The sequence below is a fragment of the Homalodisca vitripennis genome, chromosome 2, assembly GCF_021130785.1.
Source record: "Homalodisca vitripennis isolate AUS2020 chromosome 2, UT_GWSS_2.1, whole genome shotgun sequence".
Classification (NCBI taxonomy): domain Eukaryota; kingdom Metazoa; phylum Arthropoda; class Insecta; order Hemiptera; family Cicadellidae; genus Homalodisca; species Homalodisca vitripennis.
This window is the reverse complement of record NC_060208.1, coordinates 73,392,706-73,447,798: the sequence shown is the minus strand read 5'-3', so window position 1 is coordinate 73,447,798 and position 55,093 is coordinate 73,392,706. Positions and strand designations below refer to the sequence as shown.

Sequence of the window (55,093 nt, the reverse complement as noted above, 5' to 3'; positions counted from 1 at the left end):
ATTTGCTTTTAAACAAATGAAGTAATTTAAGTTATAGGTTGATCTGTGTTCAAAGTATTTTTATTTGCATAGTAAAAATACAATTTATCCCAATTAGGTCTCTAATGTGAACAGAATATAAATTCATTTTCTTATTTTGCAACTCTTGAACAATGTTTACTATGGTAAGTGCTGCAAATAGAGAAGTATTTATTTGACCGAAAGATTGTAGCACTCTCCAGCCACAACCAGATAAGAATTGAATTTTATAACTGCACAATATAGTGGGCCACACATAGTGAGTGGCCTGACAAGCTGAATGGCAAAATAGTGAGGACCACTATGTGTGGCCTGCTGAGCTGAGGGACAGGACGTGGTCATAAATCAACCACTTGACAGACCTGAGGCAGAGAACAGCCATGGTAACTGTATAAGAGGCTAATTATATAAATTTAATGCCAATCCCAAAGAGTTAAGTTGAAATTTCTTATTTTCAGAATAGAAAAAAGTGCATTAATGTTTAAACTTCTGATCAAAGAGTTGAAGAAGTTTATTTGAATTCCAGTTTTGTTGGTTTTGAGGAAAGCAGTACTTCATGAACTTATGCAACCATCCGTAACTGAGTAACACAAAACGAGAGGTTGCCAACCAGCACTCTGATACAAGATTCACATCACACACGTTTCTGCTTAAATGTGATCCAAGTAAAGTTGATGACTTTTGAAATAAAATTGTCTACAACTGATGATATATGCATGTATATATAAATCAAAACCATAAAAGAATATTTTACAACAGTATTATATACTCCAAAATCAACTAATTAATTTCATTAATTTTTCACATAAATAAATATCTATAATCAAGAAAAGAACGATATTTTATAAATAAAATTATCAACAGTTATGTTTTATAAGAAAATAAAACATAAATAACAACTGAGACATTACCAAGAAAGTGAAAGATAAAAACAATGGTTTCTAGTCTAAAGTTGAGCTTGAGGTATATGAATATTTAATATTTGTGTTATTTACATGCCCTCCATCTAATACTACCAACTACAACATTTCATCGTTAATTTTACATCAATATTTATGCAACACAAACCAAAGAATAGCACCTTTTTTATTCTAACAAGTCTCCTAGAAAAATTTAATCAATGGCATACTCTAAAACTTGATGTTTAAACAATTTATGATGGTGTCTCTTGAAAATATTCATAAGTAAATTTAAAAGTATCTTAATCAAAGACACTAGTTGTTTTAAACAAATACTAGATTGCTTAATATATCTTCGAAGATGAAATTAACTGACTTGGAATTATTCAATTGATAATTTAATATAAATTTATTTTTAATACTGAGGGTTTTTCACTGTGATTAATTTTGTTTACACAAGTGTTTAATGCATGGCTGTAATTTTATTCATATGTTAACCATACACAATCTGTATCATCAACATTTTCAAAGTATAGGAGTACATACGTACACTCAAAATTATATATATGAAACTATATTGGCAGTGTTAAGTTTTATAATAAAAAAAAAAATTTTACAAGAATTCAGAATCAAAGTATTGGCACTACTCTTAAAATGTAGCACAGTGACAATATTTAAACTATTAGCTCCATTAAAGTAAATAAAATAAAAATAGCTCAAATCGATAAAATATTTAGCAGATATCAAAGGATTTGTAGAATGACATAAATTACTTATAAAATGTTTAATCTCTCACACCAACTGCAAGGTGGCAAATATTGGTATTTTCTTTTTCACAAGCATTAACTTACATACATCACTTCTCATATAAAAATGTACATTTGTACACACCTAAAAGTCAGTTGAAATCTAATAATGAGTTCTGTGGATTTCATACAGGATTCAAACATTCAACAAAAACCGTAATAGTCTTAATGAAGATTGATGGACAGCATCATCACTCTATATAAAAGTTTTCTGAACTATTTAAGTTACACATAAAAGATACAAAATTTAACCACTAACTAAAGCCACTACAAAGATCAACGTTTCCAGTGGTAATTGGGATTCCTGTTGTTCTGAAAGGACCTGATGTGGTTGTTGGTGTATGCTCTATAGAAGTGGTTCCTGTCACCATACCAGTTGTTATTGTTTTTGTGGTTTTGGTGTTCCTGGAAGAGATTCCGCCTTCCATTCATGTCTCGGTCGCTGTTTTTCATATAGTGGCTATTTGATTTCACCTTCTTTACCTACAGAAACAGCGAAATTAGTATTCTGGTTTAGAACAGACAAGAAAAATGTAAGTTGTATTTAATATTACAATTGCTAGAATGTTTTGCAACCATGATCATTGTTACTGCTATTTAGTATTTGCATAAAATATTGTCTTTAAATCCTCTAAAGTTTATCCAGAAGAGTGGTATATGATGTAGTTTTACATACAAGATGGAATCAACACACACATAGACTACTATAAAATCTTGCAGATGATTGAAATCCCCATACCTCAAAGAAATCTTGTGCGGAAACTCTTTGGAAAACAACATTATGTTACAAACTGAGAACTGAAAAGCGCTATTCCCAACTTATCAGAGAAGGCAACGTTGTCAATTGTGGTCTGGATTTTTCTGTAATTTTGCTGCATCAGGTTCAAGAAAATGGCTCTGTCTGAAGATCAGATTTGATATTGCTTAAATCCATATTTTATATGGTGTACACATTTTCCCTCCTTTCTTCACAATGTACTTATATGTTTTCTCATGTTTTTGGTTTTTTTTTAGCATGGTTTAAAATGGCCACATTTCAGTGGATAGTGACCCACCATTTGGCAGAAATCCAGAAGTGTAGTTAATTTCCAAACTTAATGCTTAATTTAAAATACTGCAGATTTTTAATTGCAAGGATCTTCTTCCAAATGCTGTACAGTTAGTTGACAATTTATTTTCATTGATTATCACATAAAAACGTTCATGTATCCAAAATTCTAGCCATCTTTGAACTTCCTACACCACTCTTTGATAGGTAGCCCACATAACTTATCACTAAAATATATTTTTGTCATAGAGATTATCTCTGAAGCACAAATATATCTATATATATAACATTTCTTACAGTTCTCTTTGCTCAAAACATAAAATGGAACCCAAAGTACATGTTAATAACATACAAAGCAGCATTGTGACTCACTGACTCGGCAGAATGCAGCAAATTAGTCAGTCATGTAATAATTGGCCAGGAAAGGGAGATCAGTTCCTTTTAAAGCAGATGTATTTTAAGAGCTTAGTTAAATCATGTACTTTTTATTTTCACTAAATGAAATCAGTAAATGTTAAAAGGGCGGAAGTCAGTTTGAGTAAACTTTCGGGAAATCAAAGAAAACTGTGTAGGTTCTAAAATATTCATTTTTAATAATACATGTGGTATTTTATTAGTCAAACATGTATGTAGGAAACACAAAATTAATGAATAAAAGAATTATAAAATTTTATGTGATGGATAAAAGCACTTAAAACTGGTAGACTTCCGCCCTTTTAACATTTTATCTCAAAACCAACCTCGGTTTTATTGCTCCTTGCATTGATTAGACGGAGAAATAAAGAAAAATTATTAAAATAACAAGTTTATTAATATATTATACATATTTACATCTAAGAGATACTTAGTCTGTCTCTTCAACAATTTTGACTACACCAGGAATGTTGTCTTGAGGCCATTCGAGAATTTCTTTATAAAACTGGGCGTGTTCGTTGGGGTATGTATTGGTAAACACCTCCTCAAGTCATTTAGTTTTGCACTTTTAATAGAGACCTTCCCCTGTTGGATAAGCTATTTGGTCTGGAAGATGCTGCTCATTGTTGCCACATGTGATCATACTCATTTTGAACGTATGAGCAAGGATTCCATCGATTTCCTGTCTTGCTCTACAGACGCCTTGTTGATCGGAGTTGTACTCAAAGTGGTGGAACTTACTTATTCCGAAAAAGATTCTTTTTCTTTGCGCTTCCTTTTGGTTTGTTCTGATACAATGGTGCGTTTGTAAAAGGTTGGCCACCAATCTTTAACATTGTAAACCATTTTAGAGCTGTCTACTTCAACCACTATGAACTTATGGCTTTTGCTGCTTTTGATGATGATCTCAGTGATTTCATGAACACTATAGATTCTGTCATGTTTCTTTAGCTCCCGTTTGATGATGGAGAAGTCCCCTATCACATGGTAGGAAACTATGGCCCCTAATAGGAAAGAACTGATTTATTTTTATAAAAATCGTTTTAAGTCGGTTAGTGCTAGAAAAACAGTTTTGCAAAAACAATGGTTCTTGTTTTGCCCTCCGCAGTTTGTCTGCATACAGATTCAGCTCATCATAATCACTTTCAGGCACAGAGGAGAGGTAGTGTAAATGAATGAATGAACACGTTTATCATTAGGTGATTTCGTGCTTCTCCTTCATGGTACAGGTAGATGGTGGCAACATTCTTCTTAACATCATGGATGCAGAACAAACTTACGGTAAGTTGTCGCATATAAAACCGTTCTTGAACCGGTATTTGGGGTAATGAAATGTTTTGCATGTAGTCAATTGCCAATGATAATACATTACTGTTCATTTTATTCTTTGCGTCAGTAACATCTTGTTCAATATACGGTTTTGTAAAACTTGTTTGCTCTCCTTTTATGTACAATTTTTTCAGCCACAGCTACTCTCTTGGCAACGTCATTTAAATGGGGCGACTTTATTTTAATGCTCAACTCCTCACACGTTACAGCAAAGTGTCAACCTGAGGCTGGCCAAAACTTAAGTTTAAAATTGGTATTGAAATAGTTCCAGTATGCTTGGTACGAAACCTTTACTTCAGGGTGTTCTTCCAAAAATATTTGATGCATTAGTTTTACATTCAGTTTCTCACTAAGAAACTGTTTCACTTTTCCAGAATAATGGTTATCTTAGTTGGGTTATGATCGTATGTGCTTGTCAATTTCCTGATAAACTTCTGGAGCCAAAGTATTGCTGGTATGTGCCCCTCTAAGGTCCCTAACTGGCTTACTGTCTTTAGCTCCCTTATTCGTCTTACTCTCTTTTCTGAAATGGCAAAAATTGAAATAAAATGCTGCTGCGCAACCAACCTTTTTCTCTTCTTCTTTTATTGCCACTAAAACTTTTCATAGGCTTGGCCAGATAACCTTGCACTTTTAATTTGATTTCTTTTGTAGTTCTGAGGATTTTGCTTTCTCTTCTTTCCTACATTGACATCCTCGTCACTACCACTACTTCCCGCCATTAAATTAACATTAAATTATAATTAATACTACTGATATTTTAATGAGTTATGTAATAGCCAAAATGGTACACCCATTGATACAGAAACTATAGCAGCAAAATTGAGGTTATGTTGTTTTGTCCACTCAGCTGCTAGTCAACCAATCTTTGTTGAAAAGGCGGAAGTCCGGACTTCAGCCCCTTTTAAACAAAAAACTAAGAATTCATTGTTAACCATGGTTACTATAGTAAATTTATTTCAGACGTCCTTTTAACACGAATTGGTGCGGCTATATAATCACAACATTATTCCGTCATAAACGAATATGTCAAAAAAATTGACTTCCGCCCTTTTAACAATTACCGATTCAAATATATTATAAAATGGCCTTCCAGAATACCTGCCAATTAGTTGAAAAACATATGAGTATATCTCAGTATAATATACATTTTTTAATGTTTTAGGAAATTTTTAAACTACTTATATTATAATAGGAAATACAAAGTTAATATTATTTACAAGACCATGATATTTCATTACTGTGATTGTCTACATATATGGTTTCATACAATAATAACAAAAAAACATGTTTTAGCTATCATCAGTATGTTTATTGGTGACAGCTTTCATCCGCACAGACTCATGGTAATGTATGAACAGATATATAAAAAATACAAATGACCTGTAAAATATTAAAAAAACCATGATAATTTGTTAATTTGATTATCTTTATACTGTTTTTAATACACAAAGTGTGGCAAACACTTTCCTCTGACTTATAATTTTCTTACTGCCGATCAGTTGTTCTCTATGAATAGCTGTGCTCTGATGCACAACATTAACATAGAAAATACAAAGTTTGACTAGAATTTTGTTCAAAACCACAATATTTACTTAAACTATCCACAAAACAAAGCAGAAAACTTACCTTTCCCTGATCATATTCATTATTATACATCTGATCATAGGACCGCTTTCGCTGTTGGTTTCTGTCATTCTCAACATCTCTGTCGACTTGTGTTCTGTTTCCATTCCATGTTGAAACTGAAATTAAAAATAATAACCATTATAATTTAAGATTAAAATGTTAGTGTTAGTGGCTAATGACCAATTTTCACAACATTTTACTTGAGTTTTTTTCCCATAAATTTTGGAAAATTATTTCTCCTACTACATTAAGTACCAACTATTACATAAATATCAACATATCTAATACACTTTTCAAGGTCTGAACTCCGTGAAAGGCAAACAGGCATACAGATATTTTAAGAAAATCTATTATTTAAATATTTACTAGTTCATTTTATTTTTTTGTGGTAGCCTATAACAGAATATTGATAAATATGTAGATAATTTTACTAGCATTAAATACATTTCAATTACAATGATTTTATTACAACTAATTTTCTACAAAAACACAGTGCAAGTCATCTGCTCAAAGTTGGATCAGAAACTAACATTAGTGTTCTCATTTTTCACAAACTTTATCTCAGAATTGAGGAACTCCTGCCACTGCATAGCGCAAGTGCAGTTGGTTATCGTCTTCATACTTCAGCCAGTTTGAGTTTAGCTTACACTTGTTAGTTGTTGCCATGGCAAAGGCATGTCCACTTGCTTTATAGTATTGAGTACTAAGGCTTAACATCATTGATACCTAGCTACCATTTCCTTGTACAATATTTTGACAACTATTATCTTGACTGTTGGTAAACAAATTGTTCTTGCCAAAATATAGTCTATATGTAAAAATTCCAGAGACATTTTAAAATATCCAAACATAATCCACTCACTTTTTCTGTGTGCCCGAAATTCATGTACAATCTACGCTTTCCAAGGTTTCTATTGTCAGTGATAGTCTGTGACTAGGCTCACTATTTAAGATAAACCTCTATTCATGGAGAGAAGATTAATGCCAACCGTTCTTGGTTGGAACGAAGAACAAACTTACTTGTTCTATATTCAATATGAAAATAGCTCTAAAAGCCACACATCTAGGGATTTAACAATATGGTTAAAGAAATCCAGACCAGTTTCCAGAGGATTTATGAGGAAATATATAAACCGACCGGCCACTTAATCCTTCTGTAGGTTATTGAATGGTGTGCTATACTTCATAATACATTTGTAATTCCTTGTTACTTGTGACGTGATCTATTTTCAAATTATGTAGGCTTGACGTAATAACAATGAGTTTTTCTCCAGCACACAATTTTTTACATATAAAACTGATTAGGGCTTAATCAAGTTCACTTTTTTAACTCACCAAACATGCTTTCAAAGTAACTTACCATTTGTACCATAACCTTGATGTGAATTTTTCCTGAGAAACTCCACAGTTCCATTGCTTCGACTGCCATCCCAGTTTTTCCCATTCGGGATCCGCCCGTTTTTTATGACCCCATTCTTGTGCTCGTCAGGTATGGTGTCTGGTAAGCTGTGGCCGTTCTCCTTTGGTGTTGTTTGGTGGTCTTCCCTACCGTTGATTCCATTGTGAGCGGGAGATTTCTTAAGCGGACCAAGCTCTTCTTTCTCACAGCTTCTGTGACAACATACAAATTTTTACTGTCAGTTCAAGATTTAACTGTGCGAGAAAGAACTTTTACTCAAGAATATGTCCTGTGCATTAATGTCTCGAGCTGAATGGCAATGAGAAATAGGTTGTCCTAAAATAAAGAAGGTGAATTATTAATTCTAAAACATCAAGATATATAATAAACTAATGACATTTTTGAGCTTACCAATGTTGGAAACAAAATAAAATTTACCTACATATTTTGTTGATGATGAAAGCTTGAACTCTGGCATAAGAGAATAAGCAATTCATGTTTTATTAATTTTTATGTTTAAATACCCCAATCAAACAAGTAGTGTATGTTTAATCTGTGTATATATCATATAGATTTAGACACTTCACTGTACTCTTGTGTATACAAATGAATAAATAAATTTAGATTTTTACTCGATCCAGCATGTAATGTTAATTATTATTTATTAGAGTGCTAAAAGCTAGGAAAGAGGACATCATTGGTTTTGTTTGTTTGTTTTGTTTGAGTTGTCCCACTAAAAATGTGACTAAATGACTTTCAACAATAATGTGACTAAATGACTTTCAACAATAAAGTGTAATTTAATTACCACATCATGGTTGTGTATATATGGTTTCACAATCCGCTGCTTTTATTTAGATTGTTTAACTACATTGTTAAACATATACAAGGTGTTTCAAAAGTCTGGGTACGGCTTAATATTTTACAAACCATAGCAGATAACATCTATAAACTTTGCACAGTGTCATATGGCTATGTAAACTATTTTTCCTTGCTATTACCATGACATGTATTAGTATTTATAAAAAATAGCAAAAAAATTTAATTAAAAAATTAGTGGTAAGTTAACTATTTCACCAACAATGAATAATCGCAGAACTTAATTCATAAACATAAAGACGACGAATTCATTTTAGTTTAATTTTTTTGTGTTATAAATTTATGACATAATTTGCTAATTAAAAAAAGTCAGTGAAAACACTTTGGTTAGTAGAGTGAAACGCCGCCTACCGCATCAGAATACGACGATCCAGTCAGAAATGGCAGCGCATAACGTACTTCACAATGTGTACCTAAAACAACCCGCCATTTCTGATTGGATAAACCTTTTGAGATGCGGTTTGCGGCATTCAACTCTACTAAGAGAGCTCTTTAAAATGAGGTATCACTCGACCTATGCTTTAATTTAAGATTTCCATGTTTTCCTCTGTGGGCCGTCCCCCCATGGTTAACATGTCATGGTAATAGCAAGGAAAAATAGTTTACATAGCCATATGACACTGTGCAAAGTTTACAGATGTTATCTGCAATGGTTTGTAAAATATTAAGCCGTACCCAGACTTTTCAAATACCTTGTATATGTTTAACAGTGTAGTTAAACAATATATATATATATAAAATAATGTATATATAATGTATTTATCAGTACAAAGAAAAACTTCAAATACAGTATTTACAGCTTTGAAGGTAAAGGTATGTATCAATTTACGACATTCTCTGCATAAAATAACATTTTTAAAGGGCAATATCAGTAATGGAAACACTAAAAAAAAGAGAAACATAAAGGTAGAGTCTCTTACAATGACTGTGTAGACAAAGGTAATTTAGTTCATACAAACATAGAACAACCTCTGTCTTTACTTCACGAGTTCTTTTTACCAAAAACCGCTGTACAAACAAGTTTACAAAAATTAAACTCTTCTAGCTAACAAGTTCCTGCTTCTGGTAGTCTTGACTTTGTCTTCATAATTTATTACCTTTAGTTTTATGGGTAAAACATTCCTATTTTGCATCAAAACACAATAGTGCTGCAGTCTTACATATAACGTAGATAATAAAAAAGTTACCAGACTTGGTTACATGTACCTTCAAAATAGAAAGATTTCTTTTCTTGTAGTTTACAAAAATATGTATGAAAAAATGTGGATTTGAAAACTACACTGCTGGTCTGTACTGAGAATGACTGAACAGTCCCACCCATCTCTGCAATGTAAGGTGTCTGTCTGCTGCAGTCAACGTGTTAAAGCAACAAGCCAGAGTATTAAAACAAAATACATAAAAAAAAACAACTGAAGCCTCTGAAGTTCTTAAAAAAGGAAAAGAAAAACCCACAATATACATTTGGCATTGACACTTAAAATGAAATAAAACGATTCATGATGATTTAAACAAGTATTTGAATGTTATTTCTTGAGCGAAAAGTGTTACAGTAAACATGTCTGTAGATATGATTCACATGGCTGAAGAAAACGACAGCTCCTTGCAAAAGGCTGTAACATGTCAAGAGGCATGGTACTTTCCTTTCAGTGATACATCACAGTCATTTGAAACAAAAACATAACTTCAAAAGATAAACGCAGAAAAACCGTTGTCAGAGAAAACCTGCAGCTTACGATTGAAGTAACATGAAGTATGCCAGACAGCTTGGCGCTCTTGCAAGAGGTCTCTTCATTAACAAACGCCTACTTGAGTATATACATTAATAGCTATTCCGAGAACTCCTTGTATGCAGGAAAAAATCAAAACGAGAAACAAATTGGTTATTTAAAACGACCGCTTGATATACTAAATAAAAAAAAATTAAAGTGCCTTCCACCAAGACAAAAATCTTACTTGGTTTTGGAGGTGTCAATGACATCCCAGTTTTGTGGAGGGCTGTAGCAAGCTGAGGGGTTGCGTTGGGCCACTGTGACATGCCACCCGTTCACCACCTTTTCACTTCCACTTGCACTGACACTCACGGCACCGTTACTAGTTTTACACACTGAACCGTTCACCGTACAGTTACTAAATTTCGCAGAACTTGAATTTTCTTTCGCAAATCCGTTTTTTACCGGTGTCAAAGCGAGAGAGGTTTTTTGTTTTGCTGCGGTCGTTTCCGACTCACTATCGCTCGACTCTGCCGAGTAGGGGACGAGGCTCTTGTGGCTAGCTTGAGCGGAGGCCTGGCCGTTCCTATAACAAAGAGCTACATCAGCCTGCCTCTCATCATAGGCTTCTCTTTCTTCATAGTATTTAGTACCGGATTTTGGTTTAAAGTTTGTTTCGTAATAGGAGTAAATTTGATGACACAAAAACTATACAACACTAAAAATACAAATAGTAAAAACATGACTGTAATTAATGATTAGACTACATGATCAGATGAAATTTACCCGTAAAGTTTATATACAAGAAAGCAAAATCTAAAAATATAAATTCTAGGCAAATTGAGCTGTATGTTTCCTGTCTTTCTTAAAATTAAACATAAATAAGATTAACAAGTAAGCTATAATCATATTTATTGTTACGAATCTCACTTTGCTATCTATTTACCTTTTAGTAAAAAAAACTCATAAATAAGATGGGGCTTGGCTATCAAGTTTTTATTTAATAACATTTAGAAAAAACAATTTCTTAACCAAGTATAGGTCAAAATTACAAATTAATTTATTCAATCAATAAAATTTTATTTTTTACTTTTTGCTTCACTCAAAATTATAATGGGCATAAAACTTAAAACTGTTTTATGCCTCTATATTTAAGGAGTAGTTGTACTTTCAAAATTACAAAAACTGTTTAAAATTTTCCTAATAAATCACCGATTAATTATTACAATTTAATGTACTGCATTCACACTGATTTTTCAAATATTTAATTAAATTGTCTCTGAATGAATTTAATTAGATCTGTATAAGCCTTAAAAATATAAAGAACTGACAAAATGCTTACTTAAGTGTTTTAGCTGAAGTTATTCATACATAACAGTGACACAAAATTTGGTGAGTAAAAATACTTTTATAAGTATATTACTCTCACTGATTCACTAAAAGCTTTTTAGAGATGAATAATGCCACTAGAACTGCATGATTGCGATGTTTATTATTAAATACATTGCACTACACTTAGAGAATCCTAGCTAAAGCAAGATGTACAGTACTACAATGCTTTCCGTTGTAGTCAAGTGGAAAATGAAATGCTGAAATAACATAAGTACTACCAAATATAATATGCCAACAATTAACCCTTTGAGTGCCACACGATATGGCGGAGGTCGTGCAGCCAGTGCCAGTCATTTGTGACAGGCCATTCCCCTCAGTGCCAAGCACTATTTTTATGTTACTGCAGTATTTTACTAAAAAATTAACACCTTCATTAAATATTAACATAATGGGACACTTTTTGCTTTATTATTTAGGGCAAGATACGGGCTACAAATTGGTATATATACATTTTGACCATAAATTAAAAAAATATATTTATATGTATGCATAAGCAAAAATAAAAATAACAAAAAAACAAATTTCTTTTGTTTAAAATACAAAAAGTATTTATTTATTTTTGTTTAATGAGTTTTATGTGCCAATTTTATGTTCCCCATGTTAGTTGGAATACATGTACCAAGTTTCATAAAAATACATTTATATATAACAGAGTTTTGAATTGTTTTATATAATGCTGCAAAATGCTGAAAACCTGCCCCAACATGCACGCTTACTCTTGTTCATGTAAAATATATTTTACTAGTTTTAAGAAATTAAATCAAGGTAGATTATACAACTGTTATTTATTTATTATGAACAGACATAAATTAATTACATTGGACTTATTTCATTAGGCTTATTATACTAAATCCTTCAGATGAAATAACTGAGTGAGTGTTTTTTATCATAAGAAGAAATTAATGTATTTTAATGTATTTTCGCGGTCAGATTCCGTTATATGCCCCCAACGCTTAAACTTTTTTTCAATGAACTTAGAACGTTATAAAACGATGTAGTTGAGTAACAGAACTAACATTCCATCAATCAACAAGCATTTCCAGGTATTGCGATCGGTATTGTTGTCGCTGTTATCTTATCTTTCTCGAGAATCCCGATTACGGCAGCCCGCGTGGCATCACATGATTATTTAAGTTTAGGTTAGTTTAGTTTAATTAGCGTTGGGGGCATAATGTTAGTTTTGTAACTCAACTACATCGTGTTATAACGTTCTGAGTTCATTGAAAAAAGTTTAAGCGTTGGGGGCATATAACAGAATCTGACATATTTTCGCTTAAGGGCGATCTGTTCCTTTTATTCATTTCGGTAAACTATACCTTATTCAATAATGAAATTGAACTTAAGTAGGAAACTTTTAAAACATTACTCAAAAATGTCAACACAGCCACAATAGACAGCTAGCAAATTAAAACAACTGAACGTAAACAAAACGACTGCAGCGTGACAACAGGCGGTTAGCGCCACAGGCTTCTAGATATCAGTTACATAAAAATATTGTATACTATATATACAAACTATCACTACGTGAATTATGTCGTACATTTCTTGGGCTTTAATTTGATACGTTTTGCGATATTATACGTCAATATTTAGCAACAGGATGACCAATATTGGAAAGGCCGATCTAGTCGGCCCTTGGCACTATGCGGAAACGTTGCTAGGCCGATTAAATCGGCCCTTGGCACTCAAAGGGTTAACTAACAGAAACTGTTACAAAAAAGGACAGTTTCATTTGAACTGGTTATAACAGCAAGACTTGTGGTTTAGTAATGCTTCCTGACATTGTCAAGTGGGAACAGAAGTGCTGAAACAACTGCAGTTATAACAAATATGCTGCACCCAGGACTAATGGAAACTGTTGCAAAGAAAAAGTAGACAGTTTCACCAAGTCTTGTACCTGCAATGGCTCTGATGTATTCAAGTGAGATTGGAACTGTTGAAGACTCTCAGCATTGAACAATAAGCTATATTAAGATTTGACAGAAACTACTCTAGCCTCCATTCCATTTAGAACAAACAGTTCTGACCAAATAACTGAGTTACATATTAAGTATGGCAATCTGTTGTAATTGAATGGTGAAGATCCCTTATTTGGAATAAGGAATTACACAATTTAGTATTGGGTAGAACTGCCATTAATTTTGGTATTTATGGTCACTTCCATTACAGATTGCATCATTATTTCTAACTCATTCTTTCAGAATTCAAAAAATTACAAACTATTTACGACTTATCTTTGCTCCTTAATTTCTGTTGGGGCAGATTTTCTATACAGCTGCTGAATTTACTAAAACTGTGTAATAATTTTTTTATTATAATACTTTTTACGTGATGTACTTTAACAATATAAATTATGGTTACAATTTAAGCCATCATTTAACATTATAAAGTTTGCACATTATTTCAAAATATACAAATTAAGCCTTTACCATAATCATGTTTTTACGTACTGTCATAGGCGAAAAGCAAATGAATTCAATGGAAAATGTTAAATGCAAGTTGCATAAATTTTTTGAAGTCTTGAAGGAACACAAATTCAATATTATAACAAAATTTTTACAGTTAAAACAAATAACCTATATAAATAGGACACAAGAAAACCAAACCATTTATGTATAGCAAAGTCCTCAAAATAATGTTTACAAATTTATTGGAGATCTTTCCGTATGCTATGAAGAAAAAATAAATGTTCGAGAATATATATATATATATATATATATATATATATATATATATATATAAAACTTCATATAATATACATGTATCATATAATATGTTAGGACTCTATTCTAAATGAATTTTTCTCAGTTCACTTTTTAGTATGGCTGATTTATGAAATGATATTAAAACCTATTTCATTTCATATTTGAGAAAAGTTTACATGCCAAAAATTGTTTACTCACGGTTAAAATTTAAGTAAAATTCAGTATACATTTGACCTTGTTTCTTATTATATTTACAGGCAAATTAAACTCAGCATGTTACCCAATCTATATGAAGTATGGGTTTGTTTGTTGGGGCATGTCACCACTCATAGAACAAACAAAATCTGAGCGTCTGAGTGACTGTGCAAACTCAGAAAAAGCAATCAGAATTTCATTTTAGGATTTATCCATTCATGTAGAAATAATTTTCATAGTAACCCTATTATGATAGTGGGATGCCATATATAAAGGCAATCCTCATTTAAATTTACAAACAAGTGCAAACCAAATCATTTCCCTGTATAACTATTGTACACAAAACATTAAAACTCACTTAGTTTCAATTCACAGAACTACCCACTTTAAGAAGTCCTTTTCTTATAATAGCCCGTAGTATTTTTCAATAATTACCATTAACGTAGAAGGAGATTCCAACACTGAATTTTCTTTCAAAAATGTTTATTGTTACTGTTAATTGCTACTTTAAAATTAAATATACTGTAATGATTTTACACCCAATTCACAAGAAAATTAGATAACTATGTAATTTTTAACTCTCTTGTGAACTAACTACTTTATTTATTTCTAACACTGAGGATTTTATCTACTGACAAGCCTTATAGCATTGTGATATGTTTTCCTGGGCTGAATAAAGAACTTAATTTAATTTCACCAAGAGTTTCAAAATAAATTTTAAATAGGCCACTGTTATTTGTTAATTTTATTTTATTGTTAATTTGTGATTGAACAAATAATTATAAGCTCATGACTGTCAATTAATAACAATTCTTGATTCTTTAATCTAAGGCTACATTTATGTCTATAACTGCAAGACATGCCCCCCTGAGGAGATACAGAGTTTCTAACAAAAGCAGTTAAGTTGTCATTCTATTTAAAAATAGGCAATATCTCATGTAAAGTCATAAATAAATGCTTTCTAAAATTCAATATTGGTTTGAAGTAAACAAATAAAGGAAAGTGTTAAAATACCCACATTAGATTTTATTGTGCGTTTTGAATTGTTTTTATTTATCAAAACTATAATATATGGTCCTTAAGTTTTTCCTGAATTATAATTTAGTATATTTTATACTAAATAAAAAGAGGAAACATCATGAACAACAGTTACAAAATAAATAAAAAGTTCTGCAAAACAAGCATTATTAAGTTTAAATTTATATAGTGTCCTTCCAAAACAAAATTTGCTGAGATATTTGGCATATCCTTAAAAAATATTTAGAATCGAAAGAGTTAAAATCTAAGATAATATGTCATGTAAAGTTTGCAAGAACATGCTAATTTGTATTTGTGTTAACACAAGCACATATTTTCAAGATAATTGATTACCAAGGCAAAAGAACTACATTAATACTTTACACACACAGTCCACAACACAAGATACAGAAATATGTACATTATTTATTTCCTTTTAATACATAATGCATTCAAGAAAGAACCAATGTAACAATTCCCACATATAATGACAAGTTATTTTTGCTCAATTTCAATAACACAGAAATCAGTTAAAATGACAAGAAAACTCAAAAGGATTTTTGAATCTTGAGGTTTAAAACAGAAAAATGTTTGTGACGAGTCTCGTTTACTAGTCTATAACCACCTCTACACACTGACCTTAGGGTGGACAGGCTCTTCAGTTCCCGTGAGGAGCCACAAAACGCACTTCTACAGTTTACACCTGTACATTTGAACTTCATTATTATTCCAAAAATTTTCAAATGTACTTCATTTTTATTATATGTAGCAAAAGGAAATTTCAAACAAAGGCTATTCCAGTGTCAAATCGTTATCAGCATCATTCGTAAGATATGTGAAAGGTATACAAATTTATAAACAAAGACAATTTGGTTTTCTACTTGGACTGTGCCTTATAAAATTAAATGTGTGAGTTCACAATGAAATAGCCTCAGCACAGGAAACAATCAACTCTTTGGATAGCAAGAATTTAAATTATGCCTGCTTAAGTTCATAAAAGTGTACTCACTTGGCGCACAGGGGATTCCCTGAGAATGTGGGTTTGGCAGACGAATTTAGAATCGTCTTGAGTGGCGTGGACGGCTGGGAGACTTTACCCGAAGCATAGGTGCCATTTGTCAATGGCGTTGGTGCACTCTTCCCGAATGAACTGGTGCCGTTGACATTGCTGCTTGCTGGGCTCGGTTTGGTTACCGTACAATTTCCAACAGCTGTTTTTGTTGGTGTACCTGAAAATTACAGTGACTGTTGCTGCTATCCATTATATTTAAAGCAGTTTTATTTATAAGACAATTTATCACAGTTTTACTATATTAAGCTCTGGGATGATAACAGTATAATCACCACCACCTCTGTCAAAATTTTTCATCAGATGTCAGGGATGGCTAAACACTAAGAAATTCAGTATAACTGTCTGACTATTCAATATAAAACTATTGATTGATGATGAAAATTATTGGAATCGTTTACAGCGAATAAAGAGTCAACTGTATTCTTTTCAATACATCTGATCTCTTATCGATGCTTTCATTTGAAGTTATTACCAAAATATACACATACTAAATAATGATACAGCATAACCATAAATAAGAAAATTAGATATTTATTACATATCAGTGAGCATATAATTAAAGGAATGCTTCAGATAATAAGAAATAAAGCATCTTAGTATGCAGTAATCGCATATACAATAAGACATGCTCTAAATTGTCATGTATGTAAGGTTCTTAACAAAACAATTTTACAATTTAAAAAATTCAGAAATTTCAAAACTCTGCTGAAAAATTTTTTATATGGATTATTTTAAATATATAAAAGATGGAAAATGATATAGGAGACCAATTAAACAGTATTTTGTTCTGTAATGGTACTTTAAAACCCCCATAACCTACAAATCGCATTCTTAGGGAATACAATGGGTCAGTTCCAATTCTTAATATGGAGAGAATCGATGATGGGAAAAGTCCTAAAACTACCATTTGAAATTAAAAATACGGTTACTTTTTAAAACTAACAGGCTTGTTTTAATTTAACGATTTAAATTATTTCATTTGTGAGTGCCTAAGTTTTGCGTCAAGTTGGGTCAAAATAGTTCAAGAATTTTATCAAGCCTGCTGTTTGTGATGGCAAAAGTACATTAAACATGCCAAATTACATAAATGGTAAAAGTAAACTCTGGAACATTCTACTGATGCTCATAGACAATAATTCAATATGACACAGATCAATCAATATCATACTGCAACACTGCACAAATTTAGAACATGGTCCACATTAAGAGCCAATATTAAGATAGCGGTTTAACATTGTCTCTCGATCTATTTTGGCCTAAATCAACACAATGATGTACAAATTTGGGACAGGGCACACACAATTCCATCAACACAGCAACGGTAAAAGTTTGTTGTGCATCCTAGAAAAAAAAATACTATAGTCAAATTAAGAGTCAGCACTATTTCCTCATTTTTTACATTTCATTTTTCCAATGATAAAGATCCTCACAAAAGAGTTTTTAGATTGAATCTATAGTGATATTTCTTAAACAAATATGAATGTTACAAATATGAACCTTACTGTGCTATGTAATATAGATATCAATACTTCCAGATTCTTGTGTGTCACAGAAATAGTGTTTGAATTTTCCTTTTACTTTGTAATATTATTAGTTAGTTATCATCTATTTGAGGAAAACATAGGATTTACAGGTCTTGAAATGTAACCTAGTGTTCCTGTAGTGTAAAATTTTAACAACAATGACAAAATGTAACAATTTTCTTAGCTATTTAATTAAATACTCTATCAATAAACAAAACATTAAAAAAGAATTAAAAGTTTACACAAGTCAATAAGCAATTACTGGCTGTATAGACTTACCCTTAACATAAGGATTTGGAGTGACCAACTCATACATCATGATGTACACATTGTTCCCACTAACAGCATGGTTTGATACAAGTCGCACCTACAACACAATTATATCTAATTCACATTAATCTGCAACCTTGAAATGTTATAACTATACATAATGAGTCAGTCAAAAAGTACCTATAATTGCCAATTTGATAAGATGTTTCATTACACCTACAGTCCCAGCGTAGCCTGGGATTCAGCACAAAGTGAGGCTTTGTTTAGTTTTCCTAACTTGAAAAAAAAACAGCAATTTAACAATTCTAAATTATCTTTAACCTGAGGGAACTCCTCTGATAACAAAGATATCATAAAGAGTCTGTCCAATCACTTTTACCACGTCAGCATTACTGATGGGCCACTCTATTTCTCGTCAAGCAATTTTTGGGCATCTTAGAAAAGCTCTTACCCATTTGAGTACCATTCTATCATTCATATTGTTTCATTCATATACTTTACAAATCTAACAGTGAATTTCAACTGCCTTCATGTCTTTAGCACTAAGGAAATGAATAACAGTGCATATTTCACAATCAGCAGAGCCATTTTACATAAGCATAAACAAATGAACAAATATATATATATATATATATGAGATCAATTGTTGCTGTAATGGTGACTGTGGCTTTCCAACAGATGTAGATGCACAGTGTGCATGCTTATGACATTTATTGCAGTAGATGAATTTCTCATTATAAAACACTCCTTGTATAACATGGTAGTATGATTCTTTACAGTCCTAACTTAACAACATGAGTGTTGGTTTCTACCCATGTACATTTTTCTAGGAAATAAATGTAACATGGGTATTTCTTGTAATCGTTTTGAAATATGTACCAACAATACGTTAGTATAATGCAAAACTTATTAGATGAGTATACCAAGATTTTACTACACCTAGATAGATGTATACAATCGGAGACAGCCTTAATATCTGAGTTAAGCTCCGTTTCTTCTTCCGCTTAGTGTAGCGTCTAAAAACTGACACTGTCCACCAATCAACCTCAACCAAACTTTTCAAAAACACTTTGCCATCAAACATGATTTTTCTGATTATACTCATAGATTGCAGTCATTTTTGCTTATCGTACAAGAGTAAACTAATCAAAACCGGGCTAGTTATTCTTTGGTAGAAAAATTCAAATTTAGATCTACTGAAACCAAATGTTAAATCAAAAATTGAATCGTTTCAATTTAAACCATGATCAATTAATGCATTAAGGGTAAGAAACTTTGGGCAATTGGAGCCTATATGGACCAAAAGACATCCAAAACTGAATTTGCCACCAAAGACGATCACAACAAAACTAGGCCACAGTTTACATCAATTTTCTTCATTTAATCATTCACTTTCCTGCATTTTATAGTGGAACATTAAACTTTGAGGTAATTAAACTTGATCCAAATTACTGGCACTCCTTTAACAGTCTTGTATTTTAGAGGCCTTCCATCAACAACATTTTGAGTAATTTTGACCAATATCTTTCATAGTTTTTGTCTGCTCAGTTGCTTTTACATCTGAGAAATCTCTTTTTTGAAATCCATCTACCGATCTGAATATCAATATGGACAGACACAATCTAAGGAGTGAAATTTTCTCAAGGAAGGTTCACAAACCATTAAATTTGATTTGAAAAATACTAACTTGAATTTCATGAAGACATTTTTGGTTTGATCTGCATCATTTTCAATGGTCGGATTGACAGATTTCTGATTCTCAACACATTTTTGTACATAATTTGTTCAATAATCTGTTAAGTGATGATACGTTCTCCATTGTTACGGTATCAGTATTCACTTACTGTCACAGCTTGTCTTGCCTTATCGTCATAGTGAATTACATGGTAAACTTTCTTGCATACTGTACCACCATAGTAGAAGAGGTAATACTCAAGACATCATTTTGCACAAAGTTAGATGAACTTGTTTATGTATTTTTTTGGGCTTTTTGTCAAAGTAAACATCTTACTTTCATATATCAAAACTGGTATTTTTTGAATTATGATAAGCATTCAGAACTGAATTCATATTGCAGCAGTAACCTAATTCTTATGTAGACTAGTATATTGATATAAAACTGAACTATTTCTCATAATTTAGTAAACTCATCAAAATTTTTAAGCTAAACAAGTTTTTTATGGTAAACTAAATATAAAAAAAATCCCTGGTTTTTATTTTTTAACCTACTTACCTGATTTTTTTCACAACTTTTAAAAGTAATCCCTAACATTCCCTGGTCTGTTTTCAAATTCTCTAACTTTCCAGTATGTGTTAATCCTGTTGATAAGTTGTTTCTCGAAAATGTACGATTGTTGAAATGTAAAATTCAGAATCAGTGTAACATAACAACGGTATGCTGAAGTTACTGACCACACTGTCGTCAAAGAGGTAGAGCTGTCCAGAAGAAGTGAGGCCAATGGCGGTATAGTGGCCACAGTTGGTCGAGGGCCCGATGTGCATGACTAGAGACATGAGCTTGTAGCTGAGGCGACAGCCAGGGTGGGCAGCCCGATGTACCCAGAACTTGGTCAGGTCCAGAGTCTGCTGCACTTGTATGTGCCTGCTGTTCTTGCCTCCCATAATTCCAAACCTGGACATGACACAAAGATGTAGAGTAAACACTGGTGTCCCACGGGAATACTCTAAAGAAATGTACTGACGGTTTATTGTCACATCCATATTTAGCCACTTCTCCACCTAAAGAAAAATTGGAAATACGCTGTTATTATTATGTTATTATCACTGATTCACAAGGAAATTTGTAAATGCAGGTGGTGAAAATATTATTTTAGACCCAGCAATGAAACTCCCTTTCAAACTATTGCAAATTTTTTTATTTAAGAGTTCATATAATGCCAGTAATGGCAACAGGTTGGCACACTGTCATTAGTAATTGAATACTATAAGCCAACCTATTCTTCTCTAACAACAAAATTCAGTACTCGTGGTGAGAAAAAGATAAGAAATACATAGCAATATTTATTTCTAATAATAACTAACCCATTAAAGACCACACATAAATTTTGGATTGTAAAAGTAATTGATACTACAATGCGATTGGCAGATTGTTCCATAAAGATCCAGCTGTACATGATGAATTAATTCAATTTGTTAGTACTGTATTTGGAAAGAAACTCATAATTTTCTCAATGTATTTTTAATAATAGATTTTTTATTTAAATAAGACATTATGAATTATTAAATCTAAAAAAGAGAAAAAAGGCTATAACCCTACTGACAGATCTGGTATCTAATTTTGGGATACCTCCGTTTTTGAAAGTATAAAATCATCTGATGTGGCAAAGGGTGGTTAAAACTAATTGTGGCAGAATATCCACAAACCGCAACACTACGAGCAGTTCATGCTGATTTTTGTGGATAAATGTAATGGATTTGATAGGCATTTTATTGTGTCACCCTTTGCTTCTATCTTGGAGAAATTAAAATTAAAATACGTTTCAGAAAACGCCTTATTTCCACAATATGTTTCAGTAATGGGGTACAATTAATTCATCTGTTCAAAATGTGGATCTAGGAGTTCCCCAAGGGTCTGTTTTGTGTCCTCTTTTCTTTAACATTATAATTAATGACTTGCCCTGAAATTTAAGTGTTGATTTAATCATTTATACTGATGATACCTCTCTTTTCTCAAGTAATAAACATTTATCAGATTTGCAGAATAATATGAAAATAGCCCAAACTGAGCCACTAAATTGGTTTTCTTCCAACAAACTCCACTGCAATGAAGACAAAACACAAAATATTAGTATTGGTTAACATCAAACTCAGGATGGTGCAAGATCGGAAAATCTGTTAGGTATCTTCATTGACTCGTAACCTAACTTAATCTGACCCCATTTAAAATCTCTGAAAACGGATTTCTCCTGTCAGTTATGTGCTATGGAAATTAAGAGATTGTCTCTGCGGATTATTTGAGGATAATTTACTTTGAGTTATTTCAATCACACATTACATATGACTTATGGAGCAATTCCACTGTAATTTCAAAAATTCTCTAATAAAAGATGATAATAACATACTGTAAACATTCTATTAACATCTATAAAGTGCCCTTTGGATCACTGCCGACATCTGTTTATACAACTCCAAATTCGGACAGTCATTAACCTTTATATTTATCAAGATCTTAATATTCACTAAAACTAACCTATACCTGTTTTCCACCATAAAAAACATTTACTCCCACTCTATTAATATACCTCAGCAATGATTAGCAAAGACTGGCTCCTCACACAAAACCAAATGTGTATGATTTTTAAATAAGTTATTTTATTCTGCTCAATTTGCTCCATTCAATACTTTTAAGAATAAATAAATAACACTATGTAATCTAGTCTAGACTAACTTTGCTTACCTTTATATTAATTATTGGCAAAATGCATGTTGTATTGTAATATTGTTACTCAAATGAACATTGTACTTGACTATTCTTATTTCATATTGATGATCAATGACAATAAATGATTTAATTTAAGTTGATTTGATCTTTACAAAAGAAAAACTTGGACTGTTAATGCTTGTGTTAACAGATGTGTTTAATGGATCTTTCTAAAACCACCTCATGAGATTTGGATTGAGCAACTCAAGGTCTGTAATGATAAAGTATAAATTTAGACGGGCTGCCCTGTAATCTCAAGTTTTAACATAAGTGGATTTGAAAAAACCATTTTTAAGCCATTTTTGAGCCACTGTACATGAAGAGTCCTTGGTAAAGCTATAGTTAACATGCTAGTTCTCTTCAGAGGTTTTACATAATGTGATAGTTACAAATTTTTCTTGACTAAATTTTCAAGGTTAAATTATGAAGATAAATAAATATTTAGCTCAGGCAATGTTCACTGATCCAATTTATAAAAAAATAATGATTAAAAAATATCACTATCATCTTTTGATGACTAATTGATCATTTGTTTTTTTAATTAATTTTGCCAGGTGCCAAACTAAATAGTTTGATATTCCAACATCACTCACTATGGTAAATAACAATAATAATAAATGAACTCATTATAACCCTAAGTAATTGTAACATATAGTACGGTTAAGGTTATTACTGAATGAAAGACACAATAGTTTGATGTGTGGGGTTATATAATAAAATTTTTCTACATAACTGTCTTACCTCTTGAGTTGTATACAAAGTACATTGGGTGGTTTCTCGACAGTGAACTGTTTGGTGGCGGCAACACGCCGGTGACACTTATCACAACGGTAGGCCTCCTCACCGTCGCCAAGACGCTCTCTACTGAAGTACGCCTCCAGTGCCTCGTCCACTGTCGTCGCCTGCCGGATGTCCAGCAGCAGGTCCTGGAAGTGCTGGAATGTCAGGGAGATGTTCCGGCATTCCAGACACCTCACTGTAGCAGTTCAGTCACAACTTAGAAACTTATAACACTCGACATAATTTAAGCAGTGAATTACAGTTTTACCTATAGAGGGCCAAGGGCATTTATGAATAAAAAATAGCTGAGTCAACAAATTCCACTGACACATGTTCAATCAAATTCAAATATATTTGTTATTTATTCTTAGTATTTATATATAGTATAGTATTCTTAGCATTTATATATGAATGTTCACAGAACAAAAATTAAAATTAAATTACATGTTAAATCCGTTGTGAGAGTTGCAAAATAGTGGCCAGCCATTCACTATATGCCAATATTTCACTATATTCATTATATGCCACAGAGGCCTTAATTTAGGAACTGCATGAATATTCTAGTTTTCTTAACAATTAAAAATTAATAAAAAAAATTGTAATTAAAATTTATTTGTAGTAAAGATTTGAGAAGAATTAAAACTTATTACTAATAGGGATTTACTGTTTTAGTGTTTAATAATTTATATAACTCTTTCACAAACAGATATATTTTGTATCAGAACATTATATAATGTTTAATATTCCATTACAAGTATTAATTACTAGGAAACAAAGCTACATGTTTTTGAATTTTAGATAAACTGGAGAAAAGTACAAGAGATAGTGACATGTTACACGATTTTCCTGCAAGTGCCTCATAGATAAACTTTGCACGATTCTAATCTTCAATGACTGAGGAGTTTCTTCCCAAACAAAAAATTTGTTAATGGAAACTGGTGTAAAATAATCTCCAAATTTGGAAGTAATGCTCAGCTACTATTGCTGGTATTCTGAGAGACCTAAATTCAAAATACTATTTTTTATTGTTATACCCATTAAAAACAGTTCCTTTATAAAATTTTCATGATCAAAACATTAAACAAGTATTCATTTACTATTTTGTGTATTGCTTAGTTCCTATACTCTTACTCTTACAAACACCTAATGTAGTGATTGTCCAGAAGTGATTACTTCCTAAAGATTGAAATATTTGTCATAAAAAAAATTGACCTGTAATTTAATATAAAAATAACCTGTGCTTGTACATTAAACAAAATAATCATTTTAACATTAAAAAGTTTATACAAATATTTCCATTTGAAGGTCTTGAATATTTCAGTGCATTTCACCAAGGATTAAAATAACTACTAAAAACAGATAACTACTAAAAAAATATAAACAACATTGAACAGAAAACCCAAGTATTGATAAATTACCCTACTTACAAACTGTATACTTAATGAGCCAGGTTTAAGCTCTTTAGATGGAGGAAAATGTTTATAAGATAGCCTTAGTGAGTTAACAGAATTTCTTAATACCCGAAATAAAAAACAAAATATATTCTATAATAATACATAAATCCTATTATTATATTGTCAATTGCAACAAAATAAAGTAATTTGATTGTTATGAATTTTGAGTTGTGAAAACTTTAAATTTGTACAATACTTATAAATTTAGTAGGCTAAAAGTTTTTTCAGGTTTCAATGAATCAGTTTTTAATATTACATTAAAAGTTTCTTTTCCATTTCTCAAAAGAGAGGGCTTTCCTAAAATTCAAGTTTTGACCCCCTCAGCTAAGAATATCTAGTGACGTGAGTGAGGAAATCTAAGAACTATTGGCTTTTATATTACAGTGAATACTATATTGGTTACCGATTTCATTTTCGTTGTTTTTGTAAGTCCAAATACAAAATGCCAAAGGCAATTAAAACTCATAGTTGAATAAATAAAAGAATTTATTAATTGTGCAGTAATTTCACAGTTACCTACAATTTTAAATCTTATTTATGATAATAAGCATACATACTTATCAACATAATATCATAAGAAAAAGAAAATTATAGAGACAAAGCTTAAATGAAATCATTAAAACTTGTAGAATAATTTATTATTCTTTCTAGTATTAACGCACCTTCAGTTCGCAGATAACCACCAAATATTTGACTCAGTGGCGTGGTCTCTTTACTGTAGCTGTCCAGGCTGAAATAAGATACGTGCATTAAGAAGGTGACAATGCACAACTTTCACTTTAAGCAGATTTGTATAGCCATTGGTGACTCAACTGTCAACTCAATAAAGGCATATTTAAGAGTAATGAAAGTCTCATCTTAGAGTATGGAAAACGAGACAAGGACAACATGTCAAGCCCCCCGAGGAGAGCATTAATATCAATTCTGACTATCGTCTTTCTTTTAATCATTATCTCAACTACTATTCCCATGCTTCAGACGTCGGCTTACAAATGATTGCTTGAAGCTTACAGCATGACAATATACCTGCCTCCTTTTTTCTGTTATCATTTATTTCAATGTTAGGACATATAATAAATATTTTTTTAAATTTCCATGCTTACAATTAAAACCCAGACAAATCAACAATTCCATAATTCACCACAAGCTTGTACTGATAAATCTCGGTGTTCATGCTATAGACACTAACATTATTTTTACGCAATAGTAATTTTGTTCACTAAAAAATGAGCTGTCTTAGTTCGACTATCTAGAAGCAAGAAGGACAAAATATATCATTGTAGAAATCAAAGAATAAATCATTTGAATAATAAGCAATTATTGGACAAAATGGTAAAAAATACACAAACTATTTTTACTCAACACATAATTTTTATTAAATGTGATTGAAAAATGTTAACTGAAGATCTACTTAAAACCCAAAGTTCCATGGATATTACCGTACTGAGCAACAATGAGGAGTTATTCAAAGTAGAATCCCAGTCATTGACAGTTTGGTATGGAAATTCCTAGATTTAAAGCAATACTACATACATTAGTTTTCGACCATAATATCTCATCATAAACACACTTCAATCCTTGGGGTGCCAATCATATTTCTGAACATGACAACAGCCACTGTATGCGCAATCATGCATATGTGTGCAGTGAGCAAAAATTCAGTGTGTTGCACTGACCTAATAAACAACGCTTTGAAGAATTTTTTAAACGTATTATGACAAAAATTTATATTTCATGCATGTGCGAATCGTGTAAAATGTCAAAGTTCAATATTTAGTGTTGTACATGGGATGAGATGTACCGATTCAGGTATAATATTTCCACTTTCTATAAAACTGGATACATTTTCTGAAATAGGTAAATAAATAAAAATGCCTTTTGTTTCAAGCACCTCTCAGTGTACAACAGCTTTTCAGAGTAAACCAAGAGCAAGAGTTTAAATTGATCGACAGTTTGAGGACAAGATGGTGGAAAAGAGGATTATTTAACAAGTATTACTAATATTCTTATAAACATACACTTTAAATACCTATTTGAGTATTCAGATTTGCTAAGCACTTGACTAGAGTGCCAAAGATATATTTCTAATTTTTCAAAATTTCATTCTCTATTTTGAATTAATTTTTAAACCTTGAATCCCCAACCCTGTAACTGGCAGTTAACACGTTCAATGCTGACTTAGTTTTAACCCTTAGCACGCCGTAGACGAAATAATCTGCGATGTTTTTAGGTCTTATAACGCTGAAGACGAAATAATCCGCCGATCGATATAAATATATTTTATTACTGTTTATGAAGTTTATAAGCTCAGTATATAAGCCACAATACTAAGTAATGTACTGGCTTGACCAAATAATCCAGTTGCAGCTGTCAGCTGGCCGCAGTAGCTAAACAATACATTTTTTTGTTGCTGACAGCTGTTCTCTCTCTCCCGTCTGTACGCCGATGACGATACTATCCGCCATTACCGACGGTCAGTGGAGCACGCATGGTGCCTTTGGGAAGTGTTCTTTCTTTGTCATTCCTTATACAAACAGTTGTAAAAAGTTATTGTTACCGTGTTTTCTGTGTTAAAATCAAGTTTTTATTGTTTTGTCTGTTGTGTAATTATGGCTCATCACCCTGACGATTCTGATTATGACGATTTTGTTGCTAACGTTTTGAATGCTACGTTTTCTAGTGTTTACAATGATGTGGATGAAGATGATATTAGTGATACTCTTTTAAACAATTATACTGACAGTGACGATAATGATGATGTGAATGTTCAACAACCACAAGTAGGCATAGACCTATGTCAGCAACAGGTAAGAAGTCCTACCTTGCACAATAATGCTCAACCTACACCTACATCTGTATGGATCAATGTTACAAATGATGATCCTGGGTCATCTAATAGTATACCAATTTATAATGTGAATCATGGTCCAGTTTTACCATCTCATTTTGACAGTAACACCAAACCCATAGAGTATTTTGAATTATTTATGAATGATGACATAGTACAATTTATTTGTGATGAAACCAATATTTATGCCAACAAACGAAAAGATAACACTCACTCTCCTCATGCACGAGTAAACAAATGGGTAGATATAAATCCTTGTGATTTTAAAGCTTTTATTGGCATTATTATAAACATGGGTTTGATGCCTCTGACCAATTGAGGCATACTTTTCTACAAAATGGGATAGTAGAATCCCATTTTTCAGCGATGTTTTTTCTAAAAATGAATTTTTAAACCTATTTTGGAACATTCACTTTTATCATGAAGTAGGTCAGGGTGATGCAAAACCCAAAGGATACCTGATTCAGCCATTTGTAGATCACATACGGGAAAAGTGTGGTCTATTTTATAATACTAGTAAATATGTAGCTGTGGACGAAAGTACTATTTCTTTCAAGGGAAAAGTATCTTTCAGAGTCTACAATCCACAGAAACCCACTAAATTTGGAATAAAAATATTTGTAATTTCAGACAGCACAAATGGGTATATATACAATTTTATACCTTATTATGGGAAGCAAACCCTAATTCCTAATTCTACCCTTCTCAAGACTACACAAATCGTAAAAGTGATTTGTGAGTCAATTTTGCAGAAAAGATCCTAAAAACCCTTATGTAGGATTACAAGTTTATACAGACCGTTACTACACAAGCCCTGAACTTGCTAAAGAACTCCTTGATTTAGGGTGTGTTTTAACTGGTACTGTTATGCCGAACCGAGTTGGTATGCCTCCTAATTTGAAAGCTGATGGTAAAAAGCTCAAGAAAGGAGACGTTCTCTCCAAAAGAAAAGGAGATTTATTGGTCTTGTCCTGGAAGGATAAAAGGGTTGTGCACATGTTGAGTACGAAGGGAAAAGGGAGCAGACGTAATATGAGCCTTGTACAAAGTAAGTGGCCAAATAATTATCCAACCCCTAAACCAGATGTAGTAACAGACTATACCAAAAGAATGGGAGCAGTTGATAGAAGCGACCATTTTATCGCGTCTTATCAGTTCATGAGGCGTACGAAGAAATGGTACCGTAAGGTTTTTTTTTGGCTTTTAGAAGTGGTCATTGTCAACTCTTACTTATTATATAAAAATGTTCAAGAAGCAGCTGGAAAAAAACCACTTACCCATAAAGATTTTTGGAAAAGTTTGGTTAACGACTTGGTAGCAGATAAAGTACATCTACGTACGCAACGAAGAAAGCGTGGAAGACCAACTCTAATAATGTTCCTCAAGAAAAAAGCAAGCAACATTTTATGGGAAAAAGAGCTCAAGGATCCAGGAGGTGTGTTGTTTGTACAAGAAATGGATTACGAAAGGAGACAATGTACTTCTGCAAGTCATGTCCCGAGACCCCATGGCTTCATCCTGATTTGTGTTTCGAAGTTTACCATACAACTGACTAAAACTATCATCAGAACTTGTAAACTCATTAAGATCAGCATATTACACTTTATTTGTTTTCATATTCATGTACATAGCCCAGTTTTTATCACATGTATTTGATTACTCTGTAACCATTTGATTGAATTTGATTTTTATTGAAATATTCCATTATTATTAAAAAATGTCATTATTTTAATGAAAGTATTACATTATTGTAAAATTTACTTTTTTTTGTGTGTTATTAGTCATTAGGAATGATTAAAAAAATTAGCTTTAAGGAATTTTCATTTTCATTTTTTTACCTTAAATGAGCGTAATCTAAAAAATTACTAAATTTAAATCGGCGTTCAAAGGGTTAATGCACTATGCTGTGCACTGAAGTACGTTTTTATACTTTTATTTGAGTAAGTGCTTTAAATTATTTTTTTTAAAGGAAAACAACAAAGTTATGTAAATTTTACCTTTTACAAATAAAAAAATCTGACACGTAAGTGCGTCATCAGCAACAGCATCAAATAAAAATAATTAATATTTTTTCATCATTTGATAGCCCATTTAGTAAGGATTATTTAGAAAAAAAAGTTTTTGTGATTATCACATACCCTTTCGACGATATTTAATGTAACGCTAAACTATGTCTTCGTTTAAAAAAATACAAAGATGCAAACAAAATATTTTTTTCAGCCCTAGTAGGTTAACTTAGAGGTTTAAGGTATTTTTTTCTAGAATCTTCATTGTTTTAAGAATAAGCCTATAAATTTTCATGGAGATTTAATGGTAAATAAAAAAGTTACAAATTATTTTCGAAACGTAAGTGTCCTTCATTTTGCGATATCCATAGGTTAGAATTTGCGGAAATGCAAAACTTTGAAAGGCTATAAAAAGGGAACGGTAAGAGGTAGAGTGTTAAAATTTGGCATGGTGACTTATCTTCATGGGTAGAACAAACAAGCCAACTTTCATCAAAATCTGAGATGGTGGGTGAGAAAGTGATTTTTCTTTGGTTGAATTGATGTGGAATGACCCAATGCTCTGATGATAATTTTTCTATGTTTTTATGAGTTTTATAAACATATTACTTTTGTAGACTGAATTTCAATGCTTTTGTTTCATAAAATAAGGTCTGCAATAAAATAGGCAGCAAACAAAAAAAAAGCCTAGGCTTCAGTTTTATTCTTGTAAAAAGCTAAAATATAAATTCTAAATTAGTCTACTACTTTGGTAACAAAAAGAATGGTTTTCAGGCTACAAGGTTAGATATGATTCTTGGATGAGTAATTTCCAAAATTCTTTCTACAAATGTAAACACTATTTACACAAAAGTTTTTCAGTTGTTATGATATTCCTCAAAATATCTTTTGAGGCAAAGAGCCACTGGTTTTTCTGAATAAGCCTCACAGAGAAAAATGGTGTCTTCCTTCTTGCCATTTCTTTAGCAAAATTGACATTGTTTTCTACCTATCTTTCCATTTGGTTGTAAAGCTAGTTTTGTAGGTAAATGCCTTACATGCTTTTCTTGCATGACTTCATGTCATTACTCGCATCGTTGGGTTCAGGTGCAAGAAGACTGTTGATCACAGCCACTCTAAAATCTAACATTGTTATTTTATTGTCACCATTATGCTTGTTGTACAGTATAAAAGCATTCAATAAGCCAATATGCAATTTGATACTATTGTAAAAGTTATCTGCATACATTGAGTGTCCTTTGTTGAGCCATTCATCCATCAAATAAATTACTACTTTCTCTGAGTGCCCTTCACCAGAAAGTATGTCCATAGCACCAGCATATACGGCAAACTTCGTTACAAGGCCAATCAGTTTGCAGAGAACATACAGCTTTATGCCGTATTTGTCTGTTTTTTATGTACTGTTTGAACACTAACCGACCCCTCCTTAAAACCTTAGATTTAACTCTTTGCAAGGGCCTTAAATGCTGGACATTTTGTTATTGAAATAATCGGTCATCTTGGTCTTCAGATGCTAGATGTGAACCTCAATGTAACAAAAAACTTGTCCCACAACATATATTTGTCGAAACAGGTATGAAACAATTTGTCTTTCATCCAATACTGTCGGAGCTGAGGTAGCGTGGTTCATGATACCAGTGTGAAATAAAAGGCAAAGGAAAGTCTTAAATTCAGGCGATAAAAACTCTTTTCAATAATTAATTCGTGATTTAGGCTTTAGATTTCTGTTCAAAAAGATGTCAACTGCATACAAATTAGTCTCCCTGATAATGGCATGTAAGAAGCAATCGTCAATAATAAGTTGGAAATAATTTATTGTATTGTTGCCAGGCAGTGGAACTTTCAACCCTGTCGGTTGGCTAAACAAAAATGTTTTCAACTGAGGTACTTCATCCCACTGAAATTCAAAACGTTTTTCCAACGTTGTGTTGCCAGTTGAGTTGGTGGGGGTAGGGAAGGTGTGGCATTTGCCATGGGTATGAAGGCCACTAGGGACGGGCAAGTCATTTTCACCCAGACAGGATGAAACATTACTTATACTTACTCACTTATCAAGGTTATCGTCAAGGTCATTATGATATCACTGTCACTGGACTCAGTACCACTAGGTTTGTAATTGTCACCTGTGCTGTACTTAACAGAATCTGATTCATAGTTTGCAAACCTATCTATTTCACTGAGAGTTAGGCAATCGCAATTACGAAAATCTAATTGTTTCGTATCACTCATGTTTAAAACTACAAAACAAATTAATTACGAAACAAAGGGCACTTTATCATACTATAACCTCAATACGGCACTGACATTACCAATTAACGTCATTAAATTAAATGTAGCATCGATGATTTGGCCATAAATGGGTGTGCGCGCAATGCTGCACTTACGCGTCATCAGCATATATGGCGAAGAACCTAGATGACTATGGCAAGGAACCTACATGACTAACACGCGTCATCCACATTGAACATGTTAAAAAGGTAATTTAGTCTAAATGAGTTGCATTTTTCCAGCACTATATTTATAATGATATTTTATGTTGTTTTACTCATTAAGTTTTGTAGAATATTGAGCCACTCTAATACATTAGATATACTCATATAAATATTTTTCACATTAGCCTAGAACTTGCACTTGAAAATCACAACATTCTGGAGGGACCATGCATAGCAAACTGAGACAAGTTTGAAATTTAACCCTCTGTACTACTCTGGCCTGCACTGTAGGCCATGGCCGGATTCCCAGACAAATTTGATTAAAAATTAAATAACCATGCCCATTACTCCCCAGCGCATTGCAGACCATAGTGCACTTCCCCTTCAGCTCTGATTTGATCTTCCTGTTGATGTCATATGCACTACAATTTATTTTTAAAACTGTTACACAATTAGGATTTAAAGACCCATTTAAAGGTTCATTTTACTATCGGTTATTGAAATATTACAATTTTGGTTATTTTTTTACTAGTTCAAAGTTTGGTGTATTTTACTCATATTTTTTGGACGTGTGTGCGGTCAAGCATATCTGTGGCCTGCAATGCAGAACACCGGTGTAGACGGACGTAATCCACTATATTAAAATCAGAGCTAATGAGAAAATGACCCCGTTCTGCATTGCAGGCCACAAGAGTATATGGACGTTCTGCAAAAATACCCACAGAGTGCAAAGGGTATTCCAAAATAGGCAAAAGACAAAATGTAACGTTTAGTTGAAAAAATATTTATTTTAATGTTCTATGAAAAAAGACTGAAGCTATTTACTAAGGTCATGCATATTGGTAAAAACAGTTAGCGAGTTAATCTAATACACCTACTTCAAATCCAAAACATCCGATCCAACCATCCAAAACTTGGGTGAAATTAAAGTAAAAGTATTCTATTATGTAATTATATTTCACCTACATAGTCAAACTATGTTTCTTTATAGTATTTAATGTATTTTGCAATAAATTAAAAGCTTTAGCTCAATTAAAATTATGATAAACACATTCAAAGCAAATAAGAACAAGTCAACAGAAAAGGCAGACTAACTGACTGTAAACACAAGCAGATTGTTCACAAGTTACAAAATAACTTAAACAAAAATAAATTAGTGATGGAAAATTTACACTTAACACTTTGTGATTCCCATGGTACATAAATATCGTTACAAAACACAATTTTTAATACTATAAAAACTTAATCATTTAACGGTGGCATAATATTTCATTTTTAATGACTACCATTGTAACAGCGGTCTGTTTCATTCAAAATTAAACAACTGCTAACTTTAGAGATAATTTATTCCTGATTCATTACCAATAAAATCATCACCACACCAATTTCTCATTTCTAACTCTTTACTGCCGACATAGGGTTATTAACATCATTATGCAACATTACAACCTGACCATAAGGAGTATATAAATTTATTTTCATTAAGTAAATCTGTTTGTAACTTCTAGTCTCTTTGGGAGCAGGGCCGCATTTACAAATTCGGCGCCCCTAGGCCTACAGACCAAAGAGCGCCCCCCCCCCAGAGGACTCCGATTACACTGACGTAGAAATCCAGTAAATTTCTTAATTACGTAATTTTGATGAAAGATAATTACAATAGTATATATATATATATATATATATATATATATATATATGTATATATACATATATAGGAGTGTTTTGAATAAATAAAAGCAATGAACCAATGAATGAGTCAACGTCGCACCCCGGACCTAGTTGACCTTGGCCACCCGCCCCGCCGAGCGCCAACACCACCCGCCGCCGCAACTTTTTTCTTTTGTGTACTTTAAAATTTATGCGCCCCCTAAAATTTTGCGCCCAAGGCCTGGGCCTAGTGGGCCTATAGGGAAATGCGGCACTGTTTGGGAGCTGTGATGGTATTGTCTAAAATATTTAAGGGTCAAAAATTGTCACTCTTGTGGCATAAGTGAGTCACTGACAAGTCATAGCGATTTAAATAATTTAGTTTCAATTATACAACTTTTGTTAAATTTATTACACAATGGTACTTATATTTTACTGTATCATTGTGATATTAGCTTAGCTGTTTTATCAGTTTCATCAGAGCGGCTTCATGATAAAAATCTAATCTGAGATCTAGGTGTTAATTACCGAGTTATGTCCATCCACAAGTTTGGAGAGAAATGAATCTCAAAGACTCAAAGCAGTGATATGGCTCTTCATGTGTTGGTGATAATGAAATCGTGTCTATAACTAAATCAACAGATCTTAAGCGATCTAATCACTTTAGATGTAATAAGGAAACAATGTTTTTTTAGCAGCATGCACAGAAAATATATCTAATATAATTGACTGTTGAACCACCTTAAACAGGTAAGACACTCACTTATTTGCCTGCATCAGCCTAAGGTAGGAACGATCCATGCTTTCTATGAGATATCGCAGAAACTCATGAGCATCCTCTTGGTGTCCGTGGATCAGCCTCTTACAAATCACTAAAAATATATTACACATGTTACAGTAAATATACAAACATAATAATAAAGGATGATTAAAAAAAATTTAAATATAAACAAATGTGTTAAAAACTAGTTTTTAGTTTAAAAGTTTGCTAGGTCATAATTATGGTATGTAATTGTACACCCAACTGATCAATGAACAAACCAGTTTCTTTCTACATAAACTTAACAGGAATTTTAAAATTGCTAATGTATTTTCCTTATTTATACTTGTCATAGAATGGCAAAGACTATTGTAATGAGTGAAGAGCTAAACTGCACAATCTTAACCAATCTCTTTTACGGAAAATCTATGTTGACACCATAATAAACTTAAATTTTTTGTTAAAATATAATTTTATATTTTACCACTCGTTAGTTAGTTACTGAAACTGGCTATGGGAATTTCTAAATATTATTTTAAAGAACCCAAGTTGATGTTTACTGATAACAAGTTATGAATTTACCTCCTTTCATACTGAGTTTAACAAGAAGTATATATTCCACAATTAATTGCTACTGAGCTTTGCCATCAGTCTCTTTAATGTAAAACCCTATATAGGATTACCTATAACCTTAGGTTAGTTATTACCTTATGGTAAGGTTAAACTTCATTAACCCTCCAACTGAGTGACAGCACAGATGTTCATCAATACCGCTTGTGAACTGATAAAGATGGCACAGCCGTCAGTCAACTTTCCGCTATTAAAACCGTTAAGTTATAAAGATATAACTTGCACAAGTCGAATCCTCTAATCATAAATACCAATTCATTTTATACTTTATATTCATAATACTAGCCTACTCGTTGTCAGCTGATAACGATCCAAATGCCACATGACATACAGCTGACAGACTATGCAGCTGAAGACACGCTGTACAGCCTTGACGTTCTTTGTTGGTAGGTTAATATGTAGCCTAGATGTTTATAATTGATTGTTATGCTGTGAAATGGGCGATCCTTGTTCAAATTATATATATGAACTATTGTATGAAGAAAATATATTTGGATGATTATAAATTGGTGGAATGTGAGTTGGGTTATGAAAATTGATAGTGACAATGAAAACAATTCATCATTATCTGATTCCTCTTGCCCAAAGAATCAATCCAACACCAATATGGATGCGTACTGCCAAAAAAAAAGTAGTACATACTTTACATTTTTATCAAAAAACTTTTTTTGCATTGTAAATGAGTGTATTAATGTTAAATTTCTGTTCGCTACAAAACCGTGTATAGTTGGTACATTTACAGTATCATACTATCTAAACCTAAACATTTAACCAAGTACTCTGAAATTTAGCTTAATACTGAGCTATTACGGTTCAGATCTGAAGTAATACTAACACTATTTTACATTAAAATGTGTTCAAACAAACCTTACATTTCAGTTTGTTGTAGATTAGGTGTGGCCTGATGGGACTGGATGATGCACTGTTCTCCATCGAGCACTTAAGTGTTTTCAGCATTGCGCAGATTAAACACTCTGTGTGTGTCAAACCATCTGAAAAATTAACTTTGACATGACTTCACAATGGACAGGTAAAAAATCAATGTTGTTTTAAATGGAAATGATACAAGAGGTGTCCCCACCTTAAGTTTTTAGGAGAGATTTGTAGAAATGTCCTCTCAGATTGGGTGGCCTATACTGCTGACAACAACAAAGAATATTTTTATTTAATTAAGTGTGTCTGAATGACAGATTTTATAGACATATGGGAAAAACAAAAAATCATTGTGGGCAGCTGTGCTTGCCATCCAACCTTAGAGAACATGGAGTATACTACTAAATATGATCCTGTTGAGAAAGAATGTCCAGTGACTAACACATGACTAAATGAACAGGACAGTTTCAATGGAGAACTCCTCCTACTTTTTAAAGACAAGGTAGGAGTATGCCACATCATCTTTCGTGTAACAGGCTTCGCTGAGGTTCCATACAAAATTTACAAACATATAGCTCAATTCATTCTTGATATCTCCAGCGCGCAGATAAACAAACAGACAATCATACAGAAATCTTTTAGATCCTCCGGACAGAAAAAGAGAAATTATGGCAACCTACTGAGTGATAAGCATCATTAAGCTCAATTAAATTCCATGGCAGGATGTGCCAACATAGAACTTATTTTTTCTCTGTATAAATTAAGTATTCATGTAAAATTTAAAGTCTATGGATGAAATATTACTCCAGTTATCTTGCCACATCATACATTTACATATTTATTCATTAAATTAGGTTTACAGAAGTTTTCATATAATAAAAGTTCCGTTCAGCTAGGACAGGTACTACAACACTTAATAGTGTGCTGAAATCATATCTTATCACCAAGATTGACTTTTCAATATATTATTTTTTTCATTTTACCCTATGAATAAAAGAGCCACATGTTAAAATCATATATGATTGTACTGTTTGTTTAAACATTTATTTGTTCTGCATTTTCTCATTGTTTATCTTGATTACCCATGAGATCAATGTAAAATTATTCACCAATGCTTAACCATATCCCAAGTGACATGCACCATCATTGAACTATACCTCATAAAAAATGAAGCTTCATGCAAAATTCAAGTCTAAAGGTCAGTTAGTTTTTGAGATATCATGCAGATAGACAGACAAATAGAAATGAAATTTTTTCAGCCAGCTCCTTAAGTTAAAGGCTTTCCTAACGCTCAGCCAATAATTAAGGACACAAGTGCCATTTTCCAATATGGTTTAGAATTTTTTAACATTTTAATTCTTTACAGTTTTGTTTTTAACTATCTACTAAATTTTTAAAAATGCAACATTTTGCATTTTGAAAACACCATTGTTAAAGTGGTTTCAACATGTAACAAAACAGTGTTTTGTCTCTATAACGTAAACAAACTGATTCAACTTGTAATGCGTTCCTACTGTATTACCGGAGCTTCATATATTTCTCTGTTATTTTATATTTTACGCCTTGAAGTTAACAAGGACAAATTTTAAAAAAACTTGCCTAGATAATATTTTACATAAAAAGTACTTTTTAAAATACACAACTTAAAAATAATATTTATAAAATAAAAAGTTCATCATGAAAACAAAAAATTACAACATATGAAACTTAACAGTTACAAAACTACTTCTAAACTAAGCATATCAAAATAATGTTTTCAATACATACAATAGCCTACATTGTACTAGTTACAAGTAAACTATACTGTCTAGTAGTTCACCTAGTAATAGAGGCCTAAAAAAATTGACTAGGTAGTAGAGCCTTGTTATTAACTGTTGCGAAGTTGTTTGGCAAACTATGATACTGTCACGAAGACTCCTGTGATCACATGCCCATAAATATAACCATATTAAAGAAATTAACATTTTGGTTTAAAATTTTGTTACTTTCCATTGTTAAATTAATTATGGTTCAATATCATGCACTTTAAATCTAAGTTCAATTTCAATTATTAATAGTCAATATACAGTAAGTGAATATAAAATCCTATTATATTTTTATCATATAATGAACTTATAATAAGCTAAGCATATTTCATCTTGTCATTTTAACAGTTTTGGTTAGTGACAGCTACTGGTGCCACTTCATAAACTTATATCATTTTCAAACACTGATAAAAAAAATTATTTTCTAAGTGGATAGGTTTAAACCTACAAAATCAAAGCTGGCTGCCCACTCCCTCTACGAACCGGCACGGTGTTTTGGTGTTTAATATCGTATGCCTACCTTCCAATAACGTTTCACGACCTCGTTTATTATTTAGGACCCAGTCTTTCCAAATTCAGTTTTCGATATCGTCGCAAATTAAATAATAAAACGAGGGTCGTGAAACGTTGATTGGAAGGTAGGCATTACGATATTAACACCAAAACACCGTGCCGGTTCGTAGAGGGAGCGGGCAGCCAGCTTTGATTTTGTAACTTCCGACCACAGAAAAACTCCAAGATGTCCTTGCCCTATCGAAGTCAGTCAAGGACTAAATCGAGATGTCTTTGGTGATCTTCCAGATTTTCAGAAAAAATAACAAATTGGTAGCAGATCGTGGTTTGAAATGGAAGGCTAGGCTTGCCGGTGGGAGCGGAGGAATTCTACACAGCTATGAGAGCTAAGTCCTAGTTTTAAGTTTTTTTAAAGGGGTTAGACGTTTTTCTAAATTTTTTTAGTTTTCTAAATTTTCCTTACACTGCCTTTTTTTTTTTTACTCAAAATGTTAAACTTTTTCGAAGTAGCTTGTTTTTAATGTGCAGGTCTGAGCCAAGCAGTTCTTGCATACCAACTGCTACCTAAGCCTAGTTGTGTAATAATTGAACATGTGTGAGTGGGCAGTATTTCTTAAACTTTAGTAACTTATTCTCACTAATTATTTAGGCATAGGTATTTGGTTGATTTTTTCTAGCTTAAAATTTTACTTTAAACCAATTTTAATAAATTTTTTTCTCTCACCAAAGTTAACTCTTAACCTAACTTTTTACTTTCACCTACAGTGTAGTCTGTTGCCTTAAACATACCTGGTACTTAATTTACTTGTGCTTTCTAAACTTTAATTAGCACCTTTTAGTATATTTTAATTTAAACTTTGGCTCAGATCTGTGCAAGTAAAGTCGAAGGATTTCATAGATGCTGTTGGTGACTGCGTATTGTACTGCCGCCTATGTATAGCCTACCTTTTGTTTTTAAAGTTCTTAGCTTTCTGGTTAATATTTGAAACCCCCTTTCAGTTTCCACCAGATTATTTACTTTGGGTTGGCTTATAATTAAAAGTGTTCTTTTTTATATAACTTGCTTTCCTTCTGATATTTCATCTCTACATCTGATTTAATTAAAATTATTAAAACCTTTCCACACCAACCCTTAGTTCCAAATGCAATTAATTGTTGTTATTCTAGGATTTTAATTAATTATTTAGTTGTTTTATTTATTCTTCCAGCGGATTTACACCACTTGTACATGTTATAAGTTGATAAGAGTTTAAATTTTTAATAGCACTAATTTGATGATTTTTGTCTACTGTGTTGAATTTATTCGAGTCTTACAAAATTTTGTTAATTAATCTTAGTCTATACACAAGGTAAGTTGAAGTGTTACTGTTAAATTTATCTGATAAATTTTTCTACTTAGAAATATGTCAAACTTTTATGTAGGCCTATGCTATTTGATTGTTCGGGGCAGTTCAAGCTTAAGGGGTTGATTTAGTCTAACAGTTTGCAATTTTTTTCTAAAACCCTCTTCAAAACTTTAATGTTATTGTAAAAATAATAATTCTTTTCATAGTCTATTATTAAAAGCCACTTTGATTCTTTTGACTAGTGCCTGTTTAAATTAAAACAGTTAAAAGTTAATATGGAGTACACCTTTGGTTTCAACTAGTTTTGAAAGTAACATAGGCCTAGGCTTGTTTTGTAATTTTTATGAAGTTGCAGCTTGGGGTTGGATTTGACGTGCTGACATACATATAAGTGATTTAAATTACTTACAAAACTAAACTTTTCTTTCCAAAATGTTGAAAACATCCTTTCTTTTACAAACTTTTAAAAACTATAGTTTGCCACCTTGAGGGTTTCACTATTTTATAATATACCAAACCCTAGTGGGACTCTTTGGATTGATTGATATGTCAGCTTGCTTGATTCAGCTTCGGGTGTTTAACTTACCTAAATTTCAGTTTAGCCTAATTTAAGCCTTAAGTGGTTAAAATAATTTTTTTTTCCTTTGGTCTTTAATTTCTTAATTTTTTAATTTTTTCACTGGGGGTTTTTTTTTGGATTCTTGGCCTCAAAAGAGTTTTTTTTTTTGGTGGTGTTCTAAATTATTTACAGTTTAAAGGGAGAGTTTACTATTTGGGCTTGTGTCTTATTCACTTGGGACTTGTTGAACTTTATGTAGTAGTTACCGGTTTAGCGCTACTTTACGACTCGCTCCACATATATTTTTTTTTTTTTGCTCTTCTACGGTACAGTTGCTCGGCAGTACAACCAAGGTCGTTTACCCAGTTAATTTTCGTATCGGTGATTTGGCAATGTTTCGAACGAGTAAATTTGAGTAATGCGGCTAATCAAATTTCAGCCAAACTGCAACCTCTGTGGTCACGCCCTCTGGTTTATTCATGATTTTTACCTCTCCAGTCACCGTGACATTGAGGTGTCCCAAGTCAGGGGAAACTTATTAGGTCGGCCCATGTTTCCCACCTAAAGAAATATTTTGGGCCTATCTAAGACCAAAGCGCCGCTGCGGGACGTTTATAGGGATGGTTTAGGGCCATAGTGATGTTAGTTTAGTTTTTCCCTCCTCCTTCTTCTTCTTCTTCTCTTCCTTACACCACATTAAAACTCTGATACTTTTACTCCTCTTCTCTTCTGACTTCGATAGGGCAAGGACATCTTGGAGTTTTCTGTGGTCGGAGTTACAAAATCAAAGCTGGCTGCCCGCTCCCTCTACGAACCGGCACGGTGTTTTTGGTGTTAATAATCGTATGCCTACCTTCCAATCAACGTTTCACGACCTCGTTTATTATTTAGGACCCAGTCTTTCCAAATTCAGTTTTCGAATATCGTCGCAAACCATTAGTATATTTTCAGGTGTTAACCTGGAAATGGCGGTACCACAATTATGCCATGATAAGACTATAAAACTTGACTGTGTAGTTGTACTTGTCTGCGAGATAGCAGCACTGAACAGGCTGTGTACTCCTAATCTTATCCACCATAATTATATTTAATGCTTCTGGTGGCATAACTGTGTAAAATATTACATTTCTTTTATTGTGGCCAGCTGATGTTTGTTGTTTTGACGACCCTGAGGAGGATAGTTACTTCTGTAGTTAGTGGAATATAAAATGGAATATTTTCAAAGCAATAAAAGCTAAATATATTGTTAATCTAGGTTTTTGCATATAATGAAAATGATAATTTCCCAAACATATTTGTTGGATGTTCTATATAACAAAAATTAGGAATTCATGTGTTAAAAATGTTACCTAAAACTAAATTTAGCGTAGCCCCCACTCATACTATGCAACTGTCAATAACAGCCAAATGTGTGGTATCCATGAATAACGACAAATCAATTGTACCATGGTGAATGTCACAACACATCATTATTCAACTTTACTCCAATGATATATTTATATAGCAAAGAGTTATTTCCCTACTGAATTCATTCTAAAACTTATACATTGTTTTTAAAATTCTAAGTTTATTTTGAATTTAAGAATACTTTTATTTATATTGAGAGAAGAAATGATTACTTACTCATCGTTTCACATTTGTCCTTATGCGCTTTGTCATTTAGCAGCCAATTCACAAAGGCTGGCACATGAAATAACGCCTGAAATAATACAAAATTAAATTAAAATTGCAGTTCTTAAGATGCACTTATAAAGAAAAATTGTATTTTAAGCATAGTCTATGATGCTGTAGATGGAGCTTATATTGGTCACTGTTAAATTACATGAAAAACATAAAACCAATATTTAAAACTTTTATTTGTTTTGTGAGGCCTTTCAATAGCGAGGCTATCATCTTCAGACACATCACAAAAAAATCATGTAATTCATAGTCTATGATAATTATGTTAAAACATTACACATATAATTATAGGTAAAAAAAAAAACATTCCTTGCTTCCATTTTAAACTTACATGGTGAAGTATGTCAGTATCCCACAGCTAAGCAGCTAAGGTTAAAGGGTTGATAATATTCATTACAATTTGCTTATAGGTAAATAAGTACATAAACTCCTTAAATTGGTTAAAAAAATGCAAGACCTATTCTGCTTTAATCCTTTTGGTGCCATTCGACACATTTCCCTATCTAATTTTATCAATAATGATCTTATTCTATTTCTAAGCATTTTATTGTATAATTATAGAGATGAATAGGTATCTGGATTTTTTTCAAATCAGACACATTGCTGTTGATTGTGATTTCAAATCAAATCTTAATATTGCCTAAATATACTTTATGAAATACAGTAGAACCTCGGTTAACCGAGCCTCGCTTAACCGAGACTCCGGGTTAACCGAGGCCGTCCTCGACGATTTTTTTTTATTTAAAAAGCAAAAGAAACACGCCACAAACTACGTACAGTAATGAGCGTTTGGGTGCTCCTTTTATCGCAATACGCACGCTAGCCTGCAATGCGTTAAAACTACTGTACAGTAAATTGTTGGCAACTGTTGTGTTTCCTCGGCCAAATATTTGCGTAGCTTAGCGCTTATCTTTGCCGAATGCATACGGCACTGTCACCCGACACCGCTCGCCAGAGCAGCTGCAGGTGTTGTAACCCGACACCGCTCGCCGCCGGACCAATGCGAACTGTTTCAATGCCGAGACGCGACTGAGCCACTCGCTCTCCCCACCACCCCGATTCGACTCCCCGTAGCTTATTGCGCATCTAGTGGGCTGTCCTGGTGTACAGCTTCAGCTCGGATGTGTTCGTGCATCATCGGTCTGCCCGAAGACGCCATTTCGTCTCAGTGGCAGTCCTTTGTTTACTTTTACAAGTCAAGTGTCTATCACTGTTTTTTTATTGTGTGTTTAAGTGCAGTTACAGTAGGTGTAAATGAGTGCTAAACGCAAACGTGTCGTTGTGTCCTTAGAGACTAAACTAAATGCGATTCGTCGTCTGGACAATGGTGAGGTCAATAAGAACAGTCGCTAAAGACCTTGGGTGTTGGTGAGGTTACCGTCGGAGATTGGAGGAGGAAGAGGGCTGAGTTAGAAAAATGGGGTGCTCAGAGCTTAAATTCCAATTGCAATTCAGAGAGAAAAACGTTTAAAAAAGTGTGAGTATGAAAAAACTTCCGAGGCTTTATTCTTATGGTTTTCGGAAATGAGAGCAAGGGGAAGTCCAATAAGTGGGCCTATTTTGCAGGCAAAAGCGCTAGATTTCCATAAATCTTTTGGCGATGGCGATGAACCTTTTACCGCTAGTTCCGGGTGGTTAATGCGATGGAAGAACCGTTATGGAGTGCGGCAACTTAATATATCTGGGGAAAAACTTTCAGGTAATGAAACTGATGTGACAGTTTTTGAAGAAAAAATAAGAAAATTGATTTTGAGTGAGGGTCTTACATCCGATCAAATATTCAACTGTGATGAGACAGGCCTTAACTTCAGAATGTTGCCCTCAAAAACTTTAGCCAGTCAGCAGGAAACATCAGCTCCTGGGTATAAGAAATCTAAAGATCGAGTTTACAGTTTTAGGATGTGCCAATGCTGCAGGAAGTTTGAAACTCAAACCAGTTGTAATAGGCAAGTATAAAAAGCCCACGTGCTTTTAAAAATACTAATGTGGACACATTTCCCAGCACATACACAAACCAGAAAAACGCATGGATGGGACTCGCGGATTTTCAAACAATGGTTTTTTGAGGAATTCGTTCCAGTCGTTGAAGCTTTCTTGGAGAACAAAAAACTCCCTCGCAAGGCCCTTCTTATTCTTGACAACGCTTCGTCCCATCCAGATGCTGATGAGCTAGTCAGCGATGGCATTAGAGCCTTATTTTTTTGCCTCCAAACGTTACTGCCCTCATCCAGCCTCTAGACCAGGGAGTTCTAGAAACTTTTAAGCGAAACTACAAAAAGAGGCTGCTTAGAAATCTACTGGAGAAGCTAGAGGACGGGCTGGGTGTCACTGATGCTCTCAAGTTAATCACAATGAAAGATGTTGTCTACTGGGTGTCAGAAGCTTGGGATAACGTTAGGGAGGACACTATAAGAAAGGTCATGGCGCAAACTTTTCGGAATTGAAAAGGCAAGCCGCCAAGAGACAGCTGCTCCTGAAAACCAGCCAAGAGCATGTCCTCCTGAAAATGAAGAGCTTGTGAATCTTTGTAACCACCTTCCAGTGGCTGAGCCCATCAGTGCAGAGGACATCAGTGAATGGATCAATGGAGATGAGGATCAGGCCCTAACTGATGACGTGATTATCCAGATGCTCAACCAACCAGAAGATGATGACAAGTAAGTTTTTGATTTTTTATTTATGCAAAATTTTAACATAAAAAACATAATCCAACATCAATTTTTTTAACACAACTACAGTATATTTGTTACACTTTAGTTAAATGTTGCCCATGTCATCAATCCAAAACTAATTTTCATACCAATTCCAACTGCTGCCTTTTGATTGCGTTACGGTTACGTAAAACAAAAGTTTTTTTTTACAGCGATGAAACCTGATGGGGCGACTGAGAAAATATCACATACAGAAGGTCTAAGAACGATCGAGGGAGCACTGGCATACATTTGAACAACAAGAAACCGCAACAACAAACGATTTAGTTTGGCTGCGACGCTGCGCAACAGGGCGGCTAGCCTAAGATCCTCTAATCTAAGTCAAAAAACAATAACTGATTTCTTTGGGAAAAAAGATTAGCTTACTTTGTTTATTTTTGTACAATGTACAGTAAATTAATTTTCATTTCTTTGATTTAATTTTGTAAACAGGAATACTGTACTGTAACTAAACTTCTGTACATTGTGTAGCCTATATCATACGTATTCAGTTTGTGCAATAAATTGAGTGTTATATTAAAACAGTGTTTAGTATTGTGAGTGTTACCGTTTCCTCTCACGTTTTATTGCGTACTAATAACATTTCTTGTACTAATAAACTAAACAACAGTTCAGTTAATAACTTTTGTTCATGTTTTAGTATATCTTGAGCTATTTTTAGCCCCGGTAACGATTTTTTTAGGTTACGTTCCGTGTTTTATCCGAGGTTCGCCGTATCCGAGGTACCCTCGGTCCCAATTACCTCGGTTAACCGAGGTTCTACTGTAATGGGTTTCTTAATGTACTAAAAATGGTTTGCACTATGACATCAGAGGATTACTGGCTGAAATCAAACTTATAGTAATAAACTACTCAAATAAGGTTTTTACTGTTAATTATTATGAGTTGAAAGACAGATCTATTCTTATATAAAATGCACCTAACTGTGGTAAAAGCATTCCCCCTATAATGAAGCACTTTACTAAAAAAAAAGAGTAATTGTCTATGTTGCAGTGCATGATTCACAGAATATACAGTAAAGAATATATTTTTTTAAAATTAATTTTGACTAATCCAATCTAGAAGTTTCAGTTTCAGATACTATTTATACTTATACCAGATTAAAAATCTTATTTGATATTAATACTTGGATCTGAGATGGAAAAAGTTATACCCTAACAATTGATACATACATTAGGTCTAGCTCTGTAGATATATTAAGAGAGAAAAAAAAAACACGGATTAGATGTATAATTTTCTACTTAACTGATAATCAAGTACAACCATAACTTGTATATTGCAACTCACTTGTAAAGTTGAATTCAGGTAACACGTATTTCCCAAGTTAATCATCCCTGAGCCAATTGGCACTGATTTGGACTGCCAACCAAGCTGAATTTTTTCAGGTGGGAACAAAATTCTTTTGGGTAAAGGTAAAACCGCATCCGCCTTATTTGATCCACTTCCAGGACTCACAGGTTTTGTTGAACTGCTGGACGGCTTAGAACAGCTACTACTACTACTATTATTACTACTACAACTACTGCTACCACTATTTCCAGGAGACGGTGGTGTTTTCACTTCACTGGGGGCATCTTTCCCTTTAGATAAACCGTTTTTTAGTTTTATCTCACCATTTTCTAGGCTTGTGGGGGGCTTGAGAATAATGTACTTTGATTTTAAGTCCAAAACAGTGTTACTAAAGCTTCCAGTCTGATCGTATTTGATTTCAGTCAATAATACATGTTTTGCTGATCCTATAAGTTTTGAGTCCAAACTGTCACCATCAGATGTAAATTTAGAGCTTGCTGCCAGAGAATGCTTGAGCGCCGCACTTATTGGGTCTCCGCTTGAGGCTGGCATGATTGCGGATAGTCACACCTATAACACAAAACCACAACACCAAATTAATTCAAATGACTATTATATTAGTAGTTAACTTTATTCTAATTTGGCCCACACATAATATCCAAACAAATTACTGCATGCTTGAATACGATAGGGCGAGTCAAAATAATGCATCACTTTCCAGTTGGGACATGTCTACTCCTATGTCAGTCACATATTAACCCTTTGAAGGCCAACATCTGATCTGTCATTCTGATATTAATATTTAAATATCAATACAGAATAAAAGCTTTAATAAAATATTGCCTATGTGATACTTATTAACCATTGTACCCAAATATAAAAACATCTTGAACAAATGTACGCCTGGTTATGAAAGAGATATAAATAAATGTCACTCATCAACATCAACAGAATATAACCCATTTCTTTTTCTGTTTTAGTTGATATTTGTGTCTTGTCTGGCTAAGTTTTCCCCAATTATCCTGTTAAAATTCTGTAGAAAAAAAATTAGGAACAATCTTTTTGTGAAGACATTTTCAAAGCATAAAAACTTAGAGAAAAAATAGAGAAAAAACGTTAATTTTGGTAAAGTAGGTAGTTTTTAATTAAAAAAAAAAAAAAAAAAATACTGCTACAATTGTACGATATAGGTAATTTTAAATTGTAGATGCTGTGAAAATTCAGACATTGAACTGACATTTGAAATTAATATAGCCAAATAAGAGTAGAAGAGATAAAGTTAAATATAACATTTTTTTACTCGGTTACGATCACATTAGTAAAACTAGGTAAGTAATAGTAAATTTAATTATTTAGTAAGAATCCCACTTTTTTACAGTAAGCATCTATATTCAAATATTACAAAAAAAATAAAACAATTGGCATTATGAGAGAGATTAGAATTAAACCAGATCTAAGAGAGTACCAGACATCAAGAGTGCTATGACCCAACGGAAAGTAATTTTAATTCAATGTAATTATGTAATAAATTAGGGCAGAGAGAATATATACTGAGACATTTTTGTATGGGAGGTAAAAATCCAAATTAAAAAGAGAAATATAATAAATATAATTCTTTCTATGATTAGGAACTTATTCTGAAGTATAGATAATAAAGATAACAACGTAAACTTAACATAGTCACTATGACGTCATGTACTGGGGACTTAGGAGGGCTGGGATAATGTGCGCCCACCACAATCAATGTTTCAGAGTCAAAAATGAGTTATTATATCTCAGAATTATTTACAACAGATTTGTTTTAATTGCTAATTTTTGATTGCTCGGAATAAAACAATGATTTAAAAAAATTATACTTAATTCAATTAATTCTATATTTGTTTGTAAAATATACTACTTTTATATTGACATTATGGAGCAATCTAAATTTAATTTAAACTTATTAGTATTACTAATCTAAACTCTTTAACGTTTTAATAGAAATATAGTTATATTAAATGCAATTTAAAATCATTTGTAAACAACTGTTATTTACAATTGGTAAATATTTTTCATAAAATAATTATAAATTTTTCACTCGTAACAATGTACTGGTTACTGGTATGTCACCAGTAGCACTAAGCAATAAGTTTACAGTAATTTCAATATGACACTCAGGAATAAAAATGGTTTAGTAAAATTGGACTCAAATCAATTTTTTTGAGTTACAATAATAATATTTGTAATAAAAATATGTTAATACTAGCGGATCCGGCGCGCTTCGCTGCGCATTTCAATAAGTTTCCCGCGGCTTCGCACGCAATTTCCCGTTGAAAAACAGTACACTATATTCACTTATTCATTTTCTATCACATTCTAAACATTGCTGAGATAATTGATAGTCGTTCCTTCGTGAGCTTCTTGGGCGCATTATGAAGGTATGTACCACATTCCTGATACTTCTGTCAAAAAAAAAAACAACTAAGGTTGATTTTATAACATTCTTTATATTTGTAGCCAACGTAAGATAGTAATTATGATATCTGCATTGCTCTTCTGATCAAGCATGAGCATGGTTTATATTAAATAAATATTGCAGTTAAAGGTGAATTTTTACGTCAAATTTGAATTGTATTATCTGGATAGTAAAGTCTATGTTTAACAGTGATTGCAGAAACAGTTTAAACAAAATTTGTCGTTTCTCTTAAGCTTACTCTATGCTTTAAAACTATAAGTGTAGTAATTAAATTATATATAAATATATTTTTTGTCGCATTATATATGTTTACAAAGAACAGCTGATTAAAAATTTGAAAAGACTCTTTCACTTAATAACATATGTTTGCTGCAATGCATTTCTTACGGGTATTTCTGTAACCAGTGGGGCGGAATCCTGAATCGGGAAAGGGATAAAAAGTATCCTATAACCTTCTACAGATCAAGACGAACAAATTTAAAAAAAAATTAGGCGAATCCGTCCAGCCGTTTGTGAGTGATGCTGTTACACACGAACAGTTTCATTTTTATATAATAGATTAGGGTTATTATAGTGGGGAGGAAAATATTGTTCTACGAGTTGTGGGATAGCTTAGTTAGACAGCAAAAGATTTGTAAGTTTATTGCTAAGAGTATCCTGCCAATACTGTCATGGATGTTTAGTGCTAAACAAGCATAAATTGTAGCCTACTGTTTTCTAATCACAAGAGCAGACTGGGTTTGTTACCGCGCATGCCACCAAGCACAACTAGTTGATAGCTGATAACTGATTTGAGCACTTGTAACAATCCTAAATAATTTTAAAAGGTTATGTAATGTAAATAGGCAAAATTTATTAAATTTAATGAAATAAGAAATTTATATTACAGAGCAGTAAGTAATAAATAATGTAATCTATGTGTAACTGGAAAGAAAAATGTATTGTTGAAACTGGATATGCAGAGAATATGCAATAAAAAGTTATTGTAAAAATGAACTACAATTAGCATTATAAAGTTTATCTGAAGTCAAGATAATGTCGTGAATGGAAAAGTTTATTTTGATTTTATTTTGTGCACCTTTATATCATTTTACTTTAAAACAGTAGATTTTCAGTTCAAAGATTCCGTGTATTAGTTTGTCATTTCATGTTTGAAGGATTCTATTTTGAGTTTTAGTTAATATTTAATAGTAGAACAGCTATTAGACGGATTTAATATTAATTTAGCCTTTTATTTATAGAAAAAAAATGCTTAATTTTGTTTTAGATACTTTTTTTTGAAAAAGCCACACTATTTTTATATTTGAAAGAAGTTAGAAAAAGAATAAATTTATGTTTTATTAAATCATGGTCCTGTAATCTTTTGGCTTTATTCAAGATGTATAAAGTTTGTCCCTTCCACAGATGACAATTCCCAATAATTATCCTTGATAACCTTGTTCTTGTTCAATATGATTAAAACAAAAGCTAATTCAAATTACTTAGGATCTGACTTGTACATCTACACTCTTTTAGACTTAGCAAATAAATGGCAAATCGCTGTGTTACTACTCTTTTTGCACTGAAATTCATTCTCATCAAGGGGTAAAATGAGTTAGAAGCAAACGTTCTTCACCTAATTCTTTTTACTGATAAACTAAGTTATATATTAAAACAATTTGTTATTAAATTGTGATTTTTCTCATGATGTTTAGTATCTGACAAGGTAGATGTGCACCAAACAATGTGTCATGTAACATACTTGCTGAGGTTGCATGAAAAATTTCAAGTCTAACGCTCATTTCATTCTTGGGGTGTCCTGCGGGCAAACAGACAATTATATATAAAAGAAATGTTCACATCCTTCTGGCAGACAAAGCAGGTACTATGCCAGCTTACTGGGTGCCAGGCTTCAATTAGTAAGATCCCATGGATGGACATGCCCATCATAGAATTCATGTAGAAATGGTGTTATGCAAAATTTAAAGTCTACAGATAAAATCTTTCTCAAGATATCTTGCTGCTGCAAGACTACATGTGTCCTGGGTCAAGTATTGTTTCATGAGTAACAGAATTTGTGCACGATCAGAAGACTTCTAATTGTAATATAAAATAAGGGATGTTTGTATGATACACTTCGTGAGAGTGGAAGTTTTGTAAAAGAATAGATAGTGATATGATTTAAGGGAATGTCTTACAATATATACTTGGAAAATGGTAATATACAAGGTTTGTAAACACAGAACATATATAATAAAACATTAACATTTCTAGAGAGCACAAAGGTAATATTTATTATACACACAAGAGGTTCATAAAAAAACTGTTTCTACAAAAATTTCACTTCATAGAAGAATTCAAAGCTGGAGAAAACAGCATTTCCAGTTCTATGAAGTCAAGATAGTGAACCATGGTAATTTAAATGTTCTCTGATGCTATGGTACTGAAAGATGGCTAACTCTTTACTTGGCATGTATCCATTTAGACACATTATTGTAACTGTTACTACTCCCAATATTGTCATATACTCGCTATCACTATCAAAAGTTCACCCATTGCGGGCAAAAGGTACTTGTGTTGAGCTTTTGAATTAAAACAGCATGCCTGGTGTCTTTTAGATCTTGAATCATGATTTCCATTTGTAAATGTTGCCAATGAATGTTATTGTTTACATTAAGTAAATGTTATCGATGATTTAGTTTGTCATGGTGGCCTCTTAGCGTAGAGTACGATAAGCGGACCTGGTTTTGTATATTGAAATTATCAAACGATATTTAATTGTTATACGCATGGATATAATCAACCAATAGTAATTAATTAGAACAATAACTAAACTATCTGCACTAATTGTACATATATTTTTGTATTCTAAACACAATTTGTTCTATAAGTAACTTTTTGCAAATAAAAAAAGATAGTTAACTTTAGAAAACTATACAAAATAATACTAAGAGATTATTCACTTTGTTTTTCTCGGTTTCAAGATGTTTGTTTTGTTGTTATGTTTTCTTTACTATTTAAATGTAATTTTTCCTATCACCAGTCTTAATTTTATCGTTTGATTAATGGTTATTGCTCCTTTATTATGACAGTACGTAATTGTTCTACTATATCTATTAACTTGAAACATATGACTTGAATTTAATGTTTTAGATACATTCATATTTCCTTTATTCAATATATAAAGTATAAATGATTGTAATAAGGGGGTTCGCTTATCATAGGTATATGAAGCCAAAAGAATTAACTAATTAGCCTGCTGAAGTAAATCAGATATAAATGTTATTCATACCATTGTCGGCATTATTGAATCTGAGGACAATTGATTATTAATTACAGAAAAATGGACATAATCTACAAGAACATAGTCATTAAATTTATATTTGTACATAAATAACATAACAATAGTTATTGTTTATTAATTAAACCTAAATTAATGTTTCTATTAAAAACAATAAATTTCATCAGAATTGCAGCATTTATTAACATATAAGATTTTAATAATTTTGTTTTCAACATTTTATTGATAATAAAAACCAATAATTATTGACTTTTTAGCCACTTCACATTATATGTCAAAATTTCAACTCAAAATAAGAAAATAAATGTATAGGACAGTAGTACAATAGGTATTAAAGGTAGGAAAGCCTAATAACAAAAGAAACTGCAATGGAAACACTGCAAGTAGATAAGAATGAAGTTTGTGTTTGGCTGAGATATAGTGTAAAGTGGCTAAATAAAATGCAATCATTTTTACTTCTTTTTTTATTTATACAAGTTTTTACTTCCCTTCTCTTTGGTTATATTTGTTTTCTTTTTATTTTATTTTAATTATGTTATTGTTAACATTACTAATGGCACTGATGGTCAGGGGCATTTTGGTTTAGCTTATTAGCGGAAAGGGGCTCACGTGATCTGATCTAAAATTTAGGTACTGCTCGAGGATGTTTTTCTTTACTTACCAGCAGTGGGGAGTGGCGCCGAAGCCCACACTACTGGATAGGTGAATATCAGTTTAGCCTTTTTCACGTGATCTGAGCTCGAAATTAGCTTGTTATCCCCCCACCCAGAAACCCTGATTGCCCCTGGTCCCCTACGATGTCGGACTATTCGAGATACAAATTAAAAGTTCAAACATCGATGGCCAGGAGCGTTTCCGTTGTAACTCCTGTTACCATTTAGGCTTTCTTACCTTTTTTATACCGACTGTACTACTATCCTATATATTTATTTTCTTATTTTAAGTTGAAATTTTGGCAAAAAGTGTGAAGTGGCTAATGTAAATAAATTAAATGATTACCTAAATACCCATTATATTTGTGTTTAGCAAGTAATTTTACATATAAATAGGCTAGACAAAAAGATATTGAGTTTTCCATCCTAGGCTACAAACTTGAGTTTAACAGAATTTCAATGGTTCTTGTTGTCTATATAGCCTTGATATTAGCCTATATGCCTACTGTTAATCATATAAATTTTGTTATAAATAGTAGGTCTAGCCTAATCTAATACATAATAAATATATGTAACCTACATGGTACTCGCCTAGGGCCTATATCCTAACTTAACCTAATATCTTAGTATAGCCTATCCATACATCAAATCATGTAAGCCTGTGTAACAAGTTGATACAATGTATGGAATATAACCTAAGTTTGTCCTATTCAGACTAATATAGCCTATATGAAACACATTGAATCCATATTCACTGCAATTAACAAATCTGTTTAAGCTATTTAGGTACGGTATACTTTCAATTTTGTCTCTTGTTAATATTTCCCCCATAATGAAAATAATTAGCTAGACACACCCAATTACGATATTAAAAGATATCAATTTTTACCAAGGTCTTTCTAAATGAGAAATTAGGTCTCCGTGAGTTGCCATTTATTTGATGTGGTCACATGGGTTAAATAAAGATTTATACAAGTTTGTAACTTTTAGATTATCCACTGTTCATAGAATATTTATACGAATTTATAATAAGCATCTTTGGGAAGGGATTAGTTTATATTGCCTGATTAACTAATTTTCTACTGCAGTTCGGCCTTGTTGAGGAGAAACTGAGAAGGAAATCTGCATGCCGATTGCAACTATGCCACGAAATCAACATTTTGCTATTTACTAAGCATGTATCCAAAGTATTACCTTTATAAAAGTAAAACAGCGCCGTAGATAGTGCAACACTCTAAACATCTTGAAATAAACAAGACAATTATCAGTTAAAAGACATAATTACACCGCCGGCAAATATACCGTACTACACTACCACAGCGTACTTACGTCGGAAGACTAAAAAACACTAAATCGAAACTGAAATCGTCTGTCTAAAGACTTTCCGCATTTTCATTTTACCTCTGGTACAAAATAAGTCAAGTAAAACCGCACTATATAAAGTCAATTTAATGATTTGAAAATATTATTAAAGTTGTGATTAAAATATGCAAGGAAAGTAAAACCGAGAGTATGTTTTAAAAGCTTAAACATTAATTCAATTATAACCATCACTAGGAACCAATGGCTGAAAAAAAAACGTAATAGGTCTACAGTCAATGTTTTGAAATATAAAAAAAGAAAGATAGGCTAGAATTAGTTATTATTTAGAATAGAATAGAATAACTTTATTGATCTCAAGGACATAAACATGCATCAGATCTTGTCAGTCATAAAACAACTATAATAAAGATAAACATCATAAAACAATAGTGCATTTCATTGCAAGCAAAGCAAGTAAAAAGAATACAAGCAAATAATATATAAAATAACAACAATGTTTATGTAAAACAAGTCAAACTGTACAAGCATTAAAACATCTAAAAAATCTAAAAAAAGGATATTTACACAAAGTCTACATCTGCAACATTTGATTCATAAAACTCGCACAGCCTATAGAACGGATTTGCAATCAACCAGGCATGCATTATTTTCTTAAATCTTATAAAACTAACATGCTGAGCACTCTGAGACTGGCTGGCTGGCTGATTGTGACTGTGGGGGGGTGGATCCCCCACTTCTGTTAAGGCGTCTGCCGATTAGGCACTTGCCTTATGTAAGTTGCGGGTCAGTGCCCTAGTAGCTAGTGCTACAAGTCAGTATAGTAAGTAGTAAGTGAAGTGAAGTAGTGTTTAGTCGTCCATTGGAGGACGTAGACGGGGGACCTCCTGGGCCTGTAGTAGTTGAATGTGCTCCCAGGGCGAGGACTCTGCAGCTTCTTCAAAGGACGAAGTCAGGCCATCCACAAAGGTCCTGATCGTAGGGATGTTAGACGATGCCACTCTGAGACAAACAGTTAAAAAGCTTTATACTTACAACCTCATGAGCATTTAGTACTTTAGAGAGCCTGGTGAAATGTCTAGCAATTTGGCTACTGTTTCTTGTGTTATGTTTATGTACATTACTGTTTAGTGTGGTGTGGGGCAGGTTTTTCTTTGCATGCTGCAAGCAGAGAAAAATAAACATATTAACGATAGTCAGAATACCCTCTTGGATAAATAGTGGTCTGCAGTGAGATCTGAAATCAGCCTTTGCAATAATTCTGATAGCTTTCTTTTGTACTAACAAAATACTGTTTACAAGAATT

The 55,093-nt window shown here is 32.6% G+C and overlaps 1 protein-coding gene across 2 annotated transcripts; it reads right to left on the bottom strand.

The window, feature by feature from the left end:
- Window positions 1-1,686: 1,686 nt before the first annotated feature.
- On the bottom strand, window positions 1,687-53,814 carry LOC124354170 (ubiquitin carboxyl-terminal hydrolase 36). 2 transcript variants are annotated; one of them, XM_046804430.1, is made up of 14 exons: window positions 53,662-53,814; window positions 46,077-46,649; window positions 42,022-42,097; window positions 36,175-36,294; window positions 34,676-34,784; window positions 25,642-25,709; window positions 23,487-23,721; window positions 20,717-20,936; window positions 18,314-18,401; window positions 16,449-16,668; window positions 10,375-10,716; window positions 7,504-7,754; window positions 6,144-6,259; window positions 1,687-2,206 (listed from the first exon to the last, which is right to left on the bottom strand). In XM_046804430.1, the coding sequence occupies exons 2-14, from the start codon at window positions 46,629-46,631 to the stop codon at window positions 2,000-2,002; spliced, it is 2,607 nt and encodes an 868-aa protein (XP_046660386.1). In that variant the 5' UTR covers window positions 46,632-46,649; window positions 53,662-53,814; the 3' UTR covers window positions 1,687-1,999. The 2 variants fall into 2 exon arrangements, with proteins under 2 accessions (XP_046660386.1, XP_046660387.1); XM_046804431.1 differs by lacking the exon at window positions 10,375-10,716.
- Window positions 53,815-55,093: the final 1,279 nt, after the last annotated feature.

Bases quoted from the DNA above. Each gene is read 5' to 3' on its own strand.
- LOC124354170 (XM_046804430.1), bottom strand. From the start codon at position 46,631: ATGCCAGCCTCAAGCGGAGACCCAATAAGTGCGGCGCTCAAGCATTCT. The intron at 42,098-46,076 runs GTGAGTTGCAAT...GTATTATTTCAG, and splicing joins ACCTGAATTCAACTTTACAA to GCGTTATTTCATGTGCCAGC. The intron at 18,402-20,716 runs GTCAGTAACTTC...ATTGTGTTGTAG, and splicing joins ACCTCTTTGACGACAGTGTG to GTGCGACTTGTATCAAACCA.